General features: G+C 45.5%; 3 protein-coding genes across 4 annotated transcripts; all 3 read left to right on the top strand.

Moving 5' to 3' along the window:
- Positions 1-25169: 25169 nt before the first annotated feature.
- LOC127339819 (LEAF RUST 10 DISEASE-RESISTANCE LOCUS RECEPTOR-LIKE PROTEIN KINASE-like 2.7) lies at positions 25170-28499 on the top strand. Its single transcript, XM_051365630.1, has 4 exons — positions 25170-25362; positions 25743-26255; positions 27526-27564; positions 28118-28499. Exons 1-4 carry the CDS (start codon positions 25170-25172, stop codon positions 28354-28356), a joined length of 984 nt encoding a protein of 327 aa, XP_051221590.1. The 3' UTR covers positions 28357-28499.
- A 3961-nt stretch (positions 28500-32460) lies between these two features.
- LOC127343420 (LEAF RUST 10 DISEASE-RESISTANCE LOCUS RECEPTOR-LIKE PROTEIN KINASE-like 2.1) lies at positions 32461-38118 on the top strand. Of its 2 annotated transcripts, none has more exons than XM_051369552.1 (3): positions 32461-33403; positions 36097-36123; positions 36888-38118. In XM_051369552.1, exons 1-3 carry the CDS (start codon positions 32545-32547, stop codon positions 37934-37936), a joined length of 1935 nt encoding a protein of 644 aa, XP_051225512.1. In that variant the 5' UTR covers positions 32461-32544; the 3' UTR covers positions 37937-38118. The 2 variants fall into 2 exon arrangements, with proteins under 2 accessions (XP_051225512.1, XP_051225513.1); XM_051369553.2 differs by lacking the exon at positions 32461-33403 and adding an exon at positions 33872-34714.
- A 7793-nt stretch (positions 38119-45911) lies between these two features.
- Positions 45912-48373, top strand: LOC127339820 (uncharacterized). Its single transcript, XM_051365631.1, has 3 exons — positions 45912-46860; positions 47071-47106; positions 47257-48373. Exons 1-3 carry the CDS (start codon positions 45912-45914, stop codon positions 48342-48344), a joined length of 2073 nt encoding a protein of 690 aa, XP_051221591.1. The 3' UTR covers positions 48345-48373.
- Positions 48374-72089: the final 23716 nt, after the last annotated feature.

The following is a 72089-nucleotide window of genomic DNA, read 5'->3' on the forward strand; positions in this document are numbered from 1 at the left end:
CCTCCGGCTCGCCACCGCCCCATCTGAAGCCTCCTACCATGCCCAGGGCTAGCTCGCCGCGCTTTGGTGCCTCCTCCTGCAGATGCACGGGTCCAGCCGCTGCAATGTTCTTTGTAAATTAATTTGTACATGCAGTATCACTTCTTTTTGTGTGGAACGGACAGCACAACTACTTTTAGTAGGAAGTACAAACTTTCTACGTTGGCAGTATGCTTGTTTTTATTGAAAAACGAGTTCACTGTTTGCTTCCGCCTCCGGCAATTCATGTTTTCTAAACCAGCCAAAAAAGTTTCAATATAGTAGGATCCCGCATTGAGCGCAATATACATATGAGTAAAAAATATATTTTGTAAGTTCCTAAAAACTCGGCCATCAATTTTAGTGTTGAAAATTGAAAAATGTGCATGTTGTTTGGTGTCATAGAATCGAATGGAACTACAAAAGCCCGAAAAATGTACAAATAAAAGTTCAATTGAATAATTCTTCAAAGTTCAGATCTTTGGTTTGTGGAAATTCACATGGACAAAATTAAAACATTTGTCCGAATGCACACAGAAAAAAAGTTTACTACTCCTTCCGGTCTCTTTTAATTGAATCGGATTTAGTGCAACTTTGTACTAAATTTGAGTCAATTAAAAAGGACCGGAGGGAGTATATGTAAACGATTAAATGTGCGAAGTACACTTAGCAAACAATAAAAAAATATTGAATGGAAACACTTGGTAATTGCATTGAAGTACATAGAATCCATTTAAGGAAGTCTAGAAAAAATAAAGTTGTTTGTCGAGAAGTACTAGAAAACCAATGTAGAAAAACAAAATAATCTTGTTATCCACGAGGAAGTTCAACTACTTGACGCTGAGAAGTACAAGTATTCGACACGAGCAGTACACCTGCTTAATATATGAAGTACAAGAAAACCGAGAAAATCCAAATGTACAAAAAAATATAATCCGGTCATCCGCGAGGAAGTTCAAATGCTAGACACAGATAAGTACAAGCATTTAACACGAGCAGTACAAGAAGTTATTATAGGAAGTAAAAGAAAACCAACAAAATCCAAATCTAGAAAAAACATAAAAAAATCCCGTCATCCGTGAGGAAGTTCAAATAGTTGATGCGGAGAAGTACAACCATTCAACACGAGCAGTACACCCGCTTAATATAGGAAGTACAAGAAAACCGACAAAATCCAAATGTACAAAAAACAAAAATAATCCCGTCACCCGCGAGGAAGTTCATATACTTGAAAACGAGAAGCACACAACCATTCGGCACGAGAATTATACCCACTTAATATAGAAAAGTACAAGAAACCCGACAAAGTCCAAATGTAGAAAAAACAAAATAATGCCGTCATCTGCGACGAAGTACGTGCAGTGATTCCGAGAAGTACAGGCGAAGACAATAGGAAGTACAAGCGGTAATTACATGAATTAAAAGTGTTCAAAGAAAAATACTCCCACCTAAATTCACATAGGAAAAAACAATAATAATCCCATCACCCGTACAGAAGTTCATATACTTGACAATGAGAAGTACAACCATTCAACACGAGCAATACACCCACTTAATATATGAAGTATAAGAAACCCGACAAATTCCAAATGTAGAAAAAACAAAATAATCCCGTCATCTGCAAGGAAGTACGAGTAGTGATTCTGAGAAGTACAGGCGAAGACAACAGTAAGTACAAGCGGTAATTACATGAAGAAAATACCCCCACGTAAGTTCACATAGCAACATTGTGAAGTTCAAAATATTAAGATCCGAGAAGTGAAGAATCTCTTAAAATAGAATATAGGGACAATCTAACATTATCATTTCGAAGCACACATGCTAGTTATTGTAAAACACACTTGTATCAAAACATTTCCAGGAAGTACATCCACGAAGCCAAGCAGTACAAGGACATGTCGTGGGAAGTTCAGATGCGCGTGGTTGTGCCTAGCATTTTGTGTGGCCATGGACCTCAAACGGACACCGTATGAGAAACTTATAGTAATTTTAATGAACACTTTCGTGAAACAGCGCCGAGAAGTACAACCGCATTTCCCTAGAAGTGCAAGTTCGTGTCGAGGGAAGTTCAATGCTCTGTTTTTACGGGGCGGAAATCTATTATTCAAATCTCATTGATTTGATCACCAACCACTTCAATCATTGTCACCAAAAGCTTTATATGGTAGAGTATATGTCTAATTTCATTACCTACAATATTTACAACAAATAAATGGATCTAAGCCATCAAATTCAAACCGTTATCCCACAAAATATACCGGAAACATGACTTCAAAACTTCTAAAATACAAAAAAGATGCGCCATTTTGACAGCTTTCCAACCGTATATCATTTCCATTGTTTAAATATTCCGAATGGAAATCGCGGGGAAATCATTCGGTGCCCGTCACATAAAACGGGCAGACAGTAATTCGAGTTATTCTTTTAAACTGCAAGGAATTAGAGAACATAAATTGAATAAGAAAGTTGCGCCTAGTCCATAGCTTTCCAATGCGATATCATTTGCATCATTCCGACAAACGGTTGAAAATTTTCATCCAAATTACTGTCCGCTCGTTTTTGAGTACGTCCGAATTTTGGTATTTTCAAAATTGTTCAAAAACTATGAGGATTTTGGAAAAACTTAATATATGAAAAAGTTGCGCAATTTCATTATCTTCCCAACGGTATATCATTTGCAGAGTTTCGATTAGAGATTCGAAAATCGAACTAAAAATTCGTTTTCTGGCCATATAGAAGCGTTTTCGTATTTTCAAAATTAAATTTAAACCGTGCAAAATCTGTAAAAAGTGTGAACATGAAAAAGTTGCGGTTTTTCATTATCTATCCAACGGTATATCATTTGCACAGTTCCGACAAATTGTTGAGAAACTCGAGATATAATCAGTACCTCTGAAGAAAACGGGAAGTTCAGGTAAGTTCAACAAAAAGTTGAACCCGGTTATCCGGGAAGTACAACCTTGTGTCCAGGAAAGTACAAGTCGGTGCTCAGAATATTATTCTGCAACCGGTTGCAGAATAGTGCTGATATATATATATATATATATATATATATATATATATATATATATATATATATATATATATATATATATATATATATATATATATATATATCCTACCCCTGGGTGTAGCTACACCCATATCTAATATACTACCATGCGGAAGTATATACGATATTTTATCGGTTTGAGTATGTTCATACACTATATCTAAGTTATTCCAAACCAAGTTTGGTGAAAAAATATAAATGGGCACGTAGTTTGCACTATATATACGAAATACATGCATATGTATACGTAAAAAATAAGCCTACGTAAAAAAATGTACATACTGCCTACAAAGTATATACATACCACCAAAATAGTCTTATATATTTCATACTACATGTACACACTCTTCGGTATGATAGATACTCTCTAGATTATGAGAAACACATGTGGGTGTAACTACACCCAGGTGTAGTATAAATATATATATATATGTATGTATATCTTATATTCAATGCTTCTCTTTGCGGTAACTTATACTTCAACTCTTCATATTTATTATAAGTTACTTGCCCCTTAGCATGTTCGGTTTTGTACCAAATATGTGTTTGTATGTGTTGAGTCTTACTTGCCTATCTTGTGTATTCAAGTATGTTTGTTTGACTCATCACTTACTTGTGTATTGTTTTGAGCCTAATGCATATTGATGACATCTTATTTGGCTCTCTTTGAGTGATAATGGAACATCCCATTTTGGGGAAGTGATATGTATTGTGCATCTCTCTTTATTTAAAATATCTGTATATGGGTACCACCACTTAGTATTTATATTGCAATATTATCTAGTCACTATGTGGTGTGTCATACTCATGAGAAATTCAATTTCTAAATGTCCATTAATCATCTCTAGTCGAATTTCAATTTCCTCTTGATTAGAATAAATGTTTTATCACATTATGGGGGAGTAATATGTTTTGTACATATCACAAGCCTAGAAAATGTGAACATATGAGGTTATGCCACTTAGAATCGATACTCTTAATTATCATGTTTATATGTGGCATGTTTGCTCAAACAAGCTCCACTTCTATTAAAAAGCTTTTATTGCTTATCTTATGGGTTTTCGTTTGAGTAAGAGATTCTTGGTGCGGTTTTCTCAAAGACATATCTATATATCTTATTTGGGAAATCATTTTCTCCAAGTTATTATAATCATTGCTTTGCCTGATTGGATATATTGAAAATCTATATTTATGCATGGTTCTTAATTCATATCTTTAACCTTATGCATCTTGTGAAGTTGATCCCGAATCCTTGAAATATATCACTAGAAGTTAATTCCAATATTCTCATTGTCTTTGACAATTGATAAATTTGTATGTGGTTGAATTTATGGATCATCTTCACCTTGGGTTGCTTCTTATTGCCTTATTTTATTTCGAAGAAATATTTTGTGGCTCCCATGTGTCTTCCTTGTCCCTTTGAAAAATCTTTTGAAAAATTCTCTTGATTCATATCAAATGTTTGTTTTGGAAGACACATCTTTTCTTTACGGTACATTGTGAAAAGTGTAGAGGGTTTAGTTTATTTGTTCGAACCTTGCTCTTTTAGGAGTGTGTTATCTCATTCCTTCTTACATGTTTTATTTGATTGAATGAGATAAATCTTTGAGCATGTGTGGCTTTGTTCATCTTTTATGCTCAATGTTTTCTACTTAGTTCATTTGTGAACTTTTTTGTAAAAATATTTTTTGATTTGCTTCTTTGATATAATTTGGATAACAAATTTGTTTGGTCACACCTTTATGCTTTCTTGAATTTATTTGGTGTTTTTTCCAAAGTGTATCATTCTTGGGTCTTTAAAGTCTTTGCGAATACTTATATATAATTTGTATATACTTGTAGCATGTTTGCTTTCTTTGATCCATTATATAGGGTATACTCCATCAAATCCTAAATGGCTAAGATTTGCATGAAATTCAAATTTCATCTAAGAATATGCACATATTGATATGGAGTGTATCCTATGTATTGTGGTTAGTCTAACCATTTTGGACCCAATAAGTTTGGGGACCAAGATGTACCTGAATGTTGTTTTAGGTACATTGGAGATGCAATGGAGGCTTGTCTCATCTACAAGGAAGGTGTTGACACCATATGAGAATTGGAGTCAAGTTAGGATGATCGATGAACTCTTATCAACTACATCAAGCCATTGCTATCTCGGTAACAAGTATCTTATTCATGCATACTCATATAACATCCAACCTCTTGTAGGTTGCATCTTGGCATGAAATTCTTTATTTCAAAAATAGTGTGGTTCTTGAAAAATCCTTTTTAAAGAAAACTTCTTATTGTACATTTGAGTAATTTGAGAAGATGCATACGATGGAAATATATAAAAATCATGTTTATGATTCACCTATCCCAAATATGCCCGCTAGCAATTTATTGCATATTAATTCCTCAAAGAAATCTTATGTGCAATATTGATAAACTTACGAAATAAATCCCTATTTGTGATACTTGTTGCCATTCTCAAAACTTTCCAACTAACTTTACTTCCCTTATTGTTAGTTGCGATGTTTCTGAGATTTTCTTTGTTGAATCTCATTCATATATATACCACAAGTGAAAATTGGAGCCATAGGCTATATATGATTTTTAAGCAAACATCCTTTGGTATATTTTATGACTTCATCTTGGATATCTTGTCTTATTTATTTTATTAACCTCTTGTATGTGCATGTTTCTTTATGGATCACTTTGTCCTCTTTAGAAGCTTATATATATGAGAGTGTTAATCCATCACCTTGATATCCTTTTTCTTTACCAACCATCTTTTTATCCTTTTGATTTTAGTGGTGTTGGTAAAGAATATTTATGAGTGCTTGGTTTATTGTTTTTCTTCATGCACTCATATCTCGTAATTGTTGGACTCAAGTTGTTCTTGATAAGAATATTCTCTTTATCTTGGTTGTATTCAAATGGAAACATTATAAATTATGCACGAACCTTGGGGAGCTTCCTAATTTAATTTAGAGCACTATATTTCTCTTATCATGATATCTTTGTTTGTCCAATTGTATCTTTGATTGCTTGCTTTATGTGTTAAAGCTTCTTCGCCATGTTATCCTTGTGCAATCTTTGATCCTCAGTATAGTTTGACTTCCTTCAAGTATTCGTCATTGGATATGTGCATTTGATTCCACTCAAATTATGAGAAGTGCACACCTTGGGGAGGAACTCACATTATATTGGTTTTCTAAAAATTTCACCCATTGTGGCACTTGATGCCAATGGGGGGGAGTTTAGAGGGTTTTAGGGAATGGTTTTATACTTAAGTTTTGTTTGTGCTTAAGTGTTTTGCCTCTCATGCATTTCATATTAATATGTCCTGCATGGTTGTTTATATATAGTGGAAACTGTCCTGAAGGTTAATCTTGACAATGTATGCAATGAATTCATGTTCATGACACGTGCATATATTGTGGGGGAGTTTGTTCTATATATGTTGGTTCTACTCACATCTCTTGCATTAGTTGTAGTTGTGTGAGTAGAGCTAGTTTTGATATGAACTAATAGCTTCGTGTTACTTGACCATATCAAGTACAACCTCTTGTATACAACTTATTCTCGGATAAGTTGCATACTTGTTTCTAATATTCATTTTATAAACCTTCTTATTGTGGTTGTCATCAATTACCAAAATGGGGGAGATTGTAAGGGTATATTGCCCCTATGTGTGGTTTTGGTAATTAGTGAAAACCCATATGTACTAATGTTTCATTGAGTTTATATGAAGGAATATTCCATAGGTACTACTTGTATTCCATATGTTGGATTCAAGTATGGATGCCATAAAGATTAAGATATACCTTATGTATTGGCATCAAGATCATCGATTTGAAGATATATATGTGATATGATCAAGAAGAAGAAATGAATTAAGATGGATTTCTTATGTGGAACTCAATATTAGCCATGCTCTAGCTTATGTGATAAGCAATGAATGATCAAGATCTTGAGTGCTTGATTCCAAGTGAAGAATTCAAGTTATGGCTCTAAGTCGGTGTCATGATAGTCTCATAAGTTGAGCTATGGGTAACTAAGATTTAGAGCATGCAAACAAATGAAGAATTCTACATGCACCTCAAGATAGTATGATAGAGCATGAGAAGATACAAGGTTGACGAATACAAAGAGTGAAGAATAGATTCAAGTTTGGTCAACACATGAAGCATGAAGAATGTGCCACGTGAAGTCATGTGGTATGGTAAGCCTTGTCAATTATGCTTTATGAACTAACCCATCATATATGTGCTCTTCTGTTGTCTATGTGGGTTAGGTATCTTTCCATGGGTATGCATCAAAAGTGAGATCTCATATAGCCCTTGAGAGGATGACGTCAAGTGGTGATCGTCATCAAGGATTGAGTTGGACAAGTTCAAGTTGAGCATCTTGATACGTCTCCGACGTATCGATAATTTCTTATGTTCCATGCCACATTATTGATGATATCTACATGTTTTATGCATACTTTATGTCATATTTATGCGTTTTCCGGAACTAACCTATTGACGAGATGCCGAAGGGCCAGTTGCTGTTTTCTGCTGTTTTTGGTTTCAGAAATCCTAGTAAGGAAATATTCTCGGAATCGGACGAAATCAACGCCCAACATCTTAGAATCCCCGGAAGCTTCCAGAACACCCGAGAGGAGCCAGAGGGGGGCCACAGGCCCACCAGACACTAGGCTGGCGCGGCCCAGGCCCTGGCCGCGCCGCCCTATTGTGTCACCGCCTCTTCAGCCTTCTGACGCCGCCTCTTCGCCTATAAGAAGCCCCTCGACCTAAATCTTCGATACGGAAAAGCCAGGGTACGAGAAACCTTCCAGAGCCGCCACCATCGAGAGGCCAAGATCTGGGGGACAGGAGTCTCTGTTCCGGCACGCCGCCGGGACGGGGAAGTGCCCCCGGAAGGCTTCTCCATCGACACCGCTGCCATCTCCACCGCCATCTTCATCACCGCTGCTGTCTCCCATGAGGAGGGAGTAGTTCTCCATCGAGGCTAAGGGCTGTACCAGTAGCTATGTGGTTAATCTCTCTCCTATGTACTTCAATACAATAATCTCATGAGCTGCCTTACATGATTGAGATTCATATGATGATGCTTGTAATCTAGATGTCATTATGCTAGTCAAGTGGATTTTACTTATGTGATCTCCGGAGACTCCTTGTCCCACGTGTGTAAAGGTGACAGTGTGTGCACCGTGTGGGTCTCTTAGGCTATATTTCACAGAATACTTATTCACTGTTATGAATGGCATAGTGAAGTGCTTATTTATATCTCTTTATGATTGCAATGTGTTTTGTATCACTATTCATCTATGTGCTACTCTAGTGATGTTATTAAAGTAGTCTATTCCTCCTGCACGGTGTAATGGTGACAGTGTGTGCATCGTGTAGTACTTGGCGTAGGTTATGATTGTAATCTCTTGTAGATTATGAAGTTAACTATTGTTATGATAGTATTGATGTGATCTATTCCTCCTTTTGTAGCGTGAAGGTGACAGTGTGCATGCTATGTTAGTTCTCGGTGTAATTGTGTTGATCTATCTTGCACTCTAAGGTTATTTAAATATGAATATCGAATATTGTGGAGCTTGTTAACTCCGGCATTGAGGGTTCGTGTAATCCTACACAGTTAGTGGTGTTCATCATCCAACAAGAGGGTGTAGAGTCTAGCATCTATCTATTTATTCTGTTATGTGATCAAAGTTGAGAGTGTCCACTAGTGAAAGTATGATCCCTAGGCCTTGTTTCCAATACTGCTATCGCTGCTTGTTTACTGTTCTACTGCATCTGTACTGCCTGCAATATTAGCACCATCCATCACACGCCAGTCCTGGGCAAAGCACTTTTCTAGTGCCGTTGCTACTGCTCATACTTATTCATACCACCTGTATTTCACTATCTCTTCGCCGAACTAGTGCACCTATTAGGTGTGTTGGGGACACAAGAGACTTCTTGCTTTGTGGTTGCAGGGTTGCATGAGAGGGATATCTTTGACCTCTTCCTCCCTGAGTTCGATAAACCTTGGGTGATCCACTTAAGGGAAACTTGCTGCTGTTCTACAAACCTCTGCTCTTGGAGGCCCAACACTGTCTACAAGAATAGAAGCTCCCATAGACATCAAGCACTTTTCTGGCGCCATTGCCGGGGAGGAAAGGTAAAAGACACTCATACTCCGGTTCCAGGTAACAGTACTTTTCTTGCGCCATTGTGTTTGTGCTCGAAGCTATTTCCTTTAGATCCTGCAATTGCATCTTTTTGTTTCTTGTTTACACTAGTAAGGCATAATGGACAACAATGAGCTTCTTATTCTATTTCCTGATTTAAGACATGGATGGTTTGATCCAAAAATTTAAAAACCCATGGAACATATTAGTATGAACACCTTGAACATGATTGTTGCTAATGATATGGAAAATTCTAAGCTTGGGGAAGCTGGTTTTGATGAGCATGATCTTTTTAGTCCCTCAAGCATGGAGGAGAAAATTTACTTTGATGATACTTTGCCTCCTATTTATGATGATTATAATGATAGTGGTATTTTGGTGCCACCTACTATGGAGAGTAAATTTTATTATGATTACAATATGCCTCCTATATATAATGATAGCTACTTTGTTGAATTTGCTCCCACTACAACTACTAAAGTTGACTATGCTTATGTGGAGAGTAATAATTTTATGCATGAGACTCATGATAAGAATGCTTTATGTGATAGTTATATTGTTGAGTTTGCTCATGATGCTACTGAAAGTTATTATGAGAGAGGAAAATATGGTTGTAGAAATTTTCATGTTACTAAAACACCTCTCTATGTGCTGAAATTTTTGAAACTACACTTGTTTTATCTTCTTGATCTTGTCACTTTGCTCTTCATGAATTTATTTATTTACAAGATTTCTTTTCATAGGAAGCATGTTAGGCTTAAATTTGTTTTAAATTTGCTTCTTGATGCTCTCTTTTGCTTCAAATACTATTTCTTGCGAGTGCATCATTAAAACTGCTGAGCCCATCTTAATGGCTATAAAGAAAGAACTTCTTGGGAGATAACCCATGCTTTTATTTTACTACAGTAACTTTGTTTTATATTTGTGTCTTGGAAGTTGTTACTACTGTAGGAACCTCTCCTTATCATAGTTTTGTTGCATTGTTGTGCCAAGTAAAGTCTTTGATAGTAAGGTTCATACTAGATTTGGATTACTGCGCAGAAACAGATTTCTTGTTGTCACGAATCTGGGCCTAATTATCTGTAGGTAACTCAGAAAATTATGCCAATTTACGTGAGTGATCCTTAGATATGTACGCAACTTTCATTCAATTTGAGCATTTTCATTTGAGCAAGTATGGTGCCTCAATAAAATTCTTCTTTATGGACTGTTCTGTTTTGACAGATTCTGCCTTTTATTTCGCATTGCTTCTTTTGCTATGTTGGATGGATTTCTTTGTTCCATTGACTTCCAGTAGCTTTGAGCAATGTCCAGAAGTGTTAAGAATGATTGTGTCACCTCTGAACATGTGAGTTTTTGATTATGCACTAACCCTCTAATGAGTTTGTTTCGAGTTTGGTGTGGAGGAAGTTTTCAAGGGTCAAGAGAGGAGGATGATACAATGTGATCAAGAAGAGTGAAACCTGTAAGCTTGGGGATGCCCCGGTGGTTCACCCCTGCATATTTCAAGAAGACTCAAGCGTCTAAGCTTGGGGATGCCCAAGGCATCCCCTTCTTCATCGACAAAACTATCAGGTCTCTTCTCTTGAAACTATATTTTTATTCGGTCACATCTTATGTACTTTACTTGGAGCGTCTGTTTGTTTTTGTTTTTGTTTTTTTTGAATAAAGTTGGATCCTAGCATCCTTGTGTGGGAGAGAGACACGCTCCGCTGGTTCATATGAACACATGTGTCCTTAGCTTTTAATGTTCATGGCGAAGGTTGAAACTGCTTCGTTCATTGTTTTTTGGTTGGAAACAGAAAATGCTACATGTGGTAATTGGTATGATGTCTTGAATAATGTGATACTTGGCAATTGTTGTGCTCATGTTTAAGCTCTTGCATCATATACTTTGCACCTATTAATGAAGAAATACATAGAGCATGCTAAAATTTGGTTTGCATAATTGGTCTCTCTAAAGTCTAGATAATTTCTAGTATTGAGTTTGAACAACAAGGAAGACGGTGTAGAGTCTTATAATGTTTACAATATGTCTTTTATGTGAGTTTTGCTGCACCGGTTCATCCTTGTGTTTGTTTCAAATAACCTTGCTAGCCTAAACCTTGTATCGAGAGGGAATACTTCTCATGCATCCAAAATCCTTGAGCCAACCACTATGCCATTTGTGTCCACCATACCTACCTACTACATGGTATTTCTCCGCCATTCCAAAGTAAATTGCTTAAGTGCTACCTTTAAAATTTCTATCCTCTACCTTTACAATATATAGCTCATGGGACAAATAGCTTAAAAACTATTGTGGTATTGAATATGTACTTATGCACTTTATCTCTTATTAAGTTGCTTGTTGTGCGATAACCATGTTCCTGGGGACGCCATCAACTACTCTTTGTTGAATATCATGTGAGTTGCTATGCATGTCCGTCTTGTCTAAAGTAAGGGCGATTTACCACTCATTTAATGGTTAGAGCATGCATATTGTTGGAGAAGAACATTGGGCCGCTAACTAAAGCCATGAATCATGGTGGAAGTTTCAGTTTTGGACATATATCCTCAATCTCATATGAGAACATTAATTGTTGCTACATGCTTATGCATAGAAGAGGAGTCCATTATCTGTTGTCTATGTTGTCCCGGTATGGATGTCTAAGTTGAGAATAATCAATAGCGAGAAATCCAATGCGAGCTTTCTCCTTAGACCTTTGTACAGGCGGCATAGAGGTACCCCTTTGTGACACTTGGTTAAAACATATGCATTGCGATGATAATCCCGGTAATCCAAGCTAATTAGGACAAGGTGCGGGCACTATTAGTATACTATGCATGAGGCTTGCAACTTGTAGGATATAATTTACATAACACATATGCTTTATTACTACCGTTGACAAAATTGTTTCTTGTTTTCAAAATCAAAGCTCTAGCACAAATATAGCAATCGATGCTTTCCTCTTTGAAGGACCTTTCTTTTACTTTTATTGTTGAGTCAGTTCACCTATCTCTCTCCATCTCAAGAAGCAAACACTTGTGTGAACTGTGCATTGATTCCTACATACTTGCATATTGTACTTGTTATATTACTTTGCATTGACAACTATCCATGAGATATACATGTTACAAGTTGAAAGCAACCGCTGAAACTTAACCTTCCTTTATGTTGCTTCAACACCTTTACTTTGAATTATTGCCTTATGAGTTAACTCTTATGCAAGACTTATTGATGCTTGTCTTGAAGTACTATTCATGAAAAGTCTTTGCTTTATGATTCATTTGTTTACTCATGTCATTTATATTGTTTGAATCGCTGCATTCATTACATATGCTTACAATAGTATGATCAAGGTTATGATGGCATGTCACTCCAGAAATTATCTTTGTTATCATTTACCTGCTCGGGACGAGCAGAAACTAAGCTTGGGGATGCTGATACGTCTCCGACGTATCGATAATTTCTTATGTTCCATGCCACATTATTGATGATATCTACATGTTTTATGCATACTTTATGTCATATTTATGCGTTTTCCGGAACTAACCTATTGACGAGATGCCGAAGGGCCAGTTGCTGTTTTCTGCTGTTTTTGGTTTTAGAAATCCTAGTAAGGAAATATTCTCGGAATCGGACGAAATCAACGCCCAGCACCTTAGAATCCCCGGAAGCTTCCAGAACACCCGAGAGGAGCCAGAGGGGGGCCACAGGCCCACCAGACACTAGCCTGGCGTGGCCCAGGCCCTGGCCGCGCCGCCCTATTGTGTCACCGCCTCTTCAGCCTTCTGACGCCGCCTCTTCGCCTATAAGAAGCCCCTCGACCTAAATCTTCGATACGGAAAAGCCACGGTACGAGAAACCTTCCAGAGCCGCCGCCATCGCGAAGCCAAGATCTGGGGGACAGGAGTCTCTGTTCCGGCACGCCGCCGGGACGGGGAAGTGCCCCCGGAAGGCTTCTCCATCGACACCGCTGCCATCTCCAACGCCATCTTCATCACCGCTGCTGTCTCCCATGAGGAGGGAGTAGTTCTCCATCGAGGCTAAGGGCTATACCGGTAGCTATGTGGTTAATCTCTCTCCTATGTACTTCAATACAATAATCTCATGAGCTGCCTTACATGATTGAGATTCATATGATGATGCTTGTAATCTAGATGTCATTATGCTAGTCAAGTGGATTTTACTTATGTGATCTCCGGAGACTCCTTGTCCCACGTGTGTAAAGGTGACAGTGTGTGCACCGTGTGGGTCTCTTAGGCTATATTTCACAGAATACTTATTCACTGTTATGAATGGCATAGTGAAGTGCTTATTTATATCTCTTTATGATTGCAATGTGTTTTGTATCACTATTCGTCTATGTGCTACTCTAGTGATGTTATTAAAGTAGTCTATTCCTCCTGCACGGTGTAATGGTGACAGTGTGTGCATCGTGTAGTACTTGGCGTAGGTTATGATTGTAATCTCTTGTAGATTATGAAGTTAACTATTGTTATGATAGTATTGATGTGATCTATTCCTCCTTTCATAGCGTGAAGGTGACAGTGTGCATGCTATGTTAGTTCTCGGTGTAATTGTGTTGATCTATCTTGCACTCTAAGGTTATTTAAATATGAATATCGAATATTGTGGAGCTTGTTAATTCCGGCATTGAGGGTTCGTGTAATCCTACACAGTTAGTGGTGTTCATCATCCAACAAGAGGGTGTAGAGTCTAGCATCTATCTATTTATTCTGTTATGTGATCAAAGTTGAGAGTGTCCACTAGTGAAAGTATGATCCCTAGGCCTTGTTTCCAATACTGCTATCGCTGCTTGTTTACTGTTCTACTGCATCTGTACTGCCTGCAATATTACCACCATCCATCACACGCCAGTCCTGGGCAAAGCACTTTTCTGGTGCCGTTGCTACTGCTCATACTTATTCATACCACCTGTATTTCACTATCTCTTCGCCGAACTAGTGCACCTATTAGGTGTGTTGGGGACACAAGAGACTTCTTGCTTTGTGGTTGCAGGGTTATATGAGAGGGATATCTTTGACCTCTTCCTCCCTGAGTTCGATAAACCTTGGGTGATCCACTTAAGGGAAACTTGCTGCTGTTCTACAAACCTCTGCTCTTGGAGGCCCAACACTGTCTACAAGAATAGAAGCTCCCGTAGACATCACATCTCAAGAGGATCATATGCTTGAAGCTTTTCGTCCATTTGGTGATAATGGATATGTGAAGATGTGCATCAATGGAGCTTTCCCATCATGGTGTATGGGGGAGCATTTGTCAGCCTTCACGAAGCAACAATGATCAAGTGAGACATTTCGGCTAGAGTGGAGCTTGAAGAGTTATTATCAACATCAAGATGGATGCGCAAGGCAAAGGTATGGCCTTGCTAGGTTTCCTTTTTACCGGTCTCAAGGTGGTTGTTGGGAGACCGGGTTATAGGATACATAGCCGCACTATCAAGAGGGGCTTTCGGTTGGTGGGTAACTTGATCACATCGTTTTAGGGAGCTCAACCCTTTGCATGCTTTGCATTGCATAAATCTTGTTACTTCTTGGTGTTTCTCTGTGTGAGGTTCTTGAGCTTGTTGCTAGCTTTACAACAAGCCAATGTTTATCAAAAACGGAATCCATATGCATCTTCTATTGCGTTTTCGAGCTTGGAGGTTTTACCGATATCTCTTTAATAGATAGGTCAAAACATTCATATTATGGTTTTTAATCTGTGGGTGGACAATGATGTTTCTATGCATAAAGTTGTAGGACTTGTTGTTCTGATTTCAACAAGCCCAAGATCATCGAAATCGGAATCCAGACGCCAAAGTTATGATGGTTTTTGTAAAACATGTTTTATTGTTTCGCCCGGCCGGTCCGGTCTCATGCCCGGTCACACCGGCCTATGGACCAGCCTCCCCGGCGCGGGCCGGCTTCTGCTCCGGTGACAACCGGGGACATGTTCAGTATGTCCCCGATCCGCCCCGGTCACGGCCCGACGTCAGGTCCGGTTTGGACCGGATGGTCCGGTCTGTGGCTCGGTCGGACCGGCCCTCACACCTGGCAGCCCAGTCTGTGGCCCGATGCCTAGCCCGGTCGGACCGGCTCTTACGCCAGGCGGCCCGGTCTTAGGCCCGGTTTGGCCCGGTTGACCAGGCTGCATGAAAATCTCTCAGATCTGCCCCCAACGGTTATATCTTCCCTTGGGCTATAAAAGGGGGTTCTTCCCCAAAAGTTATTTAGTGTTCTTGAGCACGTTTTTGACCATCATTGTTGAACCTCTTGAGCTTGCTTCGTCTCCATTCCCTCCTATGATTCTTGCATATTCTTGGGGGATTTGAAAGAGGAGATCTAGATCTACAACCTCATCCAACCCATTCCTCCTCTAAGTGAGGGGGACTCTTGGGATCTAGATCTTGGAGTCATTTATTGATTTCCTCCATTGTTCTTCCTCTCTAATCTCATCCTAGCATTTGTTGCTTGGGTGGGATTTGAGTGTGAAGGATTTGAACACCTCTAGTATTCTTGCTTTGCATCATTGCTTAGTGTTGAGCTCTCCACCACGATTAGTTCATGTGAGAGACCGTGAGCTTGTTACTCTTGGAGGGTGACCTCCTAGTTGGCTTGGTTGGTGTCCCGGTGACCTCTTCGTGGAAGATTGTGAAGGGGTCCGGGCCTCTCCTTCACGGACCTTGTGAAGTGGTTGTGGAGCTTGCCATCTCCGGAGTGGAGGAAAAACTAACCATAAGGAAAGGGCCATTATCCTTCGTGGGTTTGGCTCGGAGAAGAAGGTGAGCCTTCGTTGCGTTGGGGAGTCCTTCGTCGGACTCCCACCTCTCCAAACGTGACGTACCTTCTTGCAAAGGAAGGAAACATGGGAATACATCTTCGTCTCCGTGTGCCTCAGTTATTTCTATACCCGAGCTTACTTTTCTTGTGCTAGCAATCGTGCTTGAATTTCATATATCTTGCTATCACTTGTGCTACATACATCTTGTGACTATCTTGCTTAGCTCTAGTTGTTGTTGTTGCAATTAGTTGAGCCTAGCTTATTTAGTATTTGTGCTTGTGAAATAAACGTTAGTTTAATTCCGCATTCTTACAAGCCAAATCCGTAAGAGTTTTTTAAATGCCTATTCACCCACCCCCTCTAGGCGACATCTCGTCCTTTCAATTAGTATCAGAGCAAGGTCTCTCCTTGTTTAAGGTCTCTCGAAATCGACGTCGCTCATCGGCTTGAGCGGCAGATCGGACTTGTAGTACCGTCCGCCCGCCGCGAACTCGCGGATCTTCGGCGGCACGTAGAGGGCGCCGGCGTACCTGCACGCCGCACGCCGACTCCTAGCGGCAGAGAGTTTGCACTGGCGGCGCCAAACCTCCTCGAGCGTGTCCGGCGAGCGGGATCGCTTCGATCCGGAGGCGGGTGATGCGTGTAGTTGGCACATCCGTTGGGAACCCCAAGAGGAAGGTGTGATGCGCACAGCGGCAAGTTTCCCTCAGTAAGAAACCAAGGTTTAATCGGACCAGTAGGAGTCAAGAAGCACGTTGAAGGTTGATGGCGGCGGGATGTAGTGCGGCGCAACACCAGGGATTCCGGCGCCAACGTGGAACCTGCACAACACAACCAAAGTACTTTGCCCCAACGAAACAGTGAGGTTGTCAATCTCACCGGCTTGCTGTAACAAAGGGTTAACCGTATTGTGTGGAAGATGATTGTTTGCAGAAAACAGTAGAACAAGTATTGCAGTAGATTGTATTTCAGTAAAGAGAATTGGACCGGGGTCCACAGTTCACTAGAGGTGTCTCTCCCATAAGACAAATAGCATGTTGGGTGAACAAATTACAGTTGGGCAATTGACAAATAGAGAGGGCATGACCATGCACATACATATCATGATGAGTATAGTGAGATTTAATTGGGCATTACGACAAAGTACATAGACCGCCATCCAACTGCATCTATGCCTAAAAAGTCCACCTTCAGGTTATCATCCGAACCCCCTCCAGTATTAAGTTGCAAAGCAACAGACAATTGCATTAAGTATGGTGCGTAATGTAATCAACAACTACATCCTTAGACATAGCATCAATGTTTTATCCCTAGTGGCAACAGCACAACACAACCTTAGAACTTTCATCATCGTCCTGTGTCAATGCAGGCATGAACCCACTATCGAGCATAAATACTCCCTCTTGGAGTTACAAGCATCTACTTGGCCAGAGCATCTACTAGTAACGGAGAGCATGCAAGATCATAAACAACACGTAGATATAACTTTGATAATCAACATAACAAGTATTCTCTATTCATCGGATCCCAACAAACGCAACATATAGAATTACAGATAGATGATCTTGATCATGTTAGGCAGCTCACAAGATCCGACAATGATAGCACAATGGGGAGAAGACAACCATCTAGCTACTGCTATGGACCCATAGTCCAGGGGTAGACTACTCACACATCACACCGGAGGCGATCATGGCGGCGTAGAGTCCTCCGGGAGATGATTCCCCTCTCCGGCAGGGTGCCGGAGGCGATCTCCTGGATCCCCCGAGATGGGATCGGCGTTGGCGGCGTCTCTGGAAGGTTTTCCGTATCGTGCCTCTCGGTACTGGGGGTTTCGTCACAGAGGCTTTAAGTAGGCGGAAGGGTAGGTCAAGAGGCGGCGCGAGGGGCCCAGACCATAGGGCCGCGCGGCCAGGGCAGGGGCCGCGCCGCCCTATGCTCTGGCTGCCTCGTGGCCCCTCTTCGTTTCGTCTTCGGACTTCTGGAAGCTTCGTGGAAAAATAGTCCCCTGGGCTTTGATTTCGTCCAATTCCGAGAATATTTCCTTACTAGGATTTCTGAAACCAAAAACAGCAGAAAACAAGAATCGGCACTTCGGCATCTTGTTAATAGGTTAGTTCCAGAAAATGCACGAATATGACATAAAGTGTGCATAAAACATGTAGATAACATCAATAATGTGGCATGGAACATAAGAAATTATCGATACGTCGGAGACGTATCAGCATCCCCAAGCTTAGTTCTGCTCATCCCGAGCAGGTAAAACGATAACACAGATAATTTCTAGAGTGACATGCCATCATAATCTTAATCATACTATTTTTAAAGCATATGTAGTGAATGCAGCGATCAAAACAATGTATATGACATGAGTAAACAAGTGAATCATAAAGCAAAGACTTTTCATGAATAGCACTTCAAGACAAGCATCAATAAGTCTTGCATAAGAGTTAACTCATAAAGCAATAATTCAAAGTAAAGGTATTGAAGCAACACAAAAGAAGATTAAGTTTCAGCGGTTGCTTTCAACTTGTAACATGTATATCTCATGGATATTGTCAACATAGAGTAATATAATACGTGCAATAAGCAAATATGTAGGAATCAATGCACAGTTCACACAAGTGTTTGCTTCTTGAGGTGGAGAGAAATAGGTGAACTGACTCAACATTGAAAGTAAAAGAATGGTCCTCCATAGAGGAAAAGCATCGATTGCTATATTTGTGCTAGAGCTTTGATTTTGAAAACATGAAACAATTTTGTCAACGGTAGTAATAAAGCATATGCATCATGTAAATTATATCTTATAAGTTGCAAGCCTCATGCATAGTGTACTAATAGTGCCCGCACCTTGTCCTAATTAGCTTGGACTACCTGGATTATCACCGCAATACATATGCTTTAACCAAGTATCACAAAGGGGTACCTCTATGCCACCTGTACAAAGGTCTAAGGAGAAAGCTCGCATTTGGATTTCTCGGTTTTGATTATTCTCAACTTAGACATCCATACCGGGACAACATAGACAACAGATAATGGACTCCTCTTTTAATGCTTTAAGCATTCAACAACAATTAATTCTTTTCTCATTAGAGATTTGAGGATGTTTGTCCAAAACTGAAACTTCCACCATGGATCATGGCTTTAGTTAGCGGCCCAATGTTCTTCTCTAACAATATGCATGCTCAAACCATTCAACTCAGTGTAGATCGCCCTTACTTCAGACAAGACGAACATGCATAGCAACTCACATGAAATTCAACAATGAAAAGTTGATGGCGTCCCCAGTAAACATGGTTATCGCACAACGAGCAACTTAATAAGAGATAAAGTGCATAATTACATATTCAATACCACAATAGTTTTTAAGCTATTTGTCCCATGAGCTATATATTGCAAAGGTGAATGATGGAATTTTAAAGGTAGCACTCAAGCAATTTACTTTGGAATGGCGGAAAATACCATGTAGTAGGTAGGTATGGTGGACACAAATGGCATAGTGGTTGGCTCAAGTATTTTGGATGCATGAGAAGTATTCCCTCTCGATACAAGGTTTAGGCTAGCAAGGCTTATTTGAAACAAACACAAGGATGAACCGGTGCAGCAAAACTCACATAAAAGACATATTGAAAACATTATAAGACTCTATACCGTCTTCCTCGTTGTTCAAACTCAATACTAGAAATTATCTAGACCTTAGAGAAACCAAATATGCAAACCAAATTCTAGCATGCTCTATGTATTTCTTCATTAATGGGTGCAAAGCATATGATGCAAGAGCTTAATCATGAGCACAACAATTGCCAAGTATCACATTACCCAAGACATTTATAGCAATTACTACATGTATCATTTTCCAATTCCAACCATATAACAATTTAACGAAGAAGAAACTTCGCCATGAATACTATGAGTAGAAACCAAGGACATACTTGTCCATATGCTACAGCGGAGCGTGTCTCTCTCCCATAAAGTGAATGCTAGGATCCATTTTATTCAAACAAAACAAAAAAACAAAAACAAACCGACGCTCCAAGAAAAAGCACATAAGATGTGATGGAATAAAAATATAGTTTCAGGGGAGGAACCTGATAATGTTGTCGATGAAGAAGGGGATGCCTTGGGCATCCCCAAGCTTAGACGCTTGAGTCTTCTTAATATGTGCAGGGGTGAACCACCGGGGCATCCCCAAGCTTAGAGCTTTCACTCTCCTTGATCATGTTGCATCATACTCCTCTCTTGATCCTTGAAAACTTCCTCCACACCAAACTTAGAACAACTCATTAGAGGGTTAGTGCACAATAAAAATTAACATATTCAGAGGTGACACAATCATTCTTAACACTTCTGGACATTGCATAATGCTACTGGACATTAGTGGATCAAAGAAATTCATCCAACATAGCAAAAGAGGCAATGCGAAATAAAAGGCAGAATCTGTCAAAACAGAACAGTTCGTATTGACGAATTTTAAAATGGCACCAGACTTGCTCAAATGAAAATGCTCAAATTGAATGAAAGTTGCGTACATATCTGAGGATCATGCACGTAAATTGGCTTAATTTTCTGAGCTACCTACAGGGAGGTGGACCCAGATTCATGACAGCAAAGAAATCTGGAACTGCGCAGTAATCCAAATCTAGTACTTACTTTTCTATCAACGGCTTTACTTGGCACAACAAAACATAAAACTAAGATAAGGATAGGTTGCTACAGTAGTAAACAACTTCCAAGACACAAATAAAAACAAAGTACTATAGGTAAAAACATGGGTTGTCTCCCATAAGCGCTTTTCTTTAACGCCTTTCAGCTAGGCGCAGAAAGTGCGTATCAAGTATTATCAAGAGACGAAGTGTCAACATCATAATTTGTTCTCATAATAGAATCAAAAGGGTACTTCATTCTCTTTCTAGGGAAGTGTTCCATACCTTTCTTGAGAGGGAATTGATATTTTATATTACCTTCCTTCATATCAATGATAGCACCAACAGTTCGAAGAAAAGGTCTTCCCAATATAATGGGACAAGATGCATTGCATTCAATATCCAAGACAACAAAATCAACGGGAACAAGATTATTGTTAACGGTAGTGCGAACATTATCAACTTTACCCAAAGGTTTCTTTGTAGAATGATCAGCAAGATTAACATCCAAATAACAATTTTTCAGCGGTGGCAAGTCAAGCATATTATAAATTTTCTTAGGCATAACAGAAATACTTGCACCAAGATCACATAAAGCATTACAATCAAAATCTTTAACCTTCATCTTAATGATGGGCTCCCAACCATCCTCTAGCTTTTTAGGAATAGAGGCTTCACGCTCTAGTTTCTCTTCTCTAGCTTTTATGAGAGCATTTGTAATATGATGCGTGAAAGCCAAATTTATAGCACTAGCATTAGGACTTTTAGCAAGTTTTTGCAAGAACTTTATAACTTCAGAGATGTGGCAATCATCAAAATTCAAACCATTATAATCTAAAGCAATGGGATCATCATCCCCAATGTTGGAAAAAATTTCAGCAGCTTTATCACAGGCAGTTTAAGCAGTTTTAGCAGTTTCAGCAGTTTCTCGCTTTGCATTAGAAGTGGAAACATTGCTAACACCAATTCTTTTATTAGTATTAGTAGGAGGTGCAGCAACATGTGTAGCATTAGCATTACTAGTGGTGGTAATAGTCCAAACTTTAGCTACATTCTTCTCTTTAGCTAGTTTTTCATTTTCTTCTCTATCCCACCTAGCACGCAGTTCAGCCATTAATCTTATATTCTCATTAATTCTAACTTGAATGGCATTTGCTGTAGTAGTAATTTTATCATCTAAATCCCCAGGTTTAGCAGCCATTTTATTAATTAAAGAAGATTGCGATGCAGACATGTATGAGATTCGGGTTTCAGCAATAGCAAGTTTAGTTTGCAACCCCGAGATCTCCCTATTCAGATTTTCAAGTTGATTCCCTATATTCTTCAACAAGGTAGATTGCTCATTCATAGTTTTAGTAAACAATTTATTTTGCTCATATTGTGATTGCATAAAGCTCTTGGTGGATCTTTCAATTTCTAGCATCTTTTCTTCATTAGGTGAAGCATATCTACCATAAGAATTACCATTAGCAGGGTATGGCCTAGAATCATTGTGATTGTTATTTTTAATGAAATTCACATCAACATATTCTTTTTGAGCAACTAATGACGCTAACGGAACATTATTAGAATTAACATTAGGCCTACCATTCACAAGCATAGACATAATAGCATCAATCTTATCACTCAAGGAAGAGGTTTCTTGACGTAATTTACCTTCTTACCTTGTGGAGCTCTTTCCGTGTGCCATTCAGAGTAATTGATCATCATATTATCAAGAAGCTTTGTTGCTTCACCAAGAGTGATGGACATAAAGGTACCTCCAGCAGCTGAATCCAATAAATTCCGCGAAGAAAAATTTAGTCCTGCATAGAAGGTTTGGATGATCATCCAAGTAGTCAGTCCATGGGTTGGGCAATTTTTAACCAGAGATTTCATTCTTTCCCAAGCTTGAGCAACATGTTCAGTATCTAATTGTTTAAAATTCATTATGCTACTCCTCAAAGATATAATTTTAGCAGGGGATAATATCTACCAATAAAAGCATCCTTGCATTTAGTCCATGAATCAATACTATTCTTAGGCAGAGATAGCAACCAATCTTTAGCTCTTCCTCTTAATGAGAAAGGAAACAATTTTAGTTTAATAATATCACCATCTACATCTTTATATTTTTGCATTTCACATAGTTCAACAAAATTATTAAGATGGGCAGCAGCATCATCAGAACTAATACCAGAAAATTGCTCTCACATAACAAGATTCGATAAAGCAGGTTTAATTTCAAAGAATTCTGCTGTAGTAGCAGGTGGAGCAATAGGTGTGCATAAGAAATCATTATTATTTGTGGTTGTGAAGTCACACAACTTAGTATTTTCAGCGTTGGCCATTTTAGCAACAGTAAATAAAGCAAACTAGATAAAGTAAATGCAAGTAAACTAATTTTTTTGTGTTTTTGATATAGCAAACAAGATAGCAAGTAAAGTAAAACTAGCAACTAATTTTTTTGTATTTTGATTTAGTGCAGCAAACAAAGTAGTAAATAAAACTAAGCAAGACAAAAACAAAGTAAAGAGATTGAGAAGTGGAGACTCCCCTTGCAGCGTGTCTTGATCTCCCCGGTAACGGCGCCAGAAATTTGCTTGATGCGTGTGGTTGGCACGTCCGTTGGGAACCCCAAGAGGAAGGTGTGATGCGCACAGCGGCAAGTTTCCCTCAGTAAGAAACCAAGGTTTAATCGGACCAGTAGGAGTCAAGAAGCACGTTGAAGGTTGATGGCGGCGGGATGTAGTGCGGCGCAACACCAGGGATTCCGGCGCCAACGTGGAACCTGCACAACACAACCAAAGTACTTTGCCCCAACGAAACAGTGAGGTTGTCAATCTCACCGGCTTGCTGTAACAAAGGGTTAACCGTATTGTGTGGAAGATGATTGTTTGCAGAAAACAGTAGAACAAGTATTGCGGAGATTGTATTTCAGTAAAGAGAATTGGACCGGGGTCCACAGTTCACTAGAGGTGTCTCTCCCATAAGACAAATAGCATGTTGGGTGAACAAATTACAGTTGGGCAATTGACAAATAGAGAGGGCATGACCATGCACATACATATCATGATGAGTATAGTGAGATTTAATTGGGCATTACGACAAAGTACATAGACCGCCATCCAACTGCATCTATGCCTAAAAAGTCCACCTTCAGGTTGTCATCCGAACCCCCTCCAGTATTAAGTTGCAAAGCAACGAGACAATTGCATTAAGTATGGTGCGTAATGTAATCAACAACTACATCCTTAGACATAGCATCAATGTTTTATCCCTAGTGGCAACAGCACAACACAATCTTAGAACTTTCTCACATCGTCCCAGGTGTCAATGCAGGCATGAACCCACTATCGAGCATAAATACTCCCTCTTGGAGTTACAAGCATCTACTTGGCCAGAGCATCTACTAGTAACGGAGAGCATGCAAGATCATAAACAACACGTAGATATAACTTTGATAATCAACATAACAAGTATTCTCTATTCATCGGATCCCAACAAACGCAACATATAGAATTACAGATAGATGATCTTGATCATGTTAGGCAGCTCACAAGATCCGACAATGATAGCACAATGGGGAGAAGACAACCATCTAGCTACTGCTATGGACCCATAGTCCAGGGGTAGACTACTCACACATCACACCGGAGGCGACCATGGCGGCGTAGAGTCCTCCGGGAGATGATTCCCCTCTCCGGCAGGGTGCCGGAGGCGATCTCCTGGATCCCCCGAGAGGGGCTCGGCGGTGGCGGCGTCTCTGGGAGGGTTTCCGTATCGGGGCTCTCGGTGCGGGGGTTTCGTCACGGAGGCTTTAAGTAGGCGGAAGGGTAGGTCAAGAGGCGGCGCGAGGGGCCCAGACCATAGGGCCGCGCGGCCAGGGCAGGGGCCGCGCCGCCCTATGCTCTGGCTGCCTCGTGGCCCCTCTTCGTTTCGTCTTCGGACTTCTGGAAGCTTCGTGGAAAAATAGGCCCCTGGGCTTTGATTTCGTCCAATTCCGAGAATATTTCCTTACTAGGATTTCTGAAACCAAAAACAGCAGAAAACAGCAAGAATCGGCACTTCGGCATCTTGTTAATAGGTTAGTTCCAGAAAATGCACGAATATGACATAAAGTGTGCATAAAACATGTAGATAACATCAATAATGTGGCATGGAACATAAGAAATTATCGATACGTCGGAGACGTATCAGCGGGCGACGCGCTACTGCTCCTTCGTGCGGACATGGCTGGCGGCGGTGCTAATGCTGCGGCGTGCGGCGTGGAATTTCTCGCCGGAGCGTGTGCAGGGAGGCGGCGGCGCACGGCGGAGCTAGGGTTGCGAGTGAGGGGTTGGACCCCCACTCGCACCTACACCCTGTATTTGTAGGAGGCGGCGGTGTGGTTTTGACGGGCCCGTATTCCGCCGATACGGGTCGGCCCGATTACGAGACCTGCTAGACGGCCCAAACTGCGCTCACCCCCTGTCCCGCCAAAATTATACGAGGTGGACGCGTTTTGAGGGGTCTGTTAGACATGGTCTTACCATGCATCATCTGCTCCTCCCGGCAATTGTGCTCCTCTTCGCCGCAGCCGAAGCCTACACCGCCTCCTGCAGCAACGCCACCTGCGGCGGGCAGACCATCACCTACCCGTTCTGGCTCACCAACTCAGGCCCCAGCTGCGGCTACCTGCCAGGACAACACCCCGATCCTCGACCACCAGTTCCACCAGTACAGGGTCCTGCGCAATTAGGTTGCCTGGATACGGCGATACGGATATGGATACGGATACTGCGATACGCCGATACGTCGATTTTTCAAAAGCACCGATACGGGGATACGTTTGTATACATATAATTTTTAATAACATATATACAAATTACTGATTTTTTTACCAGAAAAACTACTATATAAGAGTATCTAGAGGTTGTTTGCATAAAAGCTTCATAACTCCAGCACTCTCTTAGTCGCTTCTCCACCTTGCTCTGAAGTAACGATTTAGTTTCTTTAGAAAAAAATAGAAAATCAGCTGCTACGTACATAATAGGTATCCGGAGGTAGCCGATACGTATCCGTGTATCCGGCAGTATCCGATACGGATACGTGAGTTTTCTGAAGTATCCGTGCAACGGTTCGACTACACCAATCGCACCGTCGCCCTCGCCGACGGCGACGCGTGGAACACGACCTGCCCGCGGCTCACCTTCAACCTCTCCCCCGACCCCAACTCATGGCTGCAGCTCACGCGCTCCAACTCCAACCTCACCGTGCTCTACAACTGCAAGGCCAAGCTACCCCGGTCCTCCGCCGTGAAGCTCGACGGCTGCCAGGACCAGAGCAACATCTGGTACGTCCTCCCCGATGACGGGGTCACCGGCAAAGCGTACGGGCACGGGTGCGAGAAGGCGGTGACGACGCCGGTGCTGCTGAGCAGCCTGCATCGTCTGGCGGCCAACCCGTCGATCGGTGAGGTGCTGAGCGCCGGGTTCGAGATGCGCTACGACGCCAAGTCCGAGCAGTGCGGCGCGTGCGAGCGGTCCGGCGGGCGGTGCAGATACGGCCGCATCGAGGAGCACGGCGGGACGGGGTTTGCCTGCGTCTGCGACGATGGAGCTAACGAGCGCCATTGTGGTACGTGATTTCCTCCTTTCAGTACTCTCCTATCTAGTACATGACTTCTGCGCACGATCTGGAATTTGCTCGCCGAACCACGCGCGCGTCTTCGCCGTGGTGGCTGCTGAGTGCTGATCATAAACATGACCTTCCGCGCGCTTGCGTGTTGCGACTCCAAGTCTTGCGTGCTGGTAGTGGTAGCCTGCGTTGACCGGTAGTAAAGCTATGCTGCCATTGGTAGACCGGCGCGCTTGATTACGACCCATATGCTTGTAGAAATTGTTCATTAAGAAAGGCATATTCAAATACTAGCATATCTGCATATGTAATTTCGAATGTTTGCATATTCAGACCCGGCTTGGCGGCTTACCAAGTCAGACGGCCAGCACAGGACGGCATAGGATAGCAACCCCCATCAGTTTAATAGGGTGTTCCCTGCCAGTGCCAAGCTGGTAGTATACAGTTGAGTCTTCAAAGCTAGCTACTAGTTGATACCGATCTTTGTCACTTTCAGATTACTAGGCACAGTATTTCTAAGTGGCACACTTGAACAAACTGAAGGAACTACTAGCTAGTGAAATGTTAAACTGTGGCACATAGGCTAGTCGTCCAAACATATGTGAAAACTGGGAGAACCTTTTTTTCAGACAACCAGGGCACAAGTGCCTGGGCACAAGTTTCCTGTTGATGTACTACTTCTGTTTCTAAATATAATACATTTTGAGAGTTTAGATTGGACTATCAAAACCTCTTATATTTTGGAACAAACTAAGTATAGTACACAAGTAACAGTTCAATTCGTGTATGAGTTCACACCCATTACGAAAAAAATACCATGCAACACACGTAGAAAAACAAGACTAACCCACCGATTGATGCAGGAACAACTGTGGTATTTTATTAAGGAAGTGGTGAACTAGGGCTGCCTAGCTAGCACACCACCTCATGTGCTAGCCAGTAAGCCCTGGGTCTTTCTCCAACGCATGTGAAAGAAAGTCATCTTAATTATTATTACTCTTATTAGGCAGCGAACATCACATAACAAAAATTTCGAACCATATTTTGGAAGGAACAAAAGCAGGAACTAGAGATCTAGAATATTCTTCGCAACTCCCTCTTACGGTACAAAAGTAGGAACTAGAGATCTAGAACAAAAGTAGGAACATAGGATCATTCTGATGAACATAATGATAAGCTACGGTGCATCAGTATATTATTACAAGCTCCATAAATTTTCAGAAAATTTATAATTCATCTACTAATGAGCATTTTTGTTCAAATATTGCAGGGGATCCACGGTGTTTACGCTTGAAGAGACAAAAAATATGCAAGTGAAATCTCTTATTCTTAGAATTTGTTGTTTCGCTTCTCACTTGTGTTCATATATATTATTATCAAACATGCTACTATCTCACTACAAAAGGAGCAAAAGAGACTTGATATAGAAACAAACAAAAAAAGATGACACTCCAAAAGGTTTGATATCCCAAAAAGGATTGTTAAACTTGCTCCCGCCACGTGCACTTAAAATGTTAGCAGCGACCATTTGAATGGCAGAGCCACTACCTGGCAAATTAAATTTGGACTTTAAACGTGAACAAACATCTTACCATCCGAGCTATTGCTCCTACTTTGTGAGATATAACTCGTGTTGATCTTTCTAATATGTGCATAAGCTTTTGTATTTTTCCCCTATCTTGGTGAATAGGTAGAGAGCCTGCCAATTTCGTCAAATTCCTTTTACCAGCCACACCCTTTCACAAGTTATGAACGATGTAAATACTCACATAGGGTTTTCTTGTTCGAAGTTGCTCCATTTTGAATGATGTGGTATAGTAAATGACTGCAATCTCTCTTAATGTCTTCCCTCCTATTTGCAGATAAAATAGCAAGCACCTCAAGCGAAGTTTTGATATGCCTACTATTATTGGCATGTTTGTTGGGCTATAAGAAATACCACTCTGCACTTTCGGCCAGTCACCTTCCGTGCTCCTTTCAGGGGCCTGCCGAGGTTTCCTTGAGCCTCTTGGCGGGTGATGTTGGATTTGGCTCATCCATACAGGATCCAAGGTCGCCACAATACGAAGGGGGTCTTTTTCCGCGACAATTTGAATTTTAGGCTTGGACACTTTTTTCGTTGTTGTGTTGGTTGGTGGAGCATATGTCCCTGGTGTCGGTTTCTTCGTCGGCCGGTGGGGGCCCAAAGCCGATTGTATCTGGCTTTGCCATGAATCAAAGGTTACATCTCTGAAAAGGCATCAATGATTAAGCCCTTCATGAAAAATAACCATAAAGATACCAAATCCAACATGAAGGATTGAATCTTTCTTGCAAGAACGGAACCGTACACCCCGAAAAACATAAGTATGCAGAAGTGAAGAATAAAGAAATAGTTTACCACGAAGATAGGTCAAGGTCATTTACTGCGGATAAGCTTGAGTGGCGGGTATGGCCCTACCGTGGGATATGCCAACTTTGTAAGCAACAAAACGAAATTGCGGCTCACCTCTTCTTCAGTTCCAGATACTCTCTTCGGATATGGCGCTCGATAAAGGAGTGGTTTGGGCTTATGAAGCTAAACCTAAAGAAGTAGGTGGCCTTCGGCGAGGTTAAGGATTTGTGGTCAGCGGTGTTGCAGCGCAATGGGTCACGGTAGAAGAATTTGACATCCATCATCATGCTAGTCTCGTGGGAGATTTGAAATGAGAGGAACGCTCGAGTCTTCCACAATAAGAGCTCCATGCCATCTCTAATCGTATACAAGATCAAAGGCGAGCTAAAGAATTGGGTCAAGGCCGGCGCCAAACACCATGGAGATGTAATCTCGAGAGAGTACGTAATCCCTTATATCGGTCACTATGGCCTTGGTTTGTTTTTCTTGTAAAAACTTGTGAATTTTTCTTCTTAATTAATGAGGCGAGGCAAATCTTTTTGCCACCATTTAAAAAAAAGACAACTTCAGGAGATCTTGGTGTAGCTTTTGTTTGGTAAAAGTTTTTCCTTGCTCGTGTTTGTTGGCTTTGTTCTATTTTTTTTGGGTATTATATACTTTTTTCTGTATCAACAGTAATGAAGTCAGACACGCTTCCATTGACCAGTGAATAAGAGCATCCCACTCGTCTCCCCGACGAGGCCCCCAGGACCGCGTTTTGTCATCCGGACGGTGAAATTCGGCCCAGTCGCGCCCCCGGTTTCTCGTTTTCGTCCGGATTTGGGCCTAAATCCATCCGGCGAGCCCACGCCATCCCCGGCCCCCCGGGGAGCGCTCGGGGAGTCCGACGAAACGAAAGCGCGGGAAACGCCGAGGAAACTTCCCGCGTGTCTGGTGGCCCCAACTTGTCGGCGAGAGACACCGATCATCGTCCTCATCGCATCGTCTTCCGCGCGCTGTAAAAGCCTGCCGCCGGTCAGTATTCGCCGGCCGCGTAGCTTCCACGCGGCGAGTTAATGCCGTCGCCTCGGTTTCACGCGCGCCTACCTCTATTTATCGCCGAACTACCGCGTCGGCGTCCAGGTCCGGCGGGTCCACGTCGGTCTTCGTCAAGAAGGAGCCGGCGTCTCCGTCGACACCGGCGCGCGTCAAGAAGGAGCCGGCGTCTCCACCGCCGGCTAGAGGGCGCAGCAGCGGCGCCCTCGTCATCCGCGACCAACCCTCCTCGCCGTAGCGCGGGCGGAAGAGGAAGTCGGCGAAGAAGGAGGCCGCCGCGGCGGCCGCCAACCAGCTCGCCGAGGAGGAGGCGAAGAGCGCGGAGGACGCCGCGGTGCCGGAGGCGATCGCCAGGTCGCTGAAGGACCTGGTGCCCGCCGACAACAACCTCCCCATCGACGCCGCACTGGAGTGGTTCAGGCGTGACTGGGAGCGCCAGGAGGCGGAGCAGCAGCGGCGGCTGCTGGATCTGGCCGCCGCGCGTCAACTCGCCGCCCGCGCCGCCGCACCATCCGCCGGTAGGAACGCCGCGCCCAGGAAGGTGGTCAAGCTCGAGGAGAGCAGCGGCGAGGACATCTACCGTCCGTCGCCGCCACGCGCCGGCGACGCTGGCCAGGGCACGAGCCGCTGGCCGAGGCGCCGCCGCTTCAGACGACGCCGGCTCGAGCGACGACGACGACGGCGGCGACTACACGGCCTTCTACCGCCATTTCGGCATGTAGGAGGCCGCTTTTTAGTTTAAGTTTTAGTTTGCCAATCACCGAATTCAAATATATGTACGAATTCGGCCTATTTATGTACGAACTCGCCTCTATATGTTAAATATCATTAAATTTCGCTTATGTTTGAACGAATTCGCCTATTTTGTCTGAATTCGTCATATTACGTTGCATCCATCCTGGGCTCGCGGCTGGGAAAATGGGCCTCCCCACGCCAAATCTTCCTCCAATCCGAACGAAAATTTCACCGGATTTGGGCGTGGGGAGCCCAAACGAGTGGGGATGCTATAACAATTTGCAACGAACGTGGGGGAGGGGCATAGAAAGGAGGAAATGGCGTGGAATGGACCAGCAGCCGCGTCCAGTCGTGGTCATGTGGCGCAAAATTTCCCGAAGTGCCAGCTGCCCTTGAGCCATATCGTGACTATGGACTGTCCCGAGCAATCTCACCGTCGGCCATCTTTACTGACCGAGAAAATCGGCACTCTACCCAGTCTCGTCTTCTTCATCCACACGATGCTTCCACTGCCCTTCCTCCCTGTCCTGCTCCTCTTTGCCGTGGTGGACGGCTACCCGTCCATCTGCAGCAACGCCACCTGCGGCGACCTCACCATCGCCTAACCGTTCTGGCTCAACTCATCTACAGCTTCCAGCTGTGGCTACTCCGGCCTCGGCCTTGCCTGCGAGGGCAACACCACTCTAATTCTCTTTTTTTAAACTGAAGGCCGTAGCCCAACCTTAAATTAATAAGGCCGTTGCCGGCAAGTTGTTACAAGGTGCTGAAGAACAGCTAACAGGAAACGAAAAACAACAAGCATACAAGAATGAAAAGAAACACAGCTTGAGCTTCGTGTCCGTTGTCCGGCCTTGCGATCCGTCTGAAGAGGCGCCGAAGCTGGTGAAGAGGACCGCCGTTGAGAGCTCTCGCTCTAGTCAACCTCCAGAGGCCAAGCACACACCCAAGCACCATCCGCTTCTACCTCCGCAGAAAGCTCCCTGCTTTCTCACCCCGGATCGAGGGGCGTCGGACCTGTCCGAGGTAGACCGCTCTCCCTGAGCACGCATGGATATCGGAGGTCACTGCCGGGGAGGAGGACTCCAAGCACTCGCCTCGCCGCGCCGCCACCCACGCACATCACCGCCACCCGCAGCCCGCACCACAACACACAAGACCAAGCTGCCAGGAGCAGGCACAGACAAAGCCTACCAACCGCTGCCGAGCTCGTCCACCCATATCCGCTATCTCCGACCAGCGCCTCCATCGAGGGAACGACGCCAGAGCGCCGCCGCCGTCCAAACCAAAGTTTTGGGCTTTCACCCGAGATAAGCAGAGCAGGGGAGGGAGGGGATACAACCTCGATGTCGCCTTCAAGAAGGAGCATGGCGCCGTCGCCAGCGTCATCGACCTCGTGGCCGCCACCGACAGCCAAGGGTTTCCCCCGGTTTAGATCCCACCGCCGACCAATCTCACCAAACCGCCGGAGGATCTGGGGCCAGGGAGATGGGAGGAGCACCACAGAGAGGGAGAGCTCGTGTCCAGATCTGATGCCGGAGGCCCGACGTGGCGACCTCCGCACCAGGCCTGCGCCCGCCGCCCCTTCGCCGTCCACACGGCCGAAGAGCGCAGAACGCAGCATCGGCGCCGCCACCCGCCGCCAGGTCGGCGACGCCCCACCCCGCGCCCAGGGCCGCCGCCCTGCATCCATGGGATCCGCCCGATTCGTGGCGCACAGCCCGGCCACCAACCACCACTCCCAGGCGCCGGCGAGGCCGGGCCGGAGAGGGGAGAGACGGGACAAGGACCAGCACCGAGTCCTCGGGCGGAGGCCATCCCCCACCACCCGGCCGCCTTCCTCCCTTCAGCCGCGCGTGGGGGCCAGAGAGCAGCTCCCCGCCGCCCCCATCACCGGCGCCGCACGGCCTTGCCGGCGGCCGCCTCCAGGGGCGACGAGAAGGGGAGGGAGGTTGAGGGGAGGAGGCGGCGGCGCTCGATTTAGGGTTTCCCCCCCGGTCGCCTGGAGGGGCGACGCGAGGGAGAGGGGAGGAGGAATCGACTTTGTTTCTTCTTCCGCCACTCTAATTCTCCTGGACCAATCCCACCACCGGTACAGAGTCTCACGCATCGACTACTAGACGCACACGGTGTCACTCGCCAGTCGCCATGGCTCACCCACTCCGCCTGCTCGTCTTCGTCTTCCTCGTCGTCCATGCCTCCCCTCTTCCGCTCAGCACCTACGACGATTCCATGTGCTCGGAATCGTTCAGGTGCGGCGCCGTTGACATCAGATATCCATTCTTTCTGTCAAACGCAACACAAGTAACCCCAGACTACACATCCAACTACTCTTGCGGCTACACCGACCTGAAGATCTTCTGCGATGGCGAGGGGGACGCCATGGCCCCGATCCTTCGTCTCGGAGGAGACAGCTACACCATCTTGAACATCTCCTACGACAAACATACCTTCATCCTCGGCGACACCGACGTGCTCCGCGGCAACGGCTGCCCCAGAGTCAGCCACGACGTGTCATTCAGCCAAGACTGGCTGAACTACACCGACTCCTTCGACAGCCTAGCCTTCTACTTCGACTGTTACAAGCCAGGCGAGAACCTGCCTTCTGATTTAAAAGATCACCAGATAACCTGCAAAGGGTTCCGTGGACTTGGTTTTTCCTTCGTGTTCGTCGCTGGCTCTGAGGAACGCAACGTTTCTCAATATTACCAATTGGCTGCCCACTGCAACAATAGTTTCGTTGTGCCGGTACATGAAGATCCTCTGCTGGGAAGTGGTCAGCAGCTCATGTTGCCGGCGGAGTACGGTGACGTGCTTAAGAAGGGGTTCGAGTTGGAATGGAAACAGGGCACAGAGAAAGTATGCAACCTGTGCGAGCAATCTGACGGACGGTGCTCCTACAGCGAGAACAAGCAATTCCTTGGTTGCTTGTGCACTGGTGGGAAGGTGGGCGTTCAGGATTGCAACGGCGGCGGCGCCACCCCTGCTTCTGCAGAACCCCCGTCAAGTAAGTTCTTGAAACAAACATTATCTATATCACGCAAGTCCTGTTAACTACTTGGTGACTTATAGTCGACTTGTGAGTTACGAAGTTCCCGGCTATCTCGTCCAACCAAGTTTTCAGTATACTTACTATGTTTTGCCGCTTACAGATATACGGTTTTGACGATTCAAAATTATAAAATCTTTATGTGAGAAGGAATTTCGGCAGCGCTCTGCTCATCTAAATCAATCTAATTTAGACAGTCAGCAACACAAACTGGAAGACAGAGACAGCAGAGGAATAACTACTCTGGCGCCGAGATACAGATGACTCGCAAGACGCCGCCATGTAGTACCGTTGAATCTTAAGCCCCATTAGCCGCCCTTCCTTCTCTGAAATTTCCTTGTCGGAGACCAAGAGCCCTCGCAACACGTGAACAAAGATAGGCGGGCAGGCAGCGAACCAAAGCAGACAATGGAGCAGCACCGCTAACTTAGCTAGACATGCCTCTCTTGCTAAGCCCCCACCACCAGCTGCTGCTGCTGTTTCTCCTCTTAGCTGCCGCCTCCCATGGCGTTGCTTCCGGTGCCACCTACGACTCCTCCATGTGCCTGTCTGAACCATTCACCTGCGGAGCCGTGAGCTTCAGCTACCCCTTCTATCGCTCTAGCGACAGAAAAGATGTCGACGGCAACGAGAATTCCTACTGCGGCTATCCGGGCATGGGGATCGTCTGCGACAACGACAAGCCCATGTTGCAGCTCGACGGCGTCGGCAACTACGCAGTGAAGAGCATCGACGGCACGAGGGCAAACGTCTCCATTGCCGATCCGGAGGCCGTCGGCAGCTGCCCAAGAGTCGATCACAACGTGACCTTCGGACCGGGCACATGGCTGGAATTCCCTAACACCACGGTCGACTACCTCGTCTTCTTCCTCAGCTGCTACTTCGGGGCTGGCCTCGTCAAACCGGCTACCCTCGATCCGATCACCTGCTCCGAATTCGTCAGCGGTGTTCCTGGAGCGTCGTTCGTGTTTCCTAACGAGTCAGTTCCAGCTGCCGGGAACTGGTCGCAGGCGTGCCGCCAAGTCATACTAGTTCCTGTGTTCAAATACGGCCCGGTCGACCCAAGTAATAGCACATGGAGAAACACTGGATACGGCGATGTTCTTCGCCAGGGCTTCCAGGTGTCGTGGGACAACAGACCCGTCTCTTGTACGCAGTGCGAGGAATCCAACGGACGGTGCGCCTACAAGCAAACAGGAGAATTCCATGGTTGCTTGTGCACCAACGGCCAAATCGGCGCTAGGAGCTGCACTACCTATAATTCAACTGGTAAGTACTTCTCAATCTAAATAGCAACAAGGGAATCAATTTTTTTTGTGAGACATATGAATGTAGATTTTGAAGAACTGGTAAGCACTACGTGTACTAACCCATAAAAAAAGTTCCCATCTAGATAGACTTAAACTGGATTTAGTTTCTGGAAATTATTCGTCAATTTGTATCTGGCACCCTCCGTTTCCTTTCTATGCCTAGGACTCGGGCTGCATGTCGCTCTTTGGTTTCGTTTCCTTTTAGTTTTATGCTTCAGTACGTAAAGGTTTCTTTAATGCAGATCGACAAGGAGACACTCGTTGGGTAAAAAAAAAAATTAATGACGAGCACGAATATTCCGAAACTAGTTGTGCTCACACTCCATTATTGGATGTCGCACTTTTGAATTTTCAAAAAATGTGAAATAAAATCGTGGAGATGGTTTATATTGTATCGTGTGCACATACAAAATTTCGTTCCAAAAAAAGACCATATGTGACTTGTGGAAAAGAAAAGACCAAAGGAATAGTATTCCATAACTATTCACATATTATTTATCTTTTTTGTGTACGCCATACGTTTTCAAAGAAAAATGATGAAACTCGGCAGATGCATAATGCACAACATAATATGTCCCTGATTTTTTTCCGTCATTTTTAAATACTTAAAAACCGTGCTTTAATCCACTAGCCCATGCTACTAGTGCGTGTAGCCACTGATTCTTTTGTCGTTTTTTTTATGATCAAGTCCAACGTGCGTGTAGCCTCCTGATCTCTCTCAACGGCTGGTCCAATAGTGCCCCGTCCTTCAGTTTCACCAAAAACCTTCACCACTGCATATGAATTGACATTTGTAAGAAAAGATCACCCTGATGTCCGGGTTATGCCAAATAGGGTATTACCACGGTAGCCCGGGTGGCCCACTTGGGTGGCGAAACTTTCAAGCTAGTCAAGTGGTCCAGTTGCTACAAGATGTAAGCCCAAACCGACTAAGGAAGGTCCATGACAGATTTTCCGGAAGAAAGAATACTTGTAGTATAAGTCACGGTGTATAGCTTATAGCTGCGACAATTTTTTAAACTACAAAAGACTATAGCTTCAACTGACGACCTGATCTTTGAGAAAATCAGAAATGGCAGTTACTTATCATGTGCTGTATCAAATTATTGCTTTTGGATTTATACATACAAAAAGATGGTTCTTTTCATCCTTTTGGGAAGAAGATTAGTTGTTCCTGTAACACAAATTACTAATGTGCTGGATGCCTGGACCCGTAGAGTAACAACAGTTAAGTTACCTTCTACTATTTCAATGTGTATGGTACGGACATGCAGTAAAATTTTATTTTGTGAATAAATGCATCTTTCATCTACTTATGAGCCCTTATGTTGATTTTTGCAGGACAGAAGAAGGACAGAATAAAAATATGTAAGAAATATCTCCCGACCAGATTATTAATTATTTTCCATCTTCCATCTTTTACAAACTGTTTGCTTCAATCATATGTATTTAGCAACTCCGCAATATATTGCACTTTAACATGATTTTGTGATGGTTTTTATCCCATTGAAAAAAATTGCCGTGTTTTATTCCGAGCTGTGACCATGCGACAGGGTACCCACATGCCCCCATTTTATCGTTTTCCCCAAATTGTCAAATTAGACCCAGTTTTTCGGATAACATGGCAGCTGACAGGCTAGGCATGTATTTTCTGGGGGACTATAGATTATATTAAATGCCTATAATTTCATAAAGGAGGTCGAAAGAATGAAACTGCGTCGCAGCTACAGCTGCTGATATATACGTGGACATGTCTTGTCAATTTATGGGATACAACATAATGAGATAAATATCTTCGCAATGTCACAACTAGAGTTTAAAATATGACAATAGTTTTAATAGTGTAAATCCTGTCAGACTAACAACTAAAGGCAAAAAGTGGAACATACTCTAAATATATCTATACCTTTAGAATACACAATGCAGTCGGTTTGTCCACAAGGATCTTCAGTAACTCGAGATCCGTTGCTTTCTTTTACGTGACACTAGAAATTGTGTTGCTTCCATATGTGCACTAATTTATGGCTTTGTCATTATTCGGTACAATAAAAAGGGCAAAGAAACCAAATTAGTATAAGATTTCACAAGTTTCTTCCCCTTTTGATGTCTTTTCCCTCAAATTGTCTACACAGATACAATAGCAGGCATCTCAAGCATCATGCTTTGTCTGCTTTTGTTTGCATTTTGGTTGGGCTATAAGAAGTACGGACGCAAAAAGAAATCAAAGGAAACAGCAAGAATTGAGTCCTTCCTACAAAAGAATGGAACCATACATCCAAAAAGATACACTTATGCACAAGTGAAAAGAATGACGTCATCTTTTGCTGAAAAGCTAGGTCAAGGTGGATTTGGTGCTGTTTACAGAGGCAGCTTCTCTGATGGCCGTCAGATAGCAGTGAAGATGCTGAAGGACTACAAGACTGATGGGGAGGATTTCATCAATGAGGTGGCTAGCATTAGTAGAACTTCTCATGTTAACATCGTTACTCTCATAGGATTTTGCTTGGAAGGATCCAAAAGGGCACTAATTTATGACTATATGCCTAATGGTTCACTTGAAAGGTATGCTTTCAAAGATAACTCTCAAGGTGGAAATACTTTAGGTTGGGAGAAATTATTTGATATAGCAGTTGGCATTGCTCGAGGACTTGAGTATCTCCACCGAGGATGCAATACTCGGATCGTACATTTTGATATCAAACCCCACAACATTCTGTTGGATCAAGATTTCTGTCCTAAGATCTCTGACTTTGGATTGGCCAAGCTGTGCCTCAATAAGGAAAGTGCTATTTCCATTGGTGGTGCAAGAGGAACAATTGGCTACATTGCCCCTGAGGTTTATTCAAAGCAATTTGGAGTAGTGAGTAGCAAATCTGATGTCTACAGTTATGGAATGATGGTTCTTGAGATGGTTGGGGCAAGGGATAAGAATATTAGTGCAAACTGTGAATCTAGCAGTCAATATTTCCCACAATGGATTTATGAACATTTAGATGAATATTGTGTTAGTGCTTCTGAAATTAATGGTGAGATCACAGAGACTGTAAGGAAGATGATAGTGGTTGGTCTGTGGTGCATACAGTTAAGTGCTACTGACCGTCCAACAATGACTAGAGTCGTCGAGATGCTAGAAGGGAGCACAAGTGTCCTTGAATTGCCACCAAAGGTGCTGTTTAGTTGATAATCATCATCAATCAATATGTTAATATAGATTCTGAGCACTTGCTCCAATAATGCACCATTGTAAGCAGCTGAAAATTTGAAGACTTCCACATAATGTTGTAATTTGGGTGCAAGTCTCCTACCAAATTGTGCAACTATACCAGAGAGTCATTATTGTACTATCTAATATTTTATTTGCCACTCCACAAATCTATACCTAAACCCTAAATTCAGAGTAGAGCAAAATGCCGAGTAAAAGTCATGTTGCAGATTCCGGATCTCAGCAACCGTGCCCGTAGCAGGCGCACCGCGCCGGAACGCGGGGTATCCAGCCGCTAAGATAGCGCATATTGCGGTGCGCCGGCAGGCCGCAGGCGTCTAGTGTGCCCGGAAAGTTAGGGAACACCAGGATGCGGCGACGGGTGACCGCGGCGTGACGGCGCGAGGAGAGACAGTTGAGCCTAAGAGCATCTCCAGTCGGGGAGACGACGAGGCCCCGAGGACGTATTTTTCTTTATTCGGATGGACGAAATCGGTTAGCCGTGCCCCCGGTTTCTCGTTTTCCCCCGGATTTGGCCTTTCATCCATCCGGGGAGGCCAGGCCATCCCTGACTTCCCCAGGCCCGGTCGGGGACTCCGGACGAAACAAAAGCGCGTGAAACACCGAGCGGGCCCGCGTTGTCGGCGACAGAACTGGTTGTTCCCTCCATTAATTTTGTTTTCCCTCCAAAATACGCCGCATAGAACCATTTTCCCCGCCGAATTTTGGAGGAGCTACCGCCATTCTCCCCAAAGTTGCAGCTCCTCCTCTTCCCCGCCACCACCATGCCGCCGAAGAAGCTCGCCGCCGATGGCGCGCCGAAGACGAGGAAGCCGCGGCCGCCAAAACAGAGGCCGTCGGGCATGACAAACGCGGAGTGGGCGGCGGATGTGGAGCGGCGGCAAAACGAAACTCGCGGCAGGGCGGAGAGGGAGAAGAAGTGTAACGCGAAGAGGGTGGCGGCGGCGGACGAACAGGCGAGGCTTATCTCCATTAACTTCGGCCAGCCGCGCGTCAGCCAATTCCCCGGACCATGGCCGACCCAAGGTATGATCGGCTCTCCTTCCACCTTCTCACCGGCCACGGCCATGTTCATGGACACCTATGCCGCCGGCATGGCGGGGTTTATGCTGTCACCGCCGGCGTATGATGGTGCGATGTACGAGGGCATCTCGCCTGCCCTGTGACGTGGGCCGCTCTCCTTCTGCAACCCCGGGATGCCGCCGCCGAATGAGCCTGTGATGCACGAGATGATCACGTCGGGCTCCATGGCCGCCGCGTCGAGCCCGGGATTCTTCACACAAGAAGAGGCAAGGGCGACCGAAGCCATCGCGTCGCGGGGCAGCGTGAACCTCGACCAGGACGATCAGATCGACGGTACGCAAGACGTCGACGAAGAAGATGAACAGACCAACGTCGACGAAGAGGAAGAGCCCGCGCCTGAACCCACGGAGGCGCCATCCAAGAGGAAGAAGAAAAGGAAGAAGAACTCGTCGCCAGCCGAGCCGCGGATCAAATGGACGGGCAAAGAAGAGCAGTGCCTCGCCGAAGCTTGGAAGACCGTTTCCATGAACGGCATCATCGGCGCGAATCAGAACTTCGATACGTACTGGCAGCGCATCAAGGTGGCGTTCGACGAGCGCAAACTTGTCGATCCATACTTCAACAAGACGGTGATGGTACGCGGCGACAAGGCAATGGGCACCCATTGAGGGATCATTCAGGCGGCGTGCAGCAAGTGGCACGACGTACATGAGGAGATCAAAAGTCGCCCGGTGAGCGGCAAGGACTTTGAAGCCAAGGTATGCTCACTCGCCGTGGCTCCTCCGTCGACTCTACATCGCCCGAGGTTTAATCTTGAATCGCCGGCCTGTTTTTGCATATGCGGAGGGCGCTCAACATGTACGCGGACGACAACGACGGCCAGATGTTCAAGTAAATCAACGTGTTCGCCCACATCAATGACTGCCATAAGTGGAAGGAGGTGCGCAAGAATCTCGTCAAGAGCGAGCAGTACAACCCCGATGTTCCAGCCCAGCCTTGTCGGCAGGCCGGCCCGAGCTCGGCCAGAAGAAGTTGAAAGAGCAGAAGAAGGCCGGCCATCTAGCCGACAGCTTGCAGGCATCCTTCGAGAAGTGTTGGGCGGACACGAGGGCGCACGCCGCCAGGAGGGACGACAAGCACGACGTGCGGTGGAAGGAGATGCTCGCCAACCAGAGCGTCCGGATTGCCTTGCTCAAGGAAACCTCCGCGGCGAAGAAGAGGAACACCGACCTGACGTTCCTGATCGGGGCAACGACGCCAACATGGACGAGGAGACGAGGGCTTGGTACGAAGTCCATCGCCAAGAAATCCTCCGGCCCCCGTCGACTGTTTCGTCCACCGCTTCGACATCAACTCCCGCCGCAACGACAACTGCAGACGCCGATGCTTCGCCGCCCGATGCCGTCCCAGACGAGGCTCAAGAAGGGATCGCCGATGAGCCTGTAATCGTCTAGTTTCGATCGCCGGAATGTGGCTGATCCGATCGCCGGACTTTGGCGATTCTTTTGTAGCGGGAAGACGATTTTTTGAAACTATCGCCGCTGATGGGCGAATGCCGGGGTGCGACTGGGAAAATGTTGCCCTCCACGTCCTTTTTACATCCAATCTGACGTTTTTTATATCCGAATTTTCGTCGGGGGCTCAAACGGCTGGAGATGCTCTAACCGTCGATGCGGATTTGCCTTCTTTTTTTTTTGCGCTAGACTAGAGGAATGGTGAAAATTGTCGGCATTCTCTGCCGATACAGTCTGGGTCCAACGGCCAGTGTCATCCGCGACGAGAAAGGGAATCGTCCTTCCATGTTTTAAAAAAAGTTAACTACTCAGTAGATATACTTAAAAACTATAGGCATTAATTTTCCTTTGAGAGTACACTCACATTATATAAAAGTAGTATTTTTTGCTGGATTTTGTAAGTATGTTAGGATAAAAATTAATCAGTGATCAAACTTGTGTTTTTGATGTCCAAAACAACCTCTTTTTTATATAGAAACGAAGACAGTAGAGTAGTACTAGTATTTTCTTACATTCTAACAAGATAAATTCTACCTCTAATAGACTTTTTCAGTAACTGGGGAAGGGGGAGGGGAGGTTTGACTCTCACCATTCTCTCATAGAGTGGAGTGTTTTTGGAGAGTGGTGTTTCTTCCGTGCACGGGAGGTATAGTGCACAGATATACCGTTTATTTGCTTTGAGATTAGTACTTGAGAGAATCTTTGCATGTAGGGTTACCCTACACTAGTAATCCCTCTTCCATTGTTTAATACTAGAAGGATACCCCGCGCGTTGCAGCAGGGATTTCTCCGATAACTCTATTTTGTAAAAAAAACAAAAGGATGGAAGTTGATTGGAATAGGATGTTATTTGTAGGAACATGCATGATTCAATTGGCATATATAGTCAAGAGGCTAACTTAAAAAAAAATTGACTTGAAATGGTTATGTAGTTGGCGGCTAAAAGTTGATGATGTGGATAATTGCATGGCTTAAAAATAGATGATGTGGCTTGCATGTAGAGTATTAATGAATGTTAGTGGGGGATGACATGGACAATTGGATGGCTAATAAAATGGATGATGTGGATAGCTTGCATGTTGAGATAGACAACTTAAATGACCCTCTAGTGGGGTTTTGCTTTATAAGATACTAGATGATACCCCGCGCGTTGCTGCGAAAATGTTTAATTATATCTTTAGAGAATTGTCGAAATAAAACTTGTAACAGGTGTAACATAAGATAACAAACGAAGAAACAATATTACAAAGTATATTGTGTATTTCTCAAGTTATTCCCATATATAAATCTGAGTGTTTGATGTACAGAAGCAGTACCATTGTACTGGATTACTAAAAAAAATATTAGAGAACCATTTTATTATTTTAGTCATTGAAGATTACCTTATATTCACTTCTCGCCTAGTTTGTTAGCTTAATTAAATCATTTTTTGTAAAGAAACATACTCCAGAAATGTTCTAGAGAAATAATCAAGATGGATGCTCCTGTTAATACTGAAAGAAGAGACAGACTTGTCATCACATTTCATAACTGGTAGGAATTAAGTAACTATTAGCCTGTAGTAGGTCCACTGTTCAAAAAATCGGCCGAGATACCGATTTATCGGCCGAATTATCGTGAATCGGATGGTAACCGATAAGATTTTAGCATCTCGGCTAATTTATCGCTACACCGATATTTTGGCCGATTTTCAATCCGATGACCGATATTTTTGCCGATTTTCAATGAAATTTCGCTGAAATTCGGTATGGTAGTCGTTATTTTTGTTCTATTGTCTTGTAGAACTATACATTAGCTTAAAATTTTCATTTTTATTGATTCAAATGCAAGAAATAAAGGTAATACTTTTGTTCAATGCTTCAATATTATCTATGCATAGCATATTATATAAAATTTAGTGATGAAAATTAGAATTTACAAAAAATTAAGCCGATAAATGGCCGATCGATATAATCGATTAATCGTCCGATAAGCGATTAATCTCCATTTTAAGGTTGAGCGATAAGTTAGCGATTCACGATTTCTTGAACATTGAGTAGGTCTAAATAAAAAGTAACCATATTTAAACTGGGATCTTTGTAATTAAGATGGAAGTAATCGTTCATATATTTGGTTCATACTATAAAACGTGAGCTGTGCTCAAATCCATATAGAGTGGCCGTGAGAAAAGGTGAACACCAACAGCTCAAGATCTTCTAATTGCCATGAACAATGGAGCAATATCTGGAATAAAAGATAAGCAAGATGAATCACACAAATAATTATATGAGGAGGGGGGGGGGGGGGGGGGGTAAATATCTGTAATTGAGCAGTCACTGCCCTATCCATTGGATATTCATGTACCTACAAATAACGATTGGACATGTTGAATAACCTGACAAAGTGCACTTTAACAACCAATACAGGAACTGAGCAAGACGCTAATAGTGCAAAAACTTACTACAGCAATAACTACCTGTGATTTGATACCAATTCACCCCTGTTGTATTCATTAGCATGTTGATCAATTGAAACCACGGACATTGAAACATAATGCTCTCAGGCAGATCATAAAAGTTTTAGCATTTCCGTATCTTATTGAATTAGACTATTTCTTACCATATTGAATTAGACTATTTTCTGGATACGCAGAAATCTGTTAATTGATAATTGTTATCATGATCTTCTATAGCATGAAAGAGTAAAACAAATAAGAGCTTATATTAGAACACGGACACATGAACTATTTAATTATAGCCACTATACATTTGGAATATAAACATCAAAGATACGTATAATATAAAAATGCAAGGAAAGATGTCAAGGGAAGACAAAGGGCTGTCCATACTTTTACATCAGATTCACAGTGAATTCGTAGCAGGAAATCTAACAATCAATCCGCTGAGCCTTTTGCTGGATGAATAATTTAGCTTTGTGTATAACGTGGCAATGGAAACGTAAGCTAAAAGTTATTGAGAAAACAATATAAGGGGTGATAAATTCGTAGAAAATTTCTAATCCAATACTTGCCTGTAAAACTGAAACACACAATGAGAAAGGGTGAGATTGGCTAATATAAATATTTTGACCTAATAAAAAAGCCAATGCTATTCTTCAGCCCCAAGATATTTCATTTGATGGTATATGTAACAAATGCCTACCTACAAAAGAAAAACACACACTTTTGTAAGCTAGTTATGCTGAATAAGAAACCTGAAACTTGACTATGGTCACGCATCGTTAGTACGTTGAATGAAAAGCATGTGAAGTATTCAGGTGTGAACAAAATAGTATAATCAGCTGCAAATAATGGGAATCTGATATATGAACAAATGAAAAAGGAAGATAGAGTTTACCTGTGGACAGATTGTGGGCTAATAAACACATCGTAAGGTTAATAAGCTCCCATATGCTAGGACAGTATGCTGATGAATGGTGCGAATTTTCTGATATACCGAACCAAAGGAGGGAAGAGCTAAGCACATTGTAGACAGCGCCATAGGTGCAGAGAGAACATAAATATGGGTATTAGGGTATAAGGTATTCCGCTATTTTTTCTATGATCAATAATTTAGCAGCAAAAATTACATGTTGCTAATAAAAAAATGACTTACCTGTGATCGGATTTTCGCCATGGCTGCACACTTCCCGTAAGAAGGATCAAGATCGGCAAAACCACTGTAAGTATGTAACCAGGCACATGGGGAGTCATGCGCCTCACCAACGTTCTCTGCAGAGCTCGCATCAGATCGAGGATGCATATATAGAGAGTCATGTGCTAGCATCGGACCGCCGAACCAAGTTCAAGTCCAAATATCATGTGTATATCCATGCATGTGGCCTGAGAAGGATGAGAAGGGGGATAAATAGTGATAAGAAAGACCATGATTGGAGATGAGGAAGAGAAGCACACGGGACATATGTATGATGGTGGGGAGACGCACGGGCAGCCATTAAAGAAGTAATTAGGAGATCAGTTGCATTGTACCTGATAATGGGAAATTAATGGCTTTGAGTTTTGGGTTACATTTGAGAGATAAGTACTGTGCGGAAAGACTACTAACAGGGTATACGTGTGATAATCAAAGTAAAAAAGTGTAAACAAAAATCGTGCTACTTGCTGACATGGCAGTTTGACGTGGTGGAGATGATGTGGGAGGCTTAAATGACATGTCAAGTTATGATTGGTCAAAGATGCTTGATGAGGTGGATAGGTTGCATGTGAAGAGAAATGGGATCACCTATTAAGAATAGAAAGATATAGATATAGGTTTAATTTTTAGTATCAATTTGAAATAACGATATCTATTGGAATATATACCAGATTAAATTTTTAGTATGAAAATTTTCCATTATATCTTTTAAGCAAGCCCGAAAACGGCTTGTTTTGATAAAGTTCAAATTTGAATTTCGAAACACATTCAAATGTGATGATAGACATTGAAACTCAATAAAACTAGATAGTCCCCAAATTGGACTCTAAGATAATTGCCAAAAAAATCTAACTTTGTTGAGCTTAATTTGAAACACAGTGAAACAAAATGTTGCAAAGAAAAGTTTCACGAAGTTTCACGAAGTATCAACATATTTTATCAAGTTTCAAAAATTAATTTTTAAATACTGTCAGAAATTATTCAATATTGGTGTAATTTTAAAGCTCCCTTCACTAGAAACTTAAATATTCAAACGATTCATAAATTAAACTTGCAGTTCAAAATCTACGAAGGTTTGAAGATTTAAAACTAGATGTAGTAGTGCTGGTGAGAGAGAATCTAAAAGTTAGAAAAAGGAACAAAAACATGGAGAGAGAAGGTGAGCCCATCCACGGGAGGGTTGCATTTCTTAGTGTTTTTATGTTGCAAAGCTAAAACAGTTGTACTTATGTTGAACAAAAACCAGAACTATGATAATAGCGACAAGAAAGCTAAAACAGTTGTACTTATGTTTTATGTATCCCACACTCACAAAATCGTGGAGCTATATATGAATTGTGTTTAAGAACAAAATTGAAATCAAACTCACTTTACGTCCTACTGTTTTCGCACTAGATTTGCATGTTTCGTAGGAAATTTTCAAATTTCAGCCAGATTTGAAGCCTAGCCTTTAAATTATTTGCGAAAAATAAAATGAGAACATTGGGAAATGAACCGAGAATCTGACCAACAGATACCTAGACCCTCCAACGCTGCACTACAGCCAAGATCATGACATGGGAAGGATTTATATCTCGGATTTATTCAAATTTCGTTGATTTTTTTTCACTAGCTTCCATATGTGTCCTGATTACTCCATGCACAAGACACAAGAAGACAACCTCGTCATTTGCAGTGCACCTTTATCTTACAAACTTCGCCACTCCTTCCCACGAATGCAGATATAATACACACACGCAAGTGACATTGCCACAAGAGACAGCAATGCCGGCGATGCCGCCATCTTTCACAATGCCCGCCAAGCTCGCCATCCTCACGACCTTGCTCTTCACAGCGTCCGTCCCCGCCGTGGCGGCGGATGACTCCGTCAGCATAGCCATCTACTGGGGGCAGAACGTCAGCGAGGGCACGCTGAGCGACACGTGCGGCACCGGGCTCTACACCTACGTCAACCTCGCCTTCCTCTCCACCTTCGGCGCCGGCCGGGCTCCGGTCCTCGACCTCTCCGGCCACTGCGACGCCCCCTCGGGTTCGTGCGCAACCCTCGCCGCCGACATCGCGTCCTGCCAATCTGCCGGCGTCAAGGTGCTCCTCAGCATGGGCGGCGGCGCTCTCGGGTACAACCTGTCCTCGCCCTCCGAAGCGCAGAACGTGGCTGCCTACCTCTGGGACAACTTCCTCGGCGGCACCGGCACCACCGCGCCCCGCCCGCTCGGCGCCGCCGTGCTGGACGGCATCGACTTCGACATGGAAGCCCCGTCCAGGTACTACGACAACCTCGCCAGGAACCTGAACTCGCTCTACGCCAGCGCCAACAGCGAGAAGAAGTACCTGCTCACCGCGGCGCCGCAGTGCCCGTTCCCGGATGCGTCCCTTGGAGGCGCGCTCGGCACGGGGCTGTTCGACCACGTGTGGGTGCAGTTCTACAACAACCCGCCGTGCCAGTTCGCGCCTGGGGATGCGAGCGCGCTGCGGAGCGCGTGGCAGCAGTGGACGGCGGCCCTGCCGTCGGTGGCCGTGTACCTCGGCCTGCCGGCGTCGCCGGAGGCCGTGGGAAGCGGATACGTTAACGCGGACACGCTCGTGTCGCAGGTGCTGCCGCTGGTGGAAGATTCGCCCAACTACGGTGGCGTAATGCTGTGGAGCCGCTCCTACGACAAGGACGCTGGCTTCAGCGTGAAACTGCAGAGCAACCTGCAAAATCGGAACAGAGGTACCTTCTTCGTTACAGCATTGACGCCGTATAACTCAAGTGTACAATCTGCCGGCGTCAAGGTGCTCAAGTGTACTGTACAAAGCAAGATGCAAGATCTGACGACGTATAACTCAACTGAAAAATAGCTAGATGAGAAATAGCAAAACTAATTATTTATCGGCATGTCACGTCTCTTAAGAAGCTAATGGTTTCTTTGACAAATTGCAGGGGACGGCGCATCCACGCATTACAAAAGGAGAATCTGTGAGTGTTTGCTCTTGTCCATTCTGATTATGTTTCCTTGCAAAAATAGCTTCTCTATCTTACCATTTACAGTGACTAACTCAAGAAATTGCAAGACTTGGTGATCTCCTTCACATTTCATTTAAATACCTATCTGTCAACTTCATGCAGATACCATAGTAGGAATCGTCGCTGGCGTATTCCTGCTGCTCCTCCTTCTTACCACTTGCTTCCTGTGCCATAAGAAATACCGTGCAGGCTTGTCACCTCCTGAAGAGGAACCAACGAGCTCTTCAAAGGCAGAAACACCTCCGCCAAAATTGGGAGCCTATCCTCCGAAAAGATACACTTATTCAGAAGTCGAAAGAATGACCAAAACATTCGCTCACAAGCTCAGCCAAGGCAGCCATGGCGACGTTTACAGAGGCAACCTGCGTGACGCGCGCCAGATCACCATGAAGGTTCTGAACAACTGCAAGGGCAGCAACAAGGATTTCGTGAGCGAGGTGGCGGGCATCGGTGGGATTTCCCATGCCAACGTTGCTCCTCTGCTGGGGTTCTGCCTGCAGGGGCCGACGAGAGCTCTGATATACGAGTACATGCCCAATGGCTCGCTCGAAAGCTACGCTCTCAGCAAGAGCGGTGACTCCGTAGACGATAATTACTCGCTATGGTTGTACTGGGAAAAATTGTTCGACATTGCTTTGGGCGTCGCGAAAGGGCTCGAGTATCTCCACGAAGAGATCAACCCCAACGGTGCGCGTATCAGCATCAAGCCCCGGAACATCCTGCTGGACCAGGAGCTGTGCCCAAAGATTTCTGATGTCGGTGTGGCAAATCTGTGTCTGTCGAAAGAGAGCAACAAGACATCTGCTCGTGTTGCCAGGGAGAGAGATGTCTATGATGCGCCTGAGGTTGTATCCAGGAAGTTCGGACCAGTCACTAGCAAGTCTGATGTATACAGCTATGGCGTGATGGTCCTCAAGATGGTCAGGGCGAAAAGGCATGTCAAGGTTGGTGCTGAGACTACCAGCAAGTATTTCGCCCAGTGGCTCTACGACCACCTGGATCAGTTCTGTAGCAGTATCACTGACATAGGCGGTGACACGAGAGAGCTCGTGAGGAAGATGATCATAGTCGGATTGTGGTGCACGCAGACGGCAGCCGCAAATCGGCCATCAATGAGTAGAGTTGTCGAGATGTTGGAGAGTAGCAGCCGGGACCTGGACTTGCCTAGAAGAATCTCTGCAGATTCTTAGTAAGATGCTGACTATCAGACTATGGTGATAAGTGGATTGTGCATGTAATAGGTCCTATTCCTGATGTTGTTTCTACTGATTGTATTAACTTGAGTACTGCTGCTGAATAAGATCTCTCTTTGACACCATCAAGAAAAGAAAAAAATTCTCAAAAAAAAAATCAACAAAAGAAAAATAACACAGGAGATTCAGAACGCACAAATACAAAAGGAGAGGAAAGTTCAACAGGAAACAAGGACCTGATTAAGAGGTCTTGTGTCTTGTTTTTTCACGAAATCCAAACGATTCAAGAAGAAAAGAACATCAACCCACAAACTAGTAAGTTTACTTAATTTACTGAACTACAAGATACTTCGATGGGTTATTTTGATACTCTTGTTGCTCCAAGGGCCTCGGAAGATTGTGAGTTTTTTTTTATTTGGAAAGCTCACGAAAAATAACCCCAGTTTCTTGTCGAGATTGTAGTCCAACATTTTCTATCCTGGATCCAAGAGGACAACTGAATACTTATGATGTACAGTTTCAGAACAATCAGGTTATCTGTAACTACCAAAGCTGAAGCAACAAGGTTAAACATGCCACGGGCAGCATAAGTGCATAACATGATCCTACCCAATTGTGTTACTCCCTCCGGTTCAAATAATTGCTTAAAAATGAATGTATCTACACACTGAACATGTCTAGATACATTTATTTTTAGAAAAATATTTTGAAGCGGAGGAAGTATTAAATTGATTCCAGCATTTGGACATTAACTAGTAATGAATTGTAAGTACGGCAGCTAAACAGTAATAATTCGCATCAGCATTTCGCAGTCTAGCAGCTTGCAGCCACCCAACCAAAACACTAACTGAATTTGACAAGCTATTTTGAACTGACGAGTCGTGCAATAATCTGAACTAACGACCAAGAATTGCATACAGTACCGGGGCGGCAGATGGGAGAGGACAGTCCGAGGGTGAAGAGGCCGGCACGGCACGGGGGATAATTGCATACAATACCTGGGCGGCAGATGGGCGTTCTCCCTCTGTGAGCTCGGGGCCCTGGCTGCGAGCGCCTCTCGCAGCGTTCCGGCGGCCGGCGGCGCTACGGCGGCGTCCTGTTATGTCCGTTGTAGAGACTAGAGAGGAGAAGAGAGGTGCGGTTAGAATCGAACGGGTGAGGTTCGTGTTGGGCTGATATTTTGCGGGCCGGCCCTTATCCTCATGGTTCAGTCCAGCGGGTCAGTGGGCCGAACCGGTCCCCTTGGTTTTCCAGAGAGCACATTTTTTTCGATAAAGGGAATATATTAATATCGAGAGATACCAATTACACCCAGCCTCTGCAACAATGCACCACCCTAATGGCACTACGGATGCACACAACCAAAAAAAGAAAAGAAACTAAGAAATAAAAGTCCCGCTACAGTATCACGGACCTAACAACAGCAATACATCCACCACCATGACAACACCTGAATTGCAGACTCTCCAAAAAACGACGCCTCCAAGAAGGGAACACTGCTCCAACATCGTCGTCACCCGATCAAAGATCTTAGGTTTTCACCCTGAAGATAGTCCCCACTGTCAAAACAATGCCTCCACCAAGGTCACTGCCAGGCACAACTAGTTAAGGCCAGACCTTGGGTTTTCACCCTGAAAGGTAGGACTCTGCGCTTCACATGTGTTGTCGCCCCCACTTTCATACCGCTGATGTGAAGCCCAGACACCAAGCAAGCCCCTCAACAGCGCGGAGACTTGAACCTCCCTTAGCTAGTCCTCCCCTCCGGCCTTCATGAAATTCTCTTCTTCCAACTTTCATCATGGATCCATAGTCACTTGATGTCAACACAAAAAAAGAGCTTCGCGCCGCTCCCTCCAGAACCAAACGGTCGGAATAAACACATGGGTGCGCACGACCGAATACCTCCGATCCAGCAAACTCCAGCCAAAGCACTGTTACATTCGCCGGCGGAGCCTTCCGGAACTCAACCCTCCGGCCAGATCACGAGTCCAGGCCTCCGGTAGGTCTTCCTCTTCACGCAAGAGAGGCCCTAGGACCGCCGCCTTTATTCAGGCCGGACCCCCACGTCGGCGACCATCCCGGGCTGGCCAACCCAACCCTCCACCGGCGACACCATCGCCGGCTTCCATGCACCTCCATCTAACCGCCGGATGGCGATGATAGATCAAAAATCCACCACCACCAACCGCAGGCCGACCCTCTCCGGCGAAGAAGAGGCCACCTCCTCCGTCAAACCCAAGGCTGCTGCCCCGGGCGCCCTCGTGTCGCGGAAGATGCCCGAGATCGCCTCCACGCACCAACGAGAGGCGGGGGTGGATGGCATGGCGCAGACCGAGGGTCTGGCCGCCGCCCACCACCAACCCCTGCCGGAGTGCTGCGGGAAGCCGACGAGAAGAGGGAGACCGCAGCGCCGCCCATCCCACCCGCGCCGACCGGTCCGCCAGGGGATAGCCGACGGGAGGAGGGCCGCCGCCGCCGTCGCCCATCCCACGCGCGTCTGCTCCGCCAAGCATCGAGGAGGTGGGGATCCGGCCGCCGATCTCCACGCGGCGACGAGGAAAGGCCCCCGCCGCCGCCACGCCCCGAGGGACTTTGCCCCGGCGGCGCTACCGGCGGCGGCGGAGGGTTGGGGGCGGAGGGTTAGGGTTGGGGGCAGAGGGTTGGGGGCGGGACCCGTCGCCACGCATCACATATTCTCTCGCCTTCGTAATTGATCCACTGACACAACACCATGCCGCGCGCGCCGGCAGGTGAATGCATTCCAACCCTAAAAAAAGAACAGGTGTAGTTTATCATTGCCCTAAAAAAAGGTGTATTTTATCATTATTTAGTGTTGCAATCATACGCCGTTGCTCACAGCCTGCTTAAGGAACTACTCTACATGATTCGCCCATTCCATCCTCTGCAATGTGACCATTGCATTGCATGTTTACACTTCTAGTGTTCCACTGCAGCTTGACATGAGCACACAACACAAGTAGCATGAGAGATGCAGCTGCTTTAGATCTAGGCACGTGAACTCAGCATCGTTTCTTGGGAACTCTTGAAATCATCAAAGGGAAAGCATGAAGACGAAGAACAGCCTTCAAATGATCAAATCCCACTGCAACTTTGCAAGACAACGAGCAAACGGAAGATACTAACACCGTGAAATGTATCTGATGCCATTGAAACACAAAGCACGAACAACTAGTACTAGTAGCAAGGTCACATTACGCGGCAATCAGAAACCCAGATCAGCATGTGAACTACTAGCATACGGCTTTCACTCAGCGTGCACTCTAAAGTTTTAGCACCGAGGAACCCGCACGCGGCATGCGGCAGCAACCTTCTTGCTATTCTCGGAGTTGATGTATCTACCTACATACGGGTTCTTGGCGTACTTGCACAGGCACCGCCGCTGCTTCCGGAGCTTGGCGCAGCACGCTGTCGACGGCTGATCGCCCCAGAGGATCACCGGGACGCACGGGCGTAGCGCCAGCGGGTCGCACTCCGCGCGCGCTGCTCTGGACGCCGAGCACACCGTGCCGGACGCGGCGAGGATGACCACGAGCAATAGCACGGCGCAAGGCTTCATGGCTTCTCACGAAGAGCAGTGGTAATGGAAGAGTGGTTCTGGCTTCTGGGAGCTGCTGAAGAGTGAAGAGAGGGTTGATATTTCTAGTGAATTCTGGGATGTGAAGCCGAGAAGTGGAGCACCCGTGGCCGGCAGCCCTGCTCCGGGAATGTGCCGACAGATGTTAGAATTGCACGGTTGCGTGAACGGTAGAGCACGGTCCTTCGAATGAGTGTTTGGGACTCCACTGCTGCTTCGGAGTTCGAGTAGCGTGATTTAGACTGGACATCCACACTAATTCTCGAAGCGCCTAAACAATCCTTAAATAAAAAGATGTTCGGCGTCTTCTTAAACGTGTGTCTAGGTGGCGTGGAGTTTGGTGGCGGCAGCTAGTTTCGGCTAGTGCAGAAAATTCTAGGAATAGTTTGTATTTTTCTATCCTTTAGGGTTCTACTAGTACAAATGCCCGTGTGTTACCACGGGGTACATAGTATCTTTAGTTAGCACAATATATAAAAGTACTGCGGGTGAAGATATCCAAGCTAATGTAGGAGAGCCGCCACCGCCAAGCAGAGCTGGCAACCCAGCAGACCACCGGCAAGGTGATCCTTCTCTGCATTCATGAACTTCTTAATTAACGTATCAAGAAGGCAAACTATAGTCAAGCTCATGTATATATTATGTAGTTATTTAGCAGAAACAATATTCTTCGAGAGACGAATAAACATGGGTTTGGTCATAAGAATCTCACTACAATAGAACATACTTTTATTTGGAAGAGAGCAATTATAAGGTTAACTACCAAAATACTACTTTGTTGTCAATATTTTTCGACATTTTGAAATATGTTTTTTTATAGAGGGAGCATATGCACCTAGGAGCCGAATTGAGTTTTCGCACATCAGATACAAACCTCAGCGAGAAAAGAGTGTTTCATACTTCTCAAGTGAGCAAGTTTTATCATATAAGTTGTAGAGTTTAAAAGGTTGTAGAGTTTAAAAGGTATTGGAAATGACTCATATTAATCCACCGTGTAGACATTATTTGGCATGCTAATTTAGGAAGGCTCTTGGACCTATTTGACATGTCATACAACACATTTGTACACATTTGTAAACCTGTTCCATGGTGAAAAACAGAGCAAGTGAACATTGTAAGATAAACTTCTATATATACTAATAACTATTTTAAAATATTTCAGAAGTTTGCTGATTACCTCAGCTCTGGACTGCCAATGAGGTAAGCTTTTCTGAATAGTATGGAGATTAAACAGAGCTTTGCACAAGATATCTTCTAAGATGAGCAACTACTATACTAATCAAAGTGTTTCTCACCTTGCGTAGTGAAATCGGGGACGCATATGGGTAGAGGGAGAGCAGAGCGTTGGCTCACGGGGCCAAATACCGAGCCGTCGCGGCAGCTCCGGATGGCACAGCGGAACCACCACCTCCATCATCAACTCTCCAAGCACTGCATCCATCCCGCCAAGATCAGCAAATCGGCCCCTTCTAGCCGCGGGTCCATCCCTCCAAGGTCAGCAAACATCGGCCCCTTCTAGTCGCCAGTCGCCGCGGGTAAGGGTGGCGTAGCGCGTGCGGAGCATGTCGTCCTTGGTGACGGTTGAAGACGAAGGGCAGAGAGGGCGAGGCGAGCGCGCACCGTTGCCGTCATTGTGCTCTGACCGGGGACGGAGCGTGGACCATCATCCGGAGTGAGCGCCGGCCACATAATATTTGATACACATGAAAGTTTACCTATATAAAAAGGGAGATCCACATAATAATTTAAAAATAACAACATTCTTCTTTGCTTAAAATGTTACTCAAAAAACACAATGCACATATCCACTAATGTACATTAAGCTGAGAATACTCAAAGCAAAAAAAAAGTCATGTCTACCATAGTATAATTTATCAAATTATATTTTAAAACAAAACCTACTTAAGAATATTTCGACCAAAAAGAGGTGTGCAACCTCATCTAACCGCAATTGAAGAAAATCCCTCGATATTGTCATCACATACATATAAATCTAAATATACTGGTGATGGTATGGCGAGAAGACTTGAGATACAGCACCACCAAAAAAAGCTAGATCAACATTTTCAACCAATAAATCCAATTCTAACGCAGTGACAACTTCCTCGATTACCTTTTTACCTGTATGTACATCTTCTTGAACAAGTTCTCTGCCCATTTCGTCAGCTTCCCCAATCGTCATGTGAATCTATGAGGGCTTCTTCATGTGCATCCTCGACACCTATTTCAGTAGAAACAGTGGGTCCAACATCCTCCCAGAAGACCCACAAGTTTCTCAACCAAAATTAGATTATCAGCCCCAGAAGTCTTCGAAAACAATTGTCACCTCTCTAATTTCTTTCAAGTCAGAACTATTCGTCCTCCCATCAGTATCCATCTGCATCCCCTAGTGTTCGCCTACTTTGTTATTACCCTCGTCAGTTGTCATCTTGAGAAGAAATCTGTCATTCAGTGCATTCCTTCGAAAGTCAATATGGCAGTTCCTTGCCATCCACCTCCCTGGCCGAGCTCCTACAGGATCAGTGCCAACACCTGAACTGGTAGTCTGAACTTTTGAATCTTCGTCATCTCCTGATCTTGGTCTTCCATGCTATAAATTCCCCTGATCACTAATAATATTGCTATTCTGCAAACTGCCACCATCAGCGACTTCAAGTACAGGCACAACATCAGCATTCTCTATAGTGCTACCATGACCCTGGCCATTGCATTGCTCCTCCTCCAACCTTGCTGCTTCTTGCATTGGCAAATGAGTGTAACATAGACTAATATAAACACTTCATGGGTACTTCCATAAATAGACCAAGTGGTCAACTATCATGAAATAATTTGGGTCATGTATTCGTGATTATTTCAATAACCAGACCGAGCTCTAACTGTCATTAAATAATTAGGGTAATGTACAAGGGAAATTAGTTCTTGTATTTCAGAAATAACCAACTAATTAACGGCCAAATATGATTATGTCACTCAAACCAGTATGTTCTACTACAGTGATTATCCCAAGGGCAGGCTCTTTGTAAAACAATATAACTGAATTAACCAACATTGAGGGGCACTACAAGGGCAAGCAAAGCCTCCAAAAGTAAACCTTGTGAATTACCATTAATTTCAGAGATTTAATGCTATATCTTCTAGAGCTTTACAAGAAGAAGAAATAAAGCACATGATAGGTAAAATATCGGTAAAAGTTTGTAAGTTCTACTAAAAATAACCAAGTACCTACTCTTCGACCTACAATTTTAAAAATAATGGATTCCTCACATAGTCAAGGGGAAGTTCAACCATCTCTGGTGCATTGCTCTTTAGTGTACATCATAGGAATAGCCCATTTATTCACGAGAAGCACATGCAGATACATTATCTTCCATGGCTTTGGCCTCACGAACTAACCGCAAGTAAACCCAATTTGTTGGTTCCATATAACTGTTTTGAGTAGTGGATACATCTTCCATAGCTTTATTTAACCTGGAATCTGAATCAAACGCCTTGTCTACAGAAACGAAAAATGTGCGCAACATGCAATATCTTTTGATGAAAAAAAACAACTGGATATGAGGTAAATGGATAAAAATGGCGAACCTGGTTGCCCGCGATTTTTAGTTGCGAACCTGGTTGCCCGCGATTTTTAGTTGCATCATTTTGTGTCTGCAACTGCGCAAGAGCTCTTGTCCCCCTCTTCTTACATTGCCAAAGCAGCAACTGCCTTGGTTTCTTGGTGGAGTGGCCAACACAACACAGAAAATAAGATGTTGTCTTCCTTTTAAGAGTCAACAACATGTTTGTTTTCCCAAACTCTCCACTCACATATGTGTGTGTGTGCAGCCTGTTGGATGCAACAATGAGTGCAAATGGACAGTTAGCATCATGAATTTCCTTATGTGACAGTAGAATAAATTCCCTTCGCTATACAGTACCTACATTAGAACAAATCAAGTTCGAGATGCTGTCATGTTCGCATTGCCACTGCTTGAACTTGCTTGCCTCCTCCGTCTTTCCCTCTGGGAGCTGAGTACTTATGTCGTCCCCTGCTATTCTTTTGACTTTAGAAAACAACGACATAGAACCACCGTTGTCCCCCGGTGCCACGACTCACTCTCCGACAGCCACCCTAGGCACGAGAGAGGCCGCGCAAGCCGGAGGAACACCGTATATATGAAGCCAGTAACAGCAAGACGCGGGGCATCGACTAGAGGTATCCCGAGGAGGACCTCGGAGAGAACGCAAGTCAGCAAGGCCGTAGACAGTGCCCCAGGGGAGGCAACCAGCGGCAGGACGTGTGTCATGGCCACCCTCCAACAAGGTGAACGACATCCAAAGACGTCGCCGTGGCCGGCAATGGCTGTAGCCTTGCGGTGCTTTTGCGGACACACCGTCGCTCACGCTAGCGTCCCTGCAGGCCAAACCTCGCGGACCAACCAGTCCTTCAGGCGCAACTCCGGAACGCATCATCCCCATGAGCGTCACGACTGGCCGGGAAATCAAGCAACTTGTGGTGACGAGAATCGACGCCACTCCGATGAAGCGCCGCCCACACAGCCATCGAACCCAGATTCTATCAAGCGGAGCAATCTCGAGAGAACCGTGCAAGATATCCCAGCCCCTGTCAATGGACATCTGCAGCTAGAACAGGGCTTCAGGCCGCGCCGGACACCGAAGCAGCCCCAGCACCGGCCACCAGCACAGCTAGCCAGGAAGGAGACCGCACCCTGCAGCTCCGGCCGCATCTAGCCCTCCAACCCGTGAAGGCCCAGATGGGGCCCAGACCTAGGCCCGCCGGCCCAGATCTGGGCCCGCTGCCGCCACCCATGGCCACGGCCGCCCCGGTGTCAAGGTCGCGCCAGCACCGGCAGGGCCGCCGTGCCGCGCCGCCACCAAGCCGGGATCCGGTGGCACGCCCGCGCCGACCGGAGGAGGAGGCGCCGACGCCGTTGCGGACCGCCCCGCGAGGCCCGGCAGCTCGCGCCGAGAAGAGCCACCGCCGCCGGCACCGCGCGGCCTTTGCCCGGCGGCTCACGCCGCCGGCGGCAGCGGGGAGGGGCGGGGGAGGAGGGCTGAGGCGGGGGGAGGAGGGGTCGCCCCTGTCGCCGCGGGGGCGACGCGGAGCGACTCGTCAAAGCCTTTGGTTTTCCTTGGGGTGGGGTTAAGACTTCCGCGAAAGCATTGCACGGCTCCCCTGTGCCGACAACGGCGACGCTCGTGAGCGCCGTTCCCCTTCATGGAGGCGTTGTCGTGAAGTTCTTCCCCCTTTGAACTCTGGAGGCTCGTATGCTCACTTGCGCCGTTAGCCAGCTCCCTCGGTGATGGTGGTCCTCTGCATGGCGGCCTTGTGCCGATTCAGTTTGGTGCGGCTCCATGGAGTGGCGGCTCGTTGCTTGAAGCTCCAGCCGAGCTGCCGATGTTTAGCTGTAGTCTTGGGCGCCCTTGTATCTTGGTTTAGGCTATAGCTTTGCATCACTTGTGCTTGTATCGTTAGCTGGTAATCCCAGTTTTGTTTTCTTTTTCTTTCCTTCGGTTGTTTCGTTGTATCGTTGTACGCCTGGCCGGTTGATGGCTTTGTTAATTCAAAGTCGGACTCGTGGAGCCTTCTGTTTAAAAAGAAAACAACGACATTTGGTAACAAAATTGTTATTTCTGTTATAAGGTAATCTGACAAACGATTGTCAAATTTTGTCAGTCCTGTTAAATTTTGCACTATTGTAACATACACACCTAGTCATGCTCAGCGGCACCCCAAAAATTATACTGTACTTATCTGAATAAAGTTTTTTAACCACATGAAAGACTTTATATCGTATTGCAAAACATGAAATATAATATTAAATACGAAGTGATGGTAGTAGCACGAACCTACTGCTAAGCTAATCATGTGCTCCATCTGATATGGTGCGCTTCTCAAGGAGGATCTCCCTTCCAACCGGCCACTGGGGGTCACCGACGAATGATCAAAATCAATGATAAGCATCCCGTACCTTTAGAGCACAGACACCATCAGATCAAAAGCCGTAAACAGATACCAGACTACCAGTAGGCAGCAAGAAGAGAGGCAAGTAGGAAACTAACTCGTCATCGGGGAGGGCATGTGTTGACGAACGCATCATAATGATCGCTCGCGACCCTGGCTCCGGTCTCATCGTAGAGTTTGAGGCGCATGGGGCGGCGGCCATGGAAACCATGGAGGAGGAATCGGCGGGAGAAGATGTCGCGGCTTCCAGGGATCCCGTGGAGGAAGGTGAGGGTCTCGACTCTCGACTCTCGAGCAGACTATAGATATCGCCGCCCATCGGCTCCTCCAGCTCCGCGGCGTGCGTCTCCACGCCCTTCCCGACTCCGTTCAGGAACTCCAGCCCGGTCGTTGGGGCATGAGGCATCGCCGTCTCTATCACGAGGGCGCGGGATTCGGGAGGTTGCGGCGGGGGACGAACCTAGGTCTGCTATGAGAGAGGGAGGAACGTGGAAGGACGGTGCAGCGGAGAGCATGCATGATTTGTTGGACTTGGCCCATTTGCAGGCGAGCGATGGACGATGGAGTACGACGAAACCATTTGACGTACCGAGAGGTGGGGAGAATAGGGAATAGGTTTAGTCTTTTTGAGTATAGAGATTTGTAGAATTTCTAGGAAACCGGTTTTCTCCTGTTTCCACTTGTAACTTGATTTTCTATTAATGAAATACGTAGTTGTTCTAAAAAAAAGATGTTTGCAACAAAGGACATAATTACGTGGGAGCCATGTGTCGGGCCGGGCTGAGGAAAGCCCAACGCTGAAAAATCAGGTCCAAGCCCGGCCCAGCCAAATACCCACCAAGCCTGTCAGGCCACGGGCCGGGCCGTAGTGTAAAACATTGACTTTGGGCTACCTAGGCCTGGCTGTCGGAACAATATTCCTAGGCCTAGGCCCGGGTTTTTGGGGCCGGGCTGCCCATGGGCAGATATATGTGGAAGCTACGCAGTTCGGGAGTGTACACCTCCAAATCTATGTGTCAGGCGTTCTTCACAGGGCAGCAAGAGAGCTGGCAGCTACAGAGTTTTGGTATGCAGGCGCGCCGTTGATGCACAAGCTGCATGTGAACTGCAGATAGATTGGAAAGGGAAGGATTTCAACATCCGTCTAAATGTATTTTGTGTTGTCAAGAAGCGGAAACTGCGAACCACATTACGCTTCAATGCTCCTATGCTTGTCAAGTTTGGTACAACATCCTTCTCCGGTACAGGCTGCATCGCCTCACGCCTCATGCCGCCAGCGTGGAAATGGCGCAGTGGTGGAGGGTTTTGTCGGATGCAGTTCCACGAAGACATACGAAGGAGATCAACGTGCTAGTCACCCTGGTGTCGAGGTGTCTTTGGCTCGAGAGGAATAGTAGTATTTGACAAATTAATTCGCTACTATGCCTATGGAGGTATGCCGCAGGATCAAAGCAGAGTTTGAACAGTTGAAGAGGGCAAATTTATGTGATTTCGTTAGAACATATCGAGTAGTGTCTGTGGTGTAGTGGAGTGGAGTTGTATGAAACTCGATCGGCTGTGATTTGGGTTTTCACTTTCTGGTCTTGTAGAAAACAAATATCTTTCTGCATGAATATAGAAGACATGTAAGTCCCATGTGTGTTCTTAAAAATATCCTTAATCCATCTCCTCGCGTATCTTATCTTTCTGGTCGGTCTAGAGTCACGCCTAAGAGAACTCCGGCATCCCGGCGGTCTGGCGCGACTCATCTGCCAACCTTCTTCACGTGAGGGGACTAGCTCGGGGAGGGGGGAGGGGGAGAGGACATAGCCTGCATGCCACAACAGCAGATGTCCCACATTGTATAAATGTTATCAGAAAGAGTTGCAAAGTGTTAAAAGTAGATGAACCTTATAATTTTTTTCGAGAATACATCGTAAAAAGTGTAATAGTCATATAGAAGGGATGCCGAAAGGCATACACAATGTCAGCACCGTGATCCGGCTAGCAACCGGGCCCCCCCCCCCCCCCCCCCCCCCGCGTTACAAACTGATATGAGTTAATCCTAGTTGACCTTCTATTTGACAGAAGTTGAGTTTCGGCCAAGGGACGCACTGAAGCAGAAGTGGTTGGTTAGTCGGTGACATAGGCATCCCCAATGGGCCTGCCGAAGATGGTAGCCGGGGTTTATTGAAGGCCCACGACCCGAAGGATAAGAAGGATTCGGAAGCCCAACTTGCTAGTTAAGGAAAGCTAGAGTTGTATTAGGAGAGAACACTTGTAATATCACGGGAGGAGTTAGAAACCTTCCCGAACTCTGTAACTTGTACATCACGAATCCCTCGGCTCCACCTCCTATATAAGGGGGAGTCGAGGGACAAAGAAAGCATCGAATCATTGTCTCACAAACCCTAGTTTTCATATCGTCGAGTACTTTTCGGCTGAAACCTTCGAGATCTACTTGCCCTCTACTTCTAACTAAACCCTAGTCTACAACCTGTTGCATTGATAAGTTAATCCCTTGTCAATTGGCGCCGTCTGTGGGGATTAGAGGCATCAAGGATCTGATCTCGATGGCACGTTCAAGATCGTCGACTTCGTCAACAGCAAGCAACGCGATGGATCGAGGTAAACAGATCGCAACTGGTCCTATCGATTTTGTTCCTCACCCGCCCTCCCGTTTGGATGCATATGCGTATCTGGAGGAGCCTATGGAGATGACGTTCGGAAGGTTCCACTTTCGCGTCGAGAAAGAGGGAGTGTATCGTCTCGAAATTCCGATCTCGTCAGGATTGTCGGCGGTCGATTCCGATTTTTCGAACTCAACATCGTCAATCGAGTCAGGCAAAAAGAAGACTTCATCGCCACGATTCATCAGCACCAGGGCAAGCGAAAAGCTCGCCAGGATCTTCAGCGACATGTCCTTCGAGTCATCCGCGGACTCCTATATAAGCGATGACTCGAGCAGCGTCGACAGCTTCAACTTCATCGACAAATCCACTACTGTGGGCAAGGTCTTCACCAATCTTTATGATGGTGTCACCAAACCCAACAAAGATCTGAATTCAAAATATCATTAGATTTATGCCATCGAAGAGCCAAGCCACGATCAGGAGGAAACATCTGAGGCTTTCGACGATTTGGGAAATCCATACGTCGATCCCTCCGATCTAAGACGAGGTTTAGGCAATAAATATGTTGGACCTACACCACGTGTTAGGGTTCAACTCCCACAAGCAGCATGGGATAGAGCCGCAAGAGCTATGGATGGCTCAGAACCAATGGCCACAACAGCGACGCCAGAAGAATTGCAAGCATATCAATATAGGCTCGCGCGAGCTGCAAGGGAATTGGAAAAACAGACAGCTGCTCTGTACAGAAGAAGGGAGGCAGCCTCCGCATCAAGCAGACGAAGGGCAGAGTTAAGTCGACAATCAGGAACCTCGGGAGATAGCCACAGGGAAGCTCGGAACAGAGCGAGATCAAGGCTGCAAAACATACCTGAAGGACAAAGAAAGCACTTGGTTCAAAACCTCGACATGTCTTTTATGTCGATAGACACGAGAGTGAACATTATCCCCAAGACACCAGAAGCTGGGTATATGGCGACACAGGCCTTTATCCTTGCATCCAGGCCACTAATACGTCCAATTTGCATCACTATTTTATATCATAATTTGCTGTTATTCATTGATATATTTCATATTTGGAGATGATACTTATGTTATTTCATCTATTTTGCATGTTTCATGATTATTGGAGGATCGCGCACCGAAGTCAGGATTCTGCTGGAAAAAGCACCGCCAGAATGCAATATTTCGGAAGATCAACAATTGACGGAATTTATATGAAAAATCCTATTTTTCCAGAGGACAAAGGGAGCCAGAAGGGGGAGCCGGGGAGGGCCACCGTGGGCCCACCTCACAGGCCGGCGCGGGCCAAGGCCTGGCCGCGCCGCCTTGTGGGGAGGGGGCCCAGAGCCCCCTCTGGCCTCCTCTCCTTCGCGTATTTCTTCGTCCCGAAAACCTAAGCTCCGGGGGGATAGTCGCGAAGAGTCACAGCCGCCTCTGCGGGGCGGAGAACACCAGAGAGAAAGGAGCTCTCCGGCAGGCTGAGATCCGCCGGGGAAATTCCCTCCCGGAGGGGGAAATCGACGCCATCGTCACCGTCATCGAGCTGGACATCATCTCCATCACCATTGTCATCATCTACATCATCATCACCGCCGTCTCCACCGCTGCACATCGTCACCGCCGTAACAATTCGGGTTGGATCTTGATTGTTTGATAGGGGAAACTCTCCCGGTGTTGATTTCTACTTGTTATTGATGCTATTGAGTGAAACCATTGAACCAAGGTTTATGTTCAGATTGTTATTCATCATCATATCACCTCTGATCATGTTCCATATGATGTCTCGTGAGTAGTTCGTTTAGTTCTTGAGGACATGGGTGAAGTCTAAATGTTAGTAGTGAAGTATGGTTGAGTAATATTCAATGTTATGATATTTAAGTTGTGGTGTTATTCTTCTAGTGGTGTCATGTGAACGTCGACTACATGATACTTCACCTTTATGGGCCTAGGGGAATGCATCTTGTATTCGTTTGCCAATTGCGGGGTTGCCGGAGTGACAGATCCCTGAACCCCCGTTGGTATATCGGTGCAGGAGGGATAGCAGGATCTCAGAGTTTAAGGCTGTGGTTAGATTTATCTTAATTACTTTCTTGTAGTTGCGGATGCTTGCAAGGGGTATAATCACAAGTATGTATTAGTCCTAGGAAGGGCGGTGCATTAGCATAGGTTCACCCACACAACACTTATCAAAACAATGAAGATTAATTAGCCATATGTAGCGAAAGCACTAGACTAAAATCCCGTGTGTCCTCAAGAACGTTTGATCATTATAAGTAAACAAACCGGCTTGTCCTTTGTGCTAAAAGGGATTGGGCCACTCGCTGCAATTGTTACTCTCGCACTTTACTTACTCGTACTTTATTCACCTGCTACATCAAAACCCCCTGAATACTTGTCTATGAGCATTTACAGTGAATCCTTCATCGAAACTGCTTGTCAACACCTTCTGCTCCTCGTTGGGATCGACATTCTTACTTATCGAAAATACTACGATACACCCCTATACTTGTGGGTCATCAAGACTATTTTCTGGCGCCGTTGCCGGGGAGTGAAGCGCTATTGGTAAGTGGAATTGGTAAGGGAAACTTTTACTGTTTGTGCTGATTTTATTTCTGCCTGCTGCCATAATTCATTATGGAGAGATCTTCTCTTGAATTTTTATTTGGAAAATCTACTACTACTGCAAAGGTAGTGGATGAGGCGCCAGGTGAGGAAGAAATACCATACAAAATACCTATGAAAATTATTGAACGTGTTGTGGATAACCATTATACAGGGGATGGAACTGTCCACCCTGGAGATCATTTACTGTTCTTACATGAATTATGCGGTTTATTCAAGTGTGCAGGTATTGCTATGGATGAAGTGAGGAAGAAACTATTCTCTATATCGCTGTCTGGTAAAGCGGCGCATTGGTATAAATTACTGGATAATGGGGATTCTCTTGAATGGAATGATATTGTGCCCCGGTTTTATTCTAAGTTCTATCCTCCAAGTGAAATTCACAAAGACCGGAACCGCATATATAATTTTTGGCCTCATGATGGAGAGAGTATTGCCCAAGCGTGGGGGAGATTGAAGTCTTTAATGCTCAAATGCTCCATTCATGAGCTCCCTGGTAATATTATTATTGATAATTTCTATGCAAGACTTTCTTTTCAAGACAAGACCTTGCTGGATACTTCTTGTTCTGGATCATTTACACGCAACAAAGAAGAGTTTAAAAGGGACTGTTGCGGTCAGAAACCCACCGGCGAGCAACGACGGGCAACACAGGAGAGCCGGGAGCAACTTAGGGCTGCGGCTGGCCCTGGTCCCTCCGAGCGACGGCCCGCAAAGACTCCGGCACGCACGTCCGATGCTGGTGCAAGGGCGTGCCACCTGACCTATACCTGGTCAGGAAGGTGATGGAGATGCCTCGCTTAGTTTCCTGCATGACATACACGTAAACATTAAATACGAGCCTCGATCGGCTCTCAGGTTGTCCTGTGAATCGGCTCAAGGAGCCGATCCACCCATGATTCGCACAAGGTGTACGAATATATGGTGGTCCTGCTTGATCAAGATAAAGCTAAAACGATCTACGACGATTTGGGGTTTTCACCGCATAATCGGATCATCCTACTCACGATTGGGCCTCGCGGCCACGCACGGTGATCGTAAGCCGATCCTAGACAGGGCCTAAAAACCAACACGAGGTTGATCCCCGGAACATCCTGTCTAGGGCTAGCAAACTACACCCTACGCGCCGCTGGATCCTCCAACCCTTTGTAAGGCCTAACTATTGCAGATATTAAACTAATCCTTGAAGAACAAGGAGCAACCGTAACGGATCGGATCTACTAAATAATGATCAAGCGGGGTGCCGCCCCTACACCTAAGATAGGTGTAAGGGCGGCTAGATGTCTAAGGGTTGCACTACGACAGCATATGATACGAAGAACAATGCTAACTCTAACACATCTAAGATAACTACGTTGCTCGCCATCAAAAAGGCTTCAGTACGAGTAACGCATGAACGACGAATAAACTTATGCTGCCTAGATCGCAAGATGCGATCTAGGCAGCATGATGCTTACCCGGAAGAAACCCTCGAGACGAAGGAGTTGGCGATGCGCCTAGATTGATTTGTGGTGAACGATGGTTGTTGTTTATTCCATAAACCCTAGATACATATTTATAGTCCGTAGACTTTCTAACGTGGAAATAATCCCAACCGTGCACGGGGCAAACTCTAACTAACCGACACGTATCCTACTATATTACAGATACACGGGCAAACTAGCCCAAACTTTGCATAACAGGCCGATTCACGTATTTCTTCCATGTATATTCTTCAAGTCCATCTTGATCGCGGCCCACCTCTGACTCGGTCAAATTCTGGTGATAACACATGCCCCCCTGGTTTTGGAATTGATAATTCCAAAATCACTCTGCTTTTTCTTCGTCGGGTCATGTCGTGGCAGAGGAGAACCGTCGCAGTATCCCTTATCATGATGCCTTGTCTTCTCAACTTCTCTGCAAAATTTGATAGCTTTAGCATCACTTCCTCGGAAACTGCAATGGCATTAAATCTCCACTATGCTCCTCCTTATTTAACTGTGCCGATTGATTAGCCCTCTTCATCCCCTTCCTCTGTTCTAGCTATCGGCACCAAAAAACCCTCTTTCCCTGTAGCAATGTCTTCCTCTTCCTCCGTCTCCTCCGGCCTCTCCCTCCAGTCTTCCTCCTCGAGCGAGCCGGAGTGGAACTTTGATCATGTGCCAGACGGCCCACCCGAAGCACTCGTCGGGTCAGATGGCGACCTGCCTCTGACCGATGGGGAAGACGACCTCCAGTTCCTCATCGAAGGGGAGCTGATAAGCGAAAGCGAAGACGACCTCCATCCCTGGGTGAAACCCACCTCCTCCGACGGGAAGGAGGAAGAAGAAGAAGTGGAGGAAGAAGAGGAAAAGGAGGAGGATGATTCCTCCTCCCCCGCTAAGCATCCGCCGGCAAAGCGATTCCGCGCTTGGGCGGACAGCGAGGACGATGATGATGACGAGGAGGAAGAGGAGGAGGATGAATCCTCCTCCTCCGCCGGATATCCGCCGGCAAAGCGCTTCCGCTCTTGGGCAGACAGCGAGGATGATGATGATGACGAGGAAGAAGAAGCTCCGGCCGAGGGCTGGGGCAGCAGCGACGAGGAACTCCCTGGGAGCAGCGCCGACGGCAGCTACAACGGCGGCGATGAGGACAGTGATGACTAGTAGAGTAGGACTAGTAGTAGCAGTGCACTAGGCATCAGATCCCCCTTTTGAGAGCCATCGGCTCTTTCCTGTAAAGCCGCTCCTTTGAATCAATAAGAATTGTTCTTCTAATTTGTCTTTCAATTAATCCAATTTCAAGTCTTTCGCTCGCCACACCAAGACCGATAGCAACGTATCGGATTTTTTCTTTAGATGCCCATGAAGCCAGACTCAGATATTGATTAGACCGTCAGTCAAGCACTTCTCAAATTCAGACTATGATTTGATACCTGACCATAATATTTCGCAATCCTATAGCCGATGGCTGTTCATCGGCTATTTTGAGAATCCAGTCTCCTTCATTTTCTTGCAGCAACAGGACGGTCCAAACCCTGTAAATGACGTCGGCTTCCCTTTCCGGCTCCTCTCCGTAGCTCTAGCAGCCTTCTTCTGCAACAACTCACCACTTTCGGAGAAGGTTATGATGCAGGGTCAGCCGATGCAACTCCAATCGGCTCCCAAAAACAGAGTGTTTACCAAATCAGCTGCCCCCGAGCCTCAGTTAAAGTGAGAACAGTGGCGAGGATGCACAGTTCAGTCCAAGGGCCCTGAACCCAGGCAAATTGAGACAGCCGTCATGCAGAGGTCCTAACCACGCCTACGAGCGCAGCTGGGAAAGTGGCCAAGTTAGCCAGGTCGACGGTAAACGCACCAGAGCCGATCACCCTTCTTCCTTCGAAAGCCGATATTGCAGATGAAGCACCAACGGCTTAATGAGCAAAGAGCTGCCTTGTGCCAAAACTGACATTTCTGCTAGTACTGCTGAACTGGCGCAAAGGGTTTGGAAGCCCTCGACGAGAAGGCTCGGGCACCAACATCGGCTCATTGCTGCTGAGGAAGCTCTCGTTGTTCACTCCCTCGAGGACGCAGAAGGCCTCACAGCTGGACTTGGTGAAGATCCGTGTGTTGAACAAGCCGCAAGTAGATCATTGTAGCCGCGTCTTGAACTAGAGTCGATGGCTGTGCATCGGCTTTGTCTCTTAGCTCTAAAGTCGATGTCCTTGCATCGGCTGTATACCCACTATGAGAATTTTTTTTTACTGGCCGATTTTTCTATCGGCCCTCAATATTTCGCTGCGCACATGTTCATCTACACATGTTCATCTGATTAGGTGCCCCCCGAGCCGAATCTGTCAGTTAACTGCAGATATCGGCTCTGTAGTAAGCCAAGGCACTGTATTTGAACGTCGGCTCCGTTAGGATTAATGTTGGCCCTCATCAGCCGACGTAAAAAACGCTGCCCATCAGATCGATTTTGAACACAGGCAGAACGTGTGGTGGAGATAATTTTGGCCGATTGCTGGAATCGGCCTCCATATTGATTGAAGCGCTCAATGAAGGTTCTGTAATGTTCCTTCATAGATCTTTGGGGCCGATCCCACGGATCGGCGTCGCCACGTTTGCTCATCGGTTTGTTCTTGCTACACGGTCAGGCCGGTGGATAAGACCAGCCTAACCCCATCCTTTGTCACGTCGATGCGCTCGCCGTCATCCAAATTGAGTGCATCGCTTAATCCTGGAGCACTAAACTCCGTTGGAAAGATGAGCACCATGTTTGTGCCAGCCGATGTTTCATCATCGGCTTTCCTTTGCTTGGGGCGCCACTCCATTTTTCGTGGTCGACCCTCTTCATCCAGGGTTCGCTGGACCTTCGCAGCCAGATCAGGCCGCGCTTTCCTTAGCGTGTGCAGGTATAACCTTTCGGCTTCCTCCAAGCCGCGCAGTCGCTGAACCCTATGCTTTTGGGACCGGCTGAGTCCATCAGGGCACCACCTTGGCCGGTGGTACCTGTCTTCTTCTTCTTCTTCTTCATCGTCTTCCAAATCCTCGAGATCTTCCACCCGAGGGGACTCAGCGTGCTTGTTCCGAGGCGGGAGAGGCCCTAGACGTTTGAACACGGACACGTTAGCTGCATCCTTCCTCTTCTGTCTACATTCTGGGCAGTTGCCGATTGTAGGCAATCGGCTCATTCCTGAATCCCAGCAGTGTCTGAAGAAGGGGCAGTCCCAGTGCCTACCCTCGTCGTCTTGCTCCCTCGATTCTTCCTTGGCACGGCGCTCGTACTCCTCCTCATCGCGATCATGCCGACGATGTCTCCTGGCGTCCCTAGCCAGACAATCTCTATCATCATCATTGCTGGATCGTCGGCGTTGGCTATATTGACTCACGTACTTGTTGAGGAGGTGATCAGAGAGAGGTCGCTGATATCTTACGTTCCTTACTTCTCCCTCTGTGATGTAGCGCTTGCCATCGTGCCGGAGCCGATCGCGTGGAGCGGCCTCCTCTGTGTCCTTGCTACGAGAGCAGCTGCCCTCGTCTCCGTCCTTGCCAGCGTGGTGTCCAGGTCCTACCATGTTGATGCTGAACGAGGATCCTGGCTGGCAACCTTCAGGGTAAGTGCACTCCACCATGTTAACGGCGGGGAAGGGGTGGTTGTCGACCTTCATGGCGTACTGGTTAAAAATCAGACGTCCTTGTTCTATCGCCATTTGGATCTGCTGACGCCACACCCTGCAGTCGTTGGTGGTATGGGAGAACAAGTTATGCCATTTGCAGTATGGCTTTCCGTTCAGCTCCTGTACCGTGGGGATTTTGAGGCCTTCGGGTAACTTCAACTGCTTCTCCTTGAGTAAGAGGTCGAAGATTTGCTCAGTTTTAGTCACGTCAAAATCGAACCCTCTGGGCGGACCTGGTGGCTTCACCCATTTGCAGGACACGGGGGTTGCCCCCCGAGTCCATTCAGCCACTGCTACCTCTTGATCTCCCGCAGAGCCTTCGTCTTCATCTGCCTCAACCAGGACTACCGCACACTTGAATTTGTCCTGGTACAAGTCCGGGTGACGCTGTTCATATGCCGACAGTTTCTGAACCATGTGCGCCAGTGAAGGGTAGTCTGCTTGGGAGGCCATGTCCTTGATTGATGATGCAAGGCCCACCACTGCCAACTCGACTGCTTCTTTTTCAGTCACACGAGCCGAATAACATCGGTTCCTTAGATTTCTGAAGCGCTGGACGTACTCTGCCACGGTTTCTCCACGCTTCTGACGTATCTGAGCTAGATCGGCAATGCCAGCCTCGGAAGCTTCTGAGTGAAACTGCATGTGGAACTGTTCCTCCAACTGCTTCCAAGTCCGGATCGAGTCCGGTGGCAACGAAGCATACCACCCGAAAGCCGATCCCGTGAGGGACTGTGCGAAGAACCTCACGCGTAGTGGATCCGATGCTGAGGCTGTCCCTAGCTGTGCCAAATATCGGCTCACATGCTCGATGGAGCTGGAACCATCTGATCCACTAAATTTGGAGAAATCAGGGAGCCGATATTTGGGTGGTAGCGGGACCAACTCGTACTCGTCGGGGTACGGCTTGGAATAGCCGATTGTCCTCCTTTTCGGCACCATGCCGAACTGGTCTCTCAGGATCGTACTGATTTGATCCGCGGTGCTGGCTGCAGGAGTCGAACTCTGAAGATTCGCCGGAGTGGCATACTTAGCCAGCCATGCTTGCTTTTCCAGCTCTGAGCCAACTGCAGGAGTTGAGCTCTGGAGGTTTGTCGGAGTGGCATATTTAGCTAGCCACGTCTGCTTCTCAAGATCTGTTCCCGACGTTCCCCCTGTTGTTCCAGAAGTCCCTGCTGTTGCGGCCTGGTTTGTGAGCGCCCAGTTACCGCATTCTGGCACGTATGTGCACGTGTACCCGTGAGGGATCTCCTTAGGCGCCTCATGCAAGAACTGGCAGTCACTAGGGTCACCACCGATCTTGTAGACGACGAATGCCGGTGAATTCGGCACTTCTGGTGCTGCCAACGCGAATGGCAGCGGCGGACGGGACTGGAGTGGCATCTCTCCTTGGTATGTCCCGAGAGCTGGTCCTGACGGAGAGTACTGGTGCCTCATGATCTCCTGGATCACCCGGAGAGCGACACGCTCCAAAGTGTTCACCAGGTTCTCAGAGTGGCGGTGTAGCGAATGTGCTACCATGAAGTTTATCTCCTGACGTAGGGACCTGGTGCGTTCTTCTGACGGGGCGGACAGGTCTATTCCATCGAGCGCACCTTCAGGTGAGAACCCTTTCCACCTGATGCCATGTGAACGGGTTCTGTGAAAAGAGCCGATGAGGTCGGCTTCGAGGATTGCTTTGACCTCGTCATACTTCTTCTTGAGCTCATCGGTCAGATCCTCGTACGTGACTGGGGTGCCGTCCGCCATCTCAGATGTAGATGGCGATGTGGTCGATGTCGAAGATTGTCCCACCGGGCGTGCCAGAATGTGTTGAAGGTCAGAAACCCACCGGCGAGCAACGACGGGCAACACAGGAGAGCCGGGAGCAACTTAGGGCTGCGGCTGGCCCTGGTCCCTCCGAGCGACGGCCCGCAAAGACTCCGGCACGCACGTCCGATGCTGGTGCAAGGGCGTGCCACCTGACCTATACCTGGTCAGGAAGGTGATGGAGATGCCTCGCTTAGTTTCCTGCATGACATACACGTAAACATTAAATACGAGCCTCGATCGGCTCTCAGGTTGTCCTGTGAATCGGCTCAAGGAGCCGATCCACCCATGATTCGCACAAGGTGTACGAATATATGGTGGTCCTGCTTGATCAAGATAAAGCTAAAACGATCTACGATGATTTGGGGTTTTCACCGCATAATCGGATCATCCTACTCACGATTGGGCCTCGCGGCCACGCACGGTGATCGTAAGCCGATCCTAGACAGGGCCTAAAAACCAACACGAGGTTGATCCCCGGAACATCCTGTCTAGGGCTAGCAAACTATACCCTACGCGCCGCTGGATCCTCCAACCCTTTGTAAGGCCTAACTATTGCAGATATTAAACTAATCCTTGAAGAACAAGGAGCAACCGTAACAGATCGGATCTACTAAATAATGATCAAGCGGGGTGTCGCCCCTACACCTAAGATAGGTGTAAGGGCGGCTAGATGTCTATGGGTTGCACTACGACAGCATATGATACGAAGAACAATGCTAACCCTAACACATCTAAGATAACTATGTTGCTCGCCATCAAAAAGGCTTCAGTACGAGCAACGCATGAACGACGAATAAACTTACCCGGAAGAAACCCTCGAGACGAAGGAGTTGGCGATGCGCCTAGATTGATTTGTGGTGAACGATGGTTGTTGTTTATTCCATAAACCCTAGATACATATTTATAGTCCGTAGACTTTCTAACGTGGGAATAATCCCAACCGTGCACGGGGCAAACTCTAACTAACCGACACGTATCCTACTATATTACAGATACACGGGCAAACTAGCCCAAACTTTGCATAACAGGCCGATTCACGTATTTCTTCCATGTATATTCTTCAAGTCCATCTTGATCGCGGCCCACCTCTGACTCGGTCAAATTCTGGTGATAACAGGGACCTTCTTAATCGGATCCAGGAGAATACTGAAGGATGGGAGAACGACAAAGATAGAGAATCAGGTATAAATTATTATAAATGCATTGAAGCCTTTATGGATACTGATAAATTTCGTAATATGAGTGCTACTTATGGTCTTGATTCTCAAGTTGCTGCAAATCTTTATAAAGCTTTTGCCTCTCATTATGAATTGCCTAAGAAGAATTTTGATAAGTATCATGAACCGTATAAAGATAAAATTGATTCATCTATAAATAAATGTGTTGTAGTTGAAACTATTGATCATGTTATTCCTGAAGCTTATATTGAAAAAACTCCTTTCCCTGCTAAAATGAAGGAGTACTCTGTTATAAATAGTGCGGTTAATAAAAGTGAAAAGAAACCTAAAGAACCTGAAGAACAAATAAAGGTTGAACCTGTTGTTGCAATAGTTAAAGATCTTGTGACTGAAAATGTGGAGGATGGTCATATTATTTTCTGTGAAGATGCTTCTAATATTGTTTCACATCCTAATAAGTCCAAGAAAACAAGTGTTCCTATGCTATCTGTTAGAATTGGTGATCATTGTTATTATGGTTTATGTGATATTGGTGCAAGTATTAGTGCTATTCCTTATGAGCTATACATGGAGATTATGCATGAAATTGGTTCTTGTGAACTTGAAGATATTGATGTGGTTATTCGGCTGGCTAATAGAGAAACTATTTCTCCAATTGGTATTGTTCGAGATGTGGAAGTTCTATGTGGTAAGATTAAATATACTGCTGACTTTTTGGTACTTGGTTCTGCTGCTAGTAAATATTGTCCTATCATTTTTGGTATACCTTTTCTAAATACTTGTGGAGCTGTTATAGATTGCAAGAAAGAGAAAATTTTGACTAAATTTGCTGGTGA

Source organism: Lolium perenne, chromosome 3, assembly GCF_019359855.2.
Source record: "Lolium perenne isolate Kyuss_39 chromosome 3, Kyuss_2.0, whole genome shotgun sequence".
Classification (NCBI taxonomy): domain Eukaryota; kingdom Viridiplantae; phylum Streptophyta; class Magnoliopsida; order Poales; family Poaceae; genus Lolium; species Lolium perenne.

What these genes read in the sequence shown, in the direction of transcription:
- LOC127343420 (XM_051369552.1), top strand. Translation starts at nt 32,545, where the DNA reads ATGGCTCACCCACTCCGCCTGCTCGTCTTCGTCTTCCTCGTCGTCCAT. An exon ending in TTCTGCAGAACCCCCGTCAA is followed by an intron (nt 33,404 to 36,096) that starts GTAAGTTCTTGA and finishes TGATTTTTGCAG; the next exon opens with GACAGAAGAAGGACAGAATA. An exon ending in GAAGGACAGAATAAAAATAT is followed by an intron (nt 36,124 to 36,887) that starts GTAAGAAATATC and finishes TTGTCTACACAG; the next exon opens with ATACAATAGCAGGCATCTCA.
- LOC127339819 (XM_051365630.1), top strand. Translation starts at nt 25,170, where the DNA reads ATGCATCATCTGCTCCTCCCGGCAATTGTGCTCCTCTTCGCCGCAGCC. An exon ending in ACCAGTTCCACCAGTACAGG is followed by an intron (nt 25,363 to 25,742) that starts GTCCTGCGCAAT and finishes AGTTTTCTGAAG; the next exon opens with TATCCGTGCAACGGTTCGAC. An exon ending in CTTGAAGAGACAAAAAATAT is followed by an intron (nt 27,565 to 28,117) that starts GCAAGTGAAATC and finishes TCCTATTTGCAG; the next exon opens with ATAAAATAGCAAGCACCTCA.
- LOC127339820 (XM_051365631.1), top strand. Translation starts at nt 45,912, where the DNA reads ATGCCGGCGATGCCGCCATCTTTCACAATGCCCGCCAAGCTCGCCATC. An exon ending in CCTGCAAAATCGGAACAGAG is followed by an intron (nt 46,861 to 47,070) that starts GTACCTTCTTCG and finishes GACAAATTGCAG; the next exon opens with GGGACGGCGCATCCACGCAT. An exon ending in GCATTACAAAAGGAGAATCT is followed by an intron (nt 47,107 to 47,256) that starts GTGAGTGTTTGC and finishes AACTTCATGCAG; the next exon opens with ATACCATAGTAGGAATCGTC.